We start from the raw sequence: 72,089 nt of genomic DNA, 5'->3' as shown, positions 1-72,089 counted from the left end.
TCCACAGACCACCTTTCCTAGCAGGTTTCTCCAAGCATGGCCACTTGCCAGAAGCTGCCCCTCTCTGGGCTGCAAAGCAGCTCTGTAGCAAAACTCAACAGCAGTCTGCAGGACCCAGAGAAACGGCAAACCCTTGTCCAAGCACCAAGTTCAGCAAGTAGGGCAGGGTGGGGTCATGGTGCCCTAACCCCAGATTACAGGTGAGGAAACCCCTGACAGTCAGCACTGAAGGTGTCTCAATGTGCTCAAAGCACTGGAGGAACTCTTGGATCCCACCAAGCAGCCCAGGACCTCGCTGTGGGATGAACCTGAAGTAAGGCATGATTCGAAGCTCAGACCCTCTGAGACCACCCACAGTCTCCCCAGAGCTTTTGCCACTCTCCCCTACCACTAAACACAAAGTTTCTTTTCCTAATGCAAAATACTGTGATAAAGAGGTTAAGCCAAACAAAGCTCAAGTGTCCCTCCTGTCCTCCGTGGAGAAGGCACAAGTTTCTCCCTTCTTTCATCAAACAGACACCTTTGGACAGCTAAGTGGGTTAATGCACATGGCTGAACCACAGGGACTGTCCACGTGAGAAAAGTGAAAGCTAAAGCTTTTAGCATAAAACTTGGCAAAGGAGATTTTTTCCTGCCAGTGAAAACTTTGAATGTGTCCTACTGTCTTTCCTCAGTCCCCCATTTCACTGCCAAATTAGCATCAGTTTGAAGCACTGCTTCAAAATACTGGTAAAGACACTGATCTCTGGTTGTATCTCTGCATTAAATACACACAAAGAGCTACAGAATTTTTTTAATACAAATTATTTCAATAACTGAATTGATAGCCCATTAAAGCCTAAATTACCTTTGATATTGACAGGATTGTGGCTTCATGATATGATGATATGTGTTAATATGTGTTAAAGGTGCATGTTTTAATGAAAGAGATCAGCTAAAGTAGTAACAGCTTATCTCTGCTCTCTAAAGATTCCTTAAATATGGGTCCCCAGATCCCTATTTTATGTGTTCTCACATAAAGAGCACTGTGCTATTTCACCTCCCTCTGCTTTAATCTTCTGATAGTCAGTGTAGTGTAGTACTGTGAGGTTTTGGGGTGAAGGGGTTGTCAGTGTTTGGGCTTTTAAATTAAATATAAATAAACTTTTAATGTATTGCAATCTAGGAATGTCTAGAAAAGTTATTTAAATATCCTTGTTCATAAACAACTCAAGCTGCACTAAGTTCAGACCCTCGGATTAAATCCTGGAAGATTCCAGGAAGAGTTTCAGTTCTGACTGGCTCTGTGACCTGTCCTGCAGAGCAGATCCCAAACTCAGAGGTACAGGTTCTGTGTGCCCCAGTACACCAGCTGGTAGCAGCACCCCAAATACCCTGCAGACACTATTTCAGAAGTGAGCCAAATCCTAATGTAGGTTTGATGACATGGTGCCTCAATCACAGAAAGATTAAACTGCGTCCCTTTGTCCATCTCCAGAAGAAATGACCTTAGGTACATTACACCAACTGCTCTTGAACAGACTGAAGATAAATGTGCACACTGTTGAAATATTTTAACTAGTTTTTACTCTTTTACTTACTAAAGATTTCTTTCTAATTTAGTGCTTATGCAAACAATTTTACATTCCCTGCTCTTTTATTTTTTCTCCAAACCAGCTGGAAAGAACTTGATTTGAAACACAAGATTTCATTTTCTCTTGCTTATGGCAGACTTACATTGTTTTATTCTCCTTCCAATTCACTCTTCAAATTGTCATTTCTTGGGAGTGACTTTTCCTGAAGGTACAAATATGTCTGTTTAGAGAAACAAAATCACAGAATCATAGAATACACTGAGTTGGAATCAGATTTTTGCCTTTCTCTCTCTTTTTCCCATTCTTTCTTCTCAACAGGCCAACCCAAACCCCTCAGCTTAAGGCTCTGAACCTGCCTGCAGCACCAGTGAGGAAGCTGCTGGCAGCACCCAGCGCTGAGCACCCACCTCTGCAAGGCTGAGCCCTCTGCATCCCCTGGTGTTCCTCAGCCCAGCCTGGCCCTGGGGTGATGGATGGGGGCTGCCAGCAGCACAGCCCCGTCACTCTCCTGGGGCTGAGCCCTCTTTCAGCAGGATGCTCAGCACTGCTGTGCCCAGCCCCTTGGAGAGCTGCTGCTGCCAGCCAGGAGTCTCCCAGCTGAACCAGGCTTGGTTTTTAACAGGGCCTCACGTGTAACCCTAGAAAGTGTTTGTCAGCCCTCTCCTTGCTCACAGCATTTCGTGCCTCGCACTTTCCTTCAGGATGTTTCTTACTCCTTGTCAATGGTGGGAGGTGCAGCTGCATCACTTCCAGAGGCTGTTTACCAGACACCACAGGACAGACTAGAGGAAAATCATGAAAATGTGATTTTTGTAGCTCAAGAGCAGGTCTGTCCAACTAAAGCCTGATGGTAAGAGAGGACAAGGACAAGCAAATGTACATGCAATGTGTCAGGGGGCTCACCTGTGGCTTTCCTCCAATACTCCTTTTAGTTGCCACGGATCTTTACAAAGCAGAAAGGAGATGGATCAGGCTTGAAGGTACCATCCTGGTGTAAGAGGTCCAAATCTGGTTAACAGGAATTACCCACTTAAAGCAGGTCTACACCAGCACAAGGATATTCAGCCTGCCTCTGGCTGTATTTCATATGGTCTATAGATACACACTATATGCAGTTAATCGTGCTTACAAGAGCTTCATATTCATCACTCAGTGATATACAAAATACATTTCTTTATCTATTAAATCTTCCCTATCTGGAATTATTCTGCAGGGTACAATAGATAGTGAGTCAGCAGGCACAGATTTAATTATCAGTTTTTACTGTAAGATGATGATGTTTATTGATATCACTATCAGACAGACATTGAAATGAAGCAGATGCTAATCTGAGGTTAAGCTCCAGGAGGCGCCTAGCAGTCTGACCAAAGGGACTGATGTTCATCAGATAATAAAAGAGGAGACCTCCCTCCCTCCCTCCCTCCAGAGGCCTGCACAGAGCTCACAGATGTACAGTCTCCTTCTGCAAATTCCTTCTCGCACCATTTCCAACCTCCTCTAACAAGCAGCTTGCCCCTTTTTGCAAAGCTTTCAGCCAGATCTAGCAGGCAGTTTAACTCAGCATCTGATTCTGCTTGCACAAGAACTTTGTGGTTGGATTTGGTTTATTTTTCCCCAGTATATCCTAAAGGGTGATGCCAGAGAAGTTGAAAACAGAAGTGAAGTGACAAAGCTGCTGTGACAGCACAGTTGTGAGCAGAGTCTGTCACCGATGCCCATCACACCAAAGTCTGCCTTAAGTAAATCCAGAGCAAGGTGAAACACAGCCCCCAAGTTCAAATGGTACAATGTAATGGGAAAGGACCTTCTGTGGGCAAGATTGGGCTGACAAACAGCAGCTTTCCATGGGTCTCAGAATGCCATCACTTTCTGGTGTTGAGTGCAATAATGTGACAGCCTACAAACTAATGAAAAATATGCTGGCAGCTGACACTCCCCGAAATATATTAATGTTTAATATTGGAACTTGCAAAATGACTGGTGAGCTGGTGCAAATGATCATTTTATAGGTATTTCAGTGGTACACTTCTTTCCTAGCAAGAGCATATCTGTCAGTTTCAGTGAGAGATAACAAACCCCACATGATCTCTTTTCTACACAGACATTCGTAGTGCATCCTACAGCAACCCCATAATTTTTATTCTTACCATTTGTGGATCAGCAAGGGAATTATTAGGCCATACCCTGTTGCATTCAGATCCTTCTGTTCTGCTTTCAGCCCAGAAAAGGCATGGTCCAGCCTCACACCCTGCCTGCCACAGCAGTGGGGTGATGTCCCTCCGGCCCTGGCTTTAGCTGACACGGACAAGTCTCTGGGCACAGGACTGCAGGGCATGGCATAGGCAGAGCTGATTATCTTGAGAGGTACAGACAAGAGGCTCAGAAATAGAACACCTCATTGACCAACATCAAGGAGCAGTTAAGTGGTGACCCTGGAACCAGAACAGAGAGTTGCTAGATCGCATTGATTCATGCAGTCCCTCAGGTCATTTTTGCACTGTTAAGGTCAAAGTCAGAAAGAGTTTGACAGAATGTGAAGATCCTCTCCTTGAGGTCCTGCTCTTAACACCACCCCAGCTTGATACCTGGATGCAGGACCATCAAAAAGTGGTATATGTTTAAGTTAATGTAAAAGGATTGCTTTAAATTACCAGGAAGAGAGGCTTAATACCCTAGAGACTAGCAGAGTTTGTGACATGGGAGAGCAATGATACTTTTTTTTCAATTAAAAAGATAAAAAAAGGAAAGAGACCAACCTCTGGAATTTCAACATATGAGAAAAGATCATTTGCAAAAGAGTCACACTCAATCTCTGTGCCTAGCTGAAAGGAATTTGTGGTTTCATTTCAGGCCCTTTTGGACTGTTTTTCATGCCAAAATTACATGTTTGCTATACTTTGTCGTTCTTCCAAGACTTACTGAAACAAAGGAAACATTTGAATGAGATTTGAGACAACTTCTTTCTCACCTGTCAGGAAGGTAATCCCCAACCTTCAGATAAATGTGGGCATGTGGTTTCCAGTATTCTCACTCCATATGTCTTCACAAACACCAAATAGATCTAAAGTAAAAGGACAGGTTTTTCCCTCCACAGATCAAAAGGTTAAAGTGATGGACCTCGCCCAGGATGATCCAGACTTTCTTCCAAATAATGCCTTCATTTTCACTCCCTATAGAAATACAGACTCCCTGGCGCAGAAATTAGGAGAAAGACTGAAGACACCAACCCATCCCAGCACTACTGACTTCTGCCATATCAGCAATTACTGGAAGAAAAGCATTATGCCCAATTTAGGAATTGATCCCTACAGGTGAATCGCTGCAACATTTTGACCACTGTAACTCTGAAATAAAGTAGACACTAAATTGTTGTTGTTTTGTCCTTATTCTCATCCCTAGAGGAAAATGGTGCTTAATGTTTTGTGTCAGCTCTCTTCCTCCAGCGTTTTGGAGTAAGCACTGGACACTAAACACTATAGCTCTAACATCTCCTGCTCACATGAAACCTTGTGGCTTTGAAATCTGCTTTCATGTGCTCATGTTCCCACTGGATTTGGGGAAATATCCATGAAAGCAGAGGGACGGACTCCAGCAAAAAAAAAAAAAGGTGGAAAGAAAGCCATGTTTGCACCACACCACACCTCCATCCCCAGTTAAAGGGAAGCTTAGTCTTCACTCCTGGAATTTTTGCTTGTAGAGCTGTTACAGTCACAAATCACATATCTTGGCACTCTGGCCACTGTTTATACAGTAGGTCCAGCCCTTGCCTTACCCCAGAAGCAAAAATTTCCTGTGCTATAAAATATAACACAGGGTTAAAACTTAAAGCGACAAGCTCAGGCAGCCTGGATGCAACCAAAGCCTCCTTGTTTCCGCTGTGAGCTCTTGGGTCTGGCACTGGCATGGACAGGCCAGGCAGGGAAAGCAGCAGCTGGACTGACAGCTGCCCAGCTGGCTCCACCACTCACTGGCTGGGAGTGTATCCCTCAATGCCTTTGCTTTTATTGCTACATGGCTGGACAGGTTGCCAGAACAAGGAAATAGTGGGAGAAAAAAATAAAGAGGGGAAAAAAGTGCTTCACATGGGATTTTTTCTTTGGAGAAAGATGTGGATATGCAAATAATTCTTTCCAAGAAAGCAAAGCCTGAGCTGGAAAAGACTTCATTTGAAACCCCATTAAAACACCAATACAACATTGACCATGCGATATAGGAAAAGCTGTATGACACACTGTGGTGTTTCTTTCTGACGTGAAGGGACAGAAGTTATACATAATGCCAATCCCTAAATGCTGACAGACATTTGCAAGAATGTTTACATTTATTTTTCATAGACCAAAGAAATCAATCTCTAAGGATATCCCATGAGAGACTGCATTTGGCCCTGAAATACTGTCCTGGGAGAGTGTATTTCTGTCTTCCATCTGACACATTTTACAGAGGGTATCAGCCTAGGGATTTGCACCTCAGCTGTGTCATGAGAAAAGAACTGCAATTGTTTCAATATGCTACACTGGGACATTTAAACATTGATATTGTGAGGCACTACTTTACAATTCCCATTAGATTTGGTGTAAAGCACACATTTATGAAACAAAATATTTCTGTACTCACCCATAAAACTCTATGTTATAACAGTATTGAGCATCTGGTTTGAATCAGAAGTCAGGAAATTCACTGTTCTAGCTGGAACTCCATCCTTTCTTAAACTCATTGTGTTTAACTTCTGCAATTCAGATGTGAACAGGTTCTTTAAAAGTCTCACTGCCCCTACTGAAAGATAAGCACTGCAGGCATAAAGGTTTGGAATTAAATGACATTATCAGGGACATTTCTGCTTTCTGGGTCTTTCTGAAGGAACAGCTTGAACAGTGCGAGTAAAGCAGAACAAAATTACCACAGAGAACATCATTGCTAATAGTCTACACAATGTGTTAATATTGTGAAGCAGGAACATTTGAAGTCAACTTTCAAATCGAAACTCTATCTGAAAATGGTTTATTACTTTTAAAGATTCTGCTTAAATTAATTTAATGCTTCCTTTCTCTGAAATCTCATTAGGTAGTTTGTCAATAAAATACAATCAGGGTTGAGAACCAAAATAATCTTTTCTTAATGCAAATGTATTCTAAATCATTTTGTTCATGAGTGAATCAAAAATCCATAGATGGAAAGGAAATAAATGAGTCCAATGCCCATAAATGAAGTGGTGGAAATAATGTTGGACAAAGAGTTTTGACTGCACCATTTAATAATTTTGAACTGATCAGCTTTTCTAGTGAATAAATGAATTTTCATTTTTGGGGTTTTTTAAGTATTGTGCAATATATCTGGTATTCTTTCATTCATTTCAGTCCTTGTTCTTGAGGTTTTCTCTTCTCCTACAGCTAAGTCATGCTGTCAGCTACAAGTTTGGTTTAAAATTGGGCCCCAAAACCCTTCCTAAGAAAATAAATGGAGCATGTAAGTGTAGTTGAACCCTCAAAGGTTCCTTTCAGCTGTGATGCTACACATTCACATAACTCTTCTCTGAAGTTTAGCCAAACTCTTGTGATCTGCAAAGTTCTGTGAGAAAAAACCTTTCAGAAAAGCCTGAAGGGGCCAAAAAACCCTGCAAAACGCCCCTGAACATCTCAGATGCTGCAGGACTGGAACTGTGACTGGAAATCTTGCAGAGAATTAGCGAACCTCTCCATTTTTTTGATTATAGATATTTCTCAAGAGGGAGATGCTACCTCAAGCTCACTATCACTTCTCAATCCAGCAGCCAAGAAGGCAAATCAAACACTCACAATTGTATTTACTTCTTAGAGTTTTAAAGAAATATGTGTCATGCTGCTTAGAGCACAGGTAGTTGGATGCTGCTTTCATCTAACATCTGAAGCACTGAAGCAATTCACTGCTGTGCCCCTTTCACCTGATAGAACAGAAAATAGTAAGTTACACATTTAAACTAACTCACAGTGTGGTAATGTAAAGATGGTAACACACAAACATACAGAAGAGCCTCAAAACATTGTACTAGAAATGGTGGTTTCACAAATGGAGATAACAGGAAAGACCTGTAAAGAAAAGTTTACATAAATTTATGTCACATGAGATATGATCTAGGTTTGCCTCAGGAAAGGCTGTTCTGATTAACCACTGCCTTTAACTACTGTTTCTTCATCCCCTCTGTCTCTTTGAGAGCATTTAGAGAATAAAAAACCTCCTATTAATTTTTGTGATGAGGAGATTCAAAACCTGCTAGTCATTATTTGTTTCCAGTCACTGTGGGCATTTATTTGGCTTTTATGTTTTTGAAGAAGCAGACTGTGGACTCCTGTTATCTGTGCACAGCATGCACAGATAAATGCAAATACTTAGTGGTGTACCAAATATGACCCTTTGATTTTGCAGATGGGAAGCAGAGGAATACTACCCAAGTTACTAAGCCATCTAAATGTAAGGCTGAATGACCTGTAACTGAACAATAGGTGGTGAAAAAAAAGTAACAAAAACCAAACCAGAAGAAAAAATACACATTAAACTGGAAAAAGGTGAAATGTGAAATCTATCCGTTTTCTATAAACACATGTGGAAAGAATAACACCTAGCCTTTTTTATTCTTGGCTTCCCCCCGCCACCTCCTTTACATTCCAAGAGAAGATCTGCCAACTTTTGGCCATATCCCTTTCTCTGCTGTTGTTTGCCAGTATTAGTGCACTCGAGCACACATTCTTTCCTAAGACTTCAAACAGGAGCCATTTGTTAGGTCCAACTGTTTGAAGGACCCAGCCTCCCTTCCCTCCTGTGCCTGGAGCAGGCTGGGTGGTTCCCAGGCATGCACATCCCCCCTTTCCCAAGGCTGACATGCCTGGGTTTGGCTGGGACCTCGACTGAAAGGGCTCCTGGACCAGGCTCCACACAGAGTGTGCCCTGTGTCACTGGAGATCAGAAAACCTCTCCCCAACACATCCAAATGCTTCTAATGCTCCTTTTGTCCCAAAGGCAAGCATACCTGTGCTCTGCTTGTTGAAGCTGCTCGTGCAGGCCTCCAGGAGTTCTGCTCTGTAAAGCATTTAGAAAATCTTAGATCTGGGTCTGCTTAGCATTACATGTATAAACAGAGGGTGGATTCACCTCTGCACTACAGTTCAGCACAGTTTTAAGATTTGAGTTGGACTCTTAGGCTCTAAACAAAGGGCTGAGTTTTTACCAAGAGAGATTAATTAACGTAATTTAAAAACAAAATATTGAGTAGTTAGGGTGTACAGTACTCTCTCTTTGCACATAATAATGTGAGAAAGGGGTAAGATTCAAATCCCATGTAAAATTGTGCCAACACAACATTTCCAAAGCTGCATCCACTTCAAACAGGTTTTAGTATGTCCCTGGAGAAGAAGGAACTATAAATCTCAATCAGCTTGATTCCAAGCACACTGATTTGAATGTTAGCTTTGTTTATAAGAGTAGCCCTTCTGTTGGAATTTCTTTAAAGGATAAAAAAACCCAGAACAGCTATCATACCAAGAGCTATTACAATATAGACAACAATTCTTGTGTCCTGCTTTTTCACCCGCCCCCCTCTTTCGTCCTCTCTTTCTTCCTCTCTTTCTCTCCCTCTCCTCGCATGATTTTTTTTTTCTTCTAGTGGAGAGGAAGCTTGCAAGGACCTGCTGAGTTGCTTGCCTGATGTCATCCCTCGAGCAGCGGAGCGAGGAACAGATCCGAGAGCTCCTGAGTGCCCACAAATCCTCTCCAAGGTAGCAGTATCCTCAGCCACACAGCCCTGGATTTGCATTTTGAGGAAACATTATATGGGATGCAGAAGAGTAGTGAACCACTGGCTGGGCGAAGACTTTAGGTTTTATTTATTTTTACATTCAGCCACAAGGCAAGATCGAGATCCAGCTGCCTCAGCATTTGGTAGTGTTCAGCTCTGGGGTCAAGGCTGCCTCTCCATTATGAAAGTGGGCTCAGAGTGTGTTTTGATGTACTTCCTACAATTCCTACAGATTATTAGGTATGAGAAAAGAGAAAAGAACTATTATGATTACAACATGCAATAAGCAGTAGGGGGTGTTTTGTTATATATCTCTGTCTGCTGAAGGTGGTGTTTAGCACATTTCTGTGTTTAGGCCAACAAAACTCTCTTAGAGGTAAAAAACCATTGTATAGTGATTAAAGACATTGACAACTCCCAAAAAATGGAGAGTTAATACCATGTTTAGGCTCTCATTTAAGAGACTTTGCAGAGAAGAGTGTTACTTAAAACTAACTGCTGTTGACCATTGGAGAAATGAGGAAAGATACTATAATCTTATGCAATCCCAGTTTTGGTCTGTTCCCTTGACCTGGATTAACCTTTTTCCTTTTATCTGTATTTTAATTCCAAACACCTCGCTTAAATGCAACTGTATCCAGGTCTCAGCTAAAAGCTTTAATGAGCAACACTAAGGTCAGCGGAAATGTTTGAACTTTATTATTATTTCATACAAATGCTGTAGGGATCCCTGAATCTCCCACAGTTATTAGTTATTTTGGTCTCCAGTGAGATGTTCAGCATCTGGCTGTATTAGTTTATTGATTTCTTTTTTTAAATGGTTGTCTTTCAAGAGCCATTTAAAATACATGTTTCTTCTTCTTAACATACTTACAGGCACACACACTGAACAAAGGCTGCATGGAACCGAGTCCATCTTTCTTTTGTAAAGAAGAAGTAAACAGAAAAATAGCCTTTATAAAGTTAGTGTAAATATTTCTATTTCTTTCTTTAGTGAAGAAATTATAAATTTATGCATAGCACACTTCCACTACTTTTACTACATTATGGTTAACTGCTGTTAATAGACTCATGAAATATCAACTGTGCATTCTTTCAATTTATTACATCACAATCAAATGTATTATTTTGTGCAATCAATATTAACAAAGATCATGTCCATTTAAGTGTGCACACTGCTTTGTAGACTGAATGTAACGCATAAATCTTGTTGTCTTTAGTCAATAGAGATCTCAGAGAAGCTAATTGTTTTATAAATTATTAAGTATTCTTTTCATTTTCTGCATCCTACTAATACCTAGGGAATTTATTACTGGACCAGGACTCCAGCTGTTCTGTTTCCAGTATCTGCTCACATAAAAGTGAGTAATTCCCTTACATGGCGTCTTTTGACTTTCTTTTATAACCAATCCAAATTGGTTTGGATAAAGACCACATGGGTGAGGTCAATATTGCAATGTGGATTGAAAACTGGCTGTCAGACAGGATCCCAAAACCCACAGTGAGCACACAATGAGGCTCAGGCCGGTGGGGACAGGTTAGGGATAACAAGGACAAGACTATCTGTGAACTGAAGGTCCAGCAATGTGTGTGGTATAAAACTGGGCACTTGGAAAGGTAACAGTGTATGCAGCAGTGAGTGGGAGCAAAAACAGTTCTAGGGCTCAGATGTTCTTAAAATTACTCTTGGACATGATATCCCAACTTCTTACCTGGAAAACAGACAGCTGCCACAATACAGGGTCTTGATCTATGAAGTCTAGATATTTCTTTCAGGCTTTGGGCTAGCTTCAGCTTGCACCTAAAATAATGGAAGAGCCACAACCATCCTCTACAAAGAGAAAGTGGGCAAGGAGAAGCTATTTTGGTTGTAACACCTACAAGTGTTAACATTGAGGAGGAAGAGGTGACAGTGCCCACAGACCCACTACAAATGGATCCACTACTTCTGCATCTTTATACGTGATTATTGCAGCAGTTGCCTCAAAAGTCAAGTTCCAAAGTCTTGGAGTTGCAGGGTATAAAGGATGCCTAGGTCTGGTTAGAAGACACTAAGGCTTTCCACGGGTCTGAACCCAGTCCACCTCGGTACTGAGGAGTGTCTGAAAGTTAATCCCATGATGAATGGTCTTCACAAAGTTAGCTGGTTCTGGTCCACATCAAAACTGGCATTAAACAGCAGTCTCAATAAAAGATCAGAGAAACATAAGCCAAATTAGGCTATCATCCTTGCAGATTGTGTTTGGGGTGCATTCCTGGCCTCTGGGGGAGGCTTCTCATGCTGCTAACTTCTTTCCTTTTCACATGCACAGAGATAAAGGTGGCCAGTTATCAGAGAGTGAAGCAATAACACAAGTGTGTCCTGAAGACTAATGGAACTCTGTAGGCATCACCCTGAAGTAACATGAGATAAAATTACTCTCAATATGACAAAACCACGATATGTATTGAGAAGGAATAGGCTTTCCCTAATTAATCCCATTCTGAATAACTTTCCACTTCTTCCATAGAGTTGGGGGTTTTTTTTGAGGGGGTGGGGAGGTGGGGGGAGGGTTTTCATTCTGGAAGAGATCAGCAAATTGAAAAATTTTTGCCTGAACAGATAAACCTGTGCAAAACGGCAAGGCACTGAAAAAGGGATGTAAAAGTAGATGTGTCGTGCAGCTCTATGACTAGGAACCATTGCATCCTCTGTGTCCCTTATGAATGAGCATGAATCATTCCTCACTTGCTGACACTGAAAAAATAGCTTTAGAGAATTGAAATGCTAATTTCAATAAAGTCAAGATTTAGTGAACTAAACAGAGTCACTTTGCTCTTTAAAATGACCCATGGTTTTCACATTTTGGACTTGTCAAGATTTTCACCCAATGTGTTTCTAAATTCCTCTTTTACAGCTTAATATAACACAGGATAATTTCATTTTAAAATGTCAGAGTACACCAGTAGGATTTAAGATCAATACTAAGTTTGTAACATACACAGAAATTCTAATAATTTTAGAAAGCATTTTTGACTAAGAAAGTTTAACCAAAAAAACTGAGAAACCTCCAGGATTCAGCTATTTTATTTCAACCAACAAGCATGTAAAGCCTGAATAGAACTTGGCAACCAATCTCAAAATATATTCTGAAGCCATGGATAATATTTCCAGATGAATAAGTAGCAGCATTCCTAAGAGTAATTTAGATGTGAACAAAAAGGATTATATGGATTTTATTGGTTTATGGGAAGATATAAATAAAATATAAATGAAAACTTACCATATTCAAGGTGGGAGCAAGGTGTGAGCTGCAGTAGATAATCCTCATTAGCATAGATTCTCTGGGTGGAGAACGAGAAACCCACAATACCTGCACATGCTGCACCAACACACTATAGCCTTTGGCTGTTTGAAACCAGTGAAGCTTTCAGCTTACCTGACAGGAGTCAGCTAAAACCAGAATTGTGCACTCTCATCTCTTAAAACAAGAGGGACACCAGGGATTTTTGTCTGGTATTTTTTAAAATTTTATTTTATAAATCAATAACTTTATAAACATACAAATAAACCAAATATATTATATTTGTGTTGAAATATCATTTCAAGTTTTTACACTAAAGATTATTTTGAGTTTAGAGATGAGTTTAGGAAACATTTGAAACTCCGAACACTCTAATTACAAAAACATATCAGCTTGGTTTCCCTATCTTATTCTGTAAAGAATACTATCAAATTTAATTTCGATCCTTGGAAGGAAAGCAAAGTAAACAAAAAATACCCAGGAGAGAATAGCAAACTAATTTTTAAGGAGTCTGAAACGTCTTTATTCAGGCAAGATTCAAAGTTACAAATCTTTATTTCTTTTGATTGGGGAAGCTTCCAATGAAATGTTGACTGTCACTCAACACAACACTTGCATTTTAAGCACAAAAACATACTTCACCAGAGAAACTCAAAGTTCAGGGATCAAAGTCTTTTTGCTGGGAAGCTCTCATGGGAACAAAATGCTTTTTTGGACTGGGGCCTTTAGACCTGGACTCTCTTCACATTTAAACACAGAAGATCAGTAACTGAAAGACCAGGGGATCCAAACTAGATGCTTTGAACACTGTTAGTGAAATTAAACAACACCAAACTTAAAATCAAATCTATCAAATCCTAATGATTCAACACAGTTGTTACCTGCTCCTGAACATGGTTTAGTATGCCAACACCTCTCAACTATTTCTCTTTCTGTGGAAGTACCCTTAATACCATTCACACAGGAGAATGAGTCTTCACTGCTAATAGCTCCAACTAAGCTTTGGAAATGAGTATTTTACAAGTTTGTTCTGAATCCAGAGTTGATGTGGTTAGAAAACAGACTCAACAATTCAAAATCACTTTAGAAGTTAAATAAATGACAACCCTCTACAAAACCAGGACTCAGTGTCATTACTGTTTCAACAACATAAAACAAAACTGACTTCACAAAGTTGCTCCAGTGTGTAACTATTTTGGATAAGAGGTAAGAGCCTTTCATTACCCTTTCCCTTATTGGCCTACAGAGCTGGTAAAAATAAAAAATTGCAACATTCCCTACCTTTCTAGCAGGATTCAAAAAGAACCCAGAAAAGCAGAATAGTAAACACAGAAATTAGTAATATTTGACACTGTTTTCAATCTTATGAATTACAAGGAGCATTAGTGGTGGGCACCGTAGCAGAGTTTAAAGGTTACAACAGCAGGCTTCAAAAATGGAGGATTGAGAGATCCTCCACAAATAATAAAATCATTATTAGTAATTCAGCTTATGTTCAGGCATCTTCCAAACAATCTGAAAACAGACTTAGGAAGTCAAGACAAGTTGGTGAAAGTCACTTGATATCACAGAATGCTCTGAGTTGGAAGAGACCCACAGGGATCCTCAAGTCCAACTCTGAAGTGAAAGGCCCGTACAGGGGTTGAAGCCCCAACCTTGGTGCTACCAGAGCCAGGCTCTCACCTACTGACCTCATCTCGGCGAACTACAGAGCTTTGGAAGAGAGTAAATAACGTGATAGGTGTTAGAAATCCAGTTATGAGAAAAAAATGGTTCAGTTTTCCAATTGTTCCCTCAGATTCCACAGGCAGCACAAACCAGTTGAGTGGAAGTCAGTCCAAACTGAGGTGGCTTTTTTGTGGTTTTGTCCCACTCCTCCTGGTCTTTTGGAACAGCAATTGGCTGGACTTCTGTCCTCACACTGAGTCCCATATAATGGACCGGGTTTTGCTGCCAGGCACACCTTGTAAGACAAGGACAGCTCCAGCACATGCCTCTCCACAGGGCTGAAATTAGACACAAACCTACTTCCTCAGCCCAGAAATAATCCTCTTATGCTCTGAAGGACCCATGTAGGCTGGGAAAAAAATAGAAGAATAACCTTTCCCCTCAGATGCTGCCCATGATTAATAACATGTGCCTGCAAACCATCCTCCAGTACACAAAATCTGAGAAATTCAAGATCCTATTTGGTGCTTGCTAGACACAAGAACATCTCAGGTGGAACCCAAGAAGTTGCACTGGTCTTTCAGCAGCACTGGGGAGAGGCATATAGTGTCCATAAAAATCTTTTAATAGTAAGATCATTTTGAACAAATTTTTCTGCTTTATCCTCCATTCCTGTTTTTCTGCAGCTTTCCTTGGGTTCCATTTTCTCGGCAGTTTCTAAACTCTGTGTGTGTAAAGATCACTGCTTGCAACAAGCTCCCTTAGAAAATACTTATCACTGATAAATCACCCATTTGACTCTCTTCCGCCCAGTGACCTTTTAGCAGGCAGTTAATGAAGTAAGCAACAGTGATACTTATAGAGTACTCACTGCCAACACGTTGATCAGTAATTCTTCCAAGCAGAGATGACAGGGAAGGAGTGGCAAAAACTCTCTTTTGTTCTGAATAATGGTGGGTTTTTTCTAAAGCAGATTTTAAGGGAAAAAAAAAGAATGTTGCTTCAGTGTTCGCGAGTTCCCATCCTTTGCTGACTTCCTCCTTTTCCCATTCAAACACAGACTGCTTCTAGTCTGGCTGCATCAGCAAGCTGGCTGGGGCAAGGTTGCAAGGCTCCCTTTCTGGTGGGGGATTGGGATGGATGCTCCAGGGGGCCTGGGGAGAGCCCTTCGCCGCTGCCATGGACTGGCACGATTTCTCACCCTCTTCTTGGTGGCCTTGTTCTTTCTCCTCTTCTGCCAAAGTCTCTGCTGCTTTGTCACATGTTATAGGCTGCTCTTCCTCTGGAGAAAACAGATATGTGTTACTGAAAGCCATGTGAAAAGATTCACAGCTGCTAAGCTGAAAGAAATGTAGTGGCAGCTTTGAGAGAAGAAAGCTGTGAAAGAATGCACAGAATCAGGTTCAATACCTGACAGAAGAACAAAAAAACAGGCAAAGTCAAGAATTGCATCACATTTTAAGAAATTACTTGTCTTAGGCTAGATAGATGGTTTTCTCTTATAATACATAACAGAGAAAGGCATGCCAAAACTACCTGCCTGACAAAATTAAAATCTCTGCTTTAAAGTCAAAAGATCTTAGAATTATTTACTGGCATGGAATAAGAACTTCTTTTAACATGTTAAAAATTACCAGATTATTTACTGATCTTGTTGTCTAAGAAAGTGGAATCACTTCTGCTAAAAATTTTTATGAAGAAATCAGACACCTGTCATAGGAAATTTCTGTTCCATACCTGCATCTGATAAAGCTGTAAATGAAAACAGAATCTCCTAATGGGAAACATCAGTGCTCCTTTGCTGGACAGTAAGGTTCTACACATGTTCCCAATATTAGAGCATCTAAGTAAATGTGAGGCACATTTTCTACTGATGAATAAAGTGACTACTCAGTGTATGTCCAAGGACAGGACTGGCAATTCTGAAAATCTTGCAAGATGCCTGGATGTTTGTATCCTCAAACATTTGTATTTGCATATTTCTAAGTGGCTGAGGCAAACTGGCTTCTCTAGTAACTTCTGCAATCAGGAAGTAGATAGGGTAAATAAAAAAAAGTCTTAGGGTATTAGTCTTTCTCCATCAGTTTTCACCATCTGAGCAATTAACAGATCCAGTTGCCACCTTGAAGGCAGTAGTTCCTAAAATTCAGAGTGGTTCAGCTGGTAATTTGAGGGCCATGGAAGCCCATTCTGCGCTTCTGTGCCCCCTGCTGCCTTTGGACCAGTGATGAGAGGCGCATCTCCTCCATTCGTCTCATCTTTGTTTAAGCACCAAACACTGCCCAAGCAGTCAAACACCTTGTTTAACACAAAAAGCAGAGCTGCAGTTTCTGCCATGGGGTGAAACCTGGACTCTTCACACCTTTCCAGTTTTCCTGCCTGAACGAATAAGGGCTGTCAAAGTGTGCTGTTCCATGGACATCCATTCCCCAACAGTGTGATGGGCATAACTTCACCTGCAAAGCTCTGAAGGTCTTTATTAATGCAAACATCTGATATCACTTTATCCCAAGAATCCTCTGGTTTGTTCTGTGTGAAAGCACTGTTGTAGTGTAGTTTCTAATGATTAATCTGGAAAATGTAGGACTGAATGGTCTCTTCACATCAATACAAACATGGGCTCTGCGAGAAATAAAATCTGGATTTCTCTGTCTCCTCTACCAGTCACTGCTCCTGCTGGTACAAGGTGAGGAGAGATCTAATAAGGAAGGACATCCTACTCACCAGATTCTGAAGGACAGGCAGGATGAGGATCTGCTGTCTCACACTCAATTAGATCAACTGCTTTAGTCTCCAGAGAACTGTTACCCTCCTTAAAAACCGCAAACTGCAAATACATACAATATGCACAAAATATGCAGAGCCCAAATTAATAAAAAACAAATTGGTTTTCTGAAACCCAAGAGGCAAACTAAAAGGGCCACACACACCAACCACAGAACAGGGAAAAAGGTCATCCTGGCTTCTGGGATGACCCCTCCCCCTGCAGGTAATTAAACATTTGAGTTGATGACAGCCCCAGTCTTTCTTTGGAAAGCACACAGTCTCAGTCTAGCTAAGAACTGCTGTCTTGCTTGCAAATCAACATTTCCAATGGCAAGGACAAAAGTTCATGAAAATCAACCCTCTCCATAGTACTGAGGGCCATTTTTAAAGTATTAAAGATATCTGCAGGAACCTAGATATCAGGAAACTGTCAAACACGGGGAAGGAAGAAAGCCTCCCTTCCTGGCTCGCAGCATCTCCTGCAGGATGTGGTTCCATCACGCCACAGTGACAGTGGAAGTCAGAAGATGAGACCCTCTGGGGGAACATGCTGAAAGGACCAGGGGTAAAACTGAAAAAAATGGGGTAGAGGAAAACAATGTGAAACACTGTGATGGAATTGTACAGAGGGAAAGATGAAAAACCCTTAAAGAGGGAGGTTTAAAGAGCAGAGACAGGGAAGAAAACATCTGTAAATAAGATGTTCCAACCAAAGGACTGACAGATTCAGGGGTCCAGGTGGATAACTGGTGGATTTATGTGGATAGAATACACATGTAGCAGGTGCACCTATTTAGGTTAATCAGTTAATTTCTGTAAAATCTGTACTCTTACATCTGCTAACCCACGTGTGACCAACCCCTGGCAGAGATACACACAGTTCTGCAAAATATATTTGACTGTGCAAAGCAAAACAGTTGGTGGATGAAAAGTCTCAGAATAGCATCGAAATCCAGGCACATGCAGAAGTTTACCAAGGCTTACATATCAGCAGGAGTAACCCAGCCTGCCTTATGGAACTCTAATAAGAATGTAAAAAAATATGCAGGCATACCCTCAGCTAATGTTACCCTCACCTGGCAAAAAAGGTGTAAAGGGAAAAGTGAATGACGCTTGGTCAATTGGTAGGTATAATTTCAGTATCATGATACCTAACTTTTGATGTGTGTGATAGCACAAAATCTTGTTATCCTCTGCATCAAACCAGACAGGCAAGAACAAGCACGTCTCTGCACTCTCTCTCAGCAGCCTCACAAATGAGCAGCGGCAGTGAGGACCACCAAAGGAGTGAAATTCATGAGCTCCTTACAGTTACTGCATACACAAGACACAGTCCCAATATGAAGTCCTTTGTTAAGACCATTAACATTGTGTAGCTCAATAGTACCCAAAAACCCTAAAAGTTGAGCAGCTATAATTTTCTGTCCCTGATGTAGTATAACATTTTTTTTTCCTTTTTTTTTACATAAGGCTCTGCAATAACCTGCTTGAAGTGAATAGCACAAATGGACAACTTCCTGCAGCTTTTTGGCAGCTCTAGATGTTCTAACATGAGTGCATGCATGCATGAAGCCCTGCTGGACTTAACAATCAATGGCTACATCAGCACAGAGAAAATCACATTCATGAAACCACAGCAATTGTTACTGAGTAAGCACCAGCAATTAGCAAAGGGTCAGTGATTTCCTCTTCCAGTGTGCAACAAGCCATTGCAATAAATTCCTTTATTAATGTATTCCATGTCTCCTGGTGCATAGTGAAATGTAACACAAATGTATAATACATGTAAGAGCTTGATTTGTTTTTGTTGATTCAGTCCGTTGCTTAGCTGTTTAGTTACTTTATATTCAAGCAAAAATGTCACTGGTGACCAGCATTAACTGCAGGGTCAGCAGAAGGTGGGGACAGAGCTGATGGGGTGCAGGCCTCATAGAGCACTGCTCCCTGGCAGTGAACTGTTCTCAGTCCCAACAAACGTTTCTGCTTTTCTCAACTTCAGGTATTTTACAAACTGTGGATTTTAATTCTGCTGTGAACAAATTATGGCATTGCCATGACTCAGCTCATTTGCTGTCCAATACCTGAAGGAAATGTGCTGATAATAAAATGTACATAAGAGTATGCAGTTGACCAGCGAAGGAACAATACGCCACAACCAGGGTCAAGTCGACTCAGTACTACCAACATATGTTTGACAGTGTGCTTCAGTGGCTACCCACTCACAAGTCCTGCCAGATACTCTCGCTAAATCACCTGCAAGGCCATTCTAAGAGTCTCAGACTGAGCACAGAAGCAGCCACAGATGCCAATTATGTCACTTGACAACTTCAAGTTCCAACTGCGATCACCCAGCAGTGTAATGTTATTCTAATGCCAGTCAGAACCAGATCCTTAAACCAGATTTTATAGGGCTAAAAACAGCTTCAAAAACGACAAGAGCCACAGGCCCGTACAACCAGACCATGTCGGCATTCTTACCTACATCAGTGCAAAATTGGAACTTTATATATCCTACCAAGCTGCCTGATAAAATCCTGGTTGTTTTTCTTTACAAGGCAGCAGCTTCTAATACAAGACATTTAATTTCATCAAGCCTCAAAATAGAGTTCAACATCTCATGTAGCACACACAATACTTGGCTTCCAAGAAGGCTTTTTTGCAGAGGGCATACTTTCCTGTGAAAATAACTGCGTGATATGCCATGTCATCACATTGCCATTTCCTTAATTTAGAACACAGCTCCCCAACTGTTGTGTTCAAAGCTAACAATAACACTGGCTAATGGTTGCAATACATCCAGGCAGCTGTGAACTTTGAGGGATAACAATGAGGTAAGATGAACTAGGGTTCACAGCAAAGCGCTTGATGACTCTAGCAGTTATTTAATGTATTTAAGATGTGAATTATTTGATGGACAATCTCAAGTGGATCCCTAACACTCTTTGATCCTTCCTGATTCCCTCTCCACTGCACATTAATATGGTTACCAGAGAGTTGTTGCCAGTAGGTATTACGCTCTCGTTGTCAGCGCGGCTGCTGGCAGCTCTTATCGCTTCTGCACAGAGATTCTTCTTATACAAATTATGACTTCTGCAACAGAACAAAAGCTGAAGCCAATTATTTTGCTTTGAGAGGAACAGATGCTTTTTTCACACATTATTCTATCAGTGTTCACAGAAGTACATATATTTTGTTTTCTCTCACTGTTTTGTGTATTGCTATCCCTTACCACACAGTGGTTAAAACAAACAGCTTGTCAGAAAAAGAAGTCAGTAAGAAGTGCACAAATGCTTGTTCCAATGTGCCATCTGTAAAGGGTCATTCATTGGAATGAACAATAGGCCTCATAATTTTAATTAGAACCTTCCATTTTCTTACATTATTCTGTTTATAATACATTTATCTTACAAAGATTTGCTTCAGCCAATGCAATGAAAAGTGTTTGTGGGTGAAGCTCAGAAATCAAAAGCTGACTGTACTTTTGTACACTGTTGGTAGCTACAATTATGAAAGTCACTTTTGTATTCATCTGCATCATTTATGCAAAGCAACAGTTTCAGAAGTTACTATGAAATAAACAAAGAGAAAGTCTCAAAAATTTGGAAATAAGCTCTTCCAGGAAAAATTCATGACCCACAGAATTGGCTTTAGGGGAAAAATCTGTGAGTACAATCTGGAGTTGAAAAGGTATGAATAATGAGCTCTAAGAGACTACTTCCATAAATTCAAAGACAGTTATTTTTGCAGTTAAACAGTAATCACTTATAAGGCAGTATTAAAAGCCCATATAGGCCCAAAGAAAAAAAATTATTTTACTTCTCTTGAGATCCAAATCAGTATATCTTTATTTACTTTACAAACACATTTTTGCCCTCCTAAGCATCAGCTAAAAAAATTAATGTTATAGTCTTCAAATTCTGGAAGTCTGAGTTTATAACATCTTTTCACTTGATCTATTTTAACTAAAATTTAGTAGATATTTACCAACAAAAATACCAATTTTCCTTTTACTTAGGAACTTTTATTTCTCTATCATTTTTATATACTAACTGAGAAAGTTCACATGGCATAATTATCATATATTGCTCCCTTCATGAAAATACAATGTAAATAAATTTTGCTTTCTGTGGCCTTGGCCAATGAGGTGGAGGAATTGTAGGTGCTGAATCTATGCTTCAGGTTTGGGTCTTTTTTTTTTTTTTGGAAAAGAGTTGCTTCTTTTCTTTCCAAGAAAGATAAGAAACTTGGCATATTATACAGTCAGACTGCATAAACCTAACATTAAGAATCACCCAGTGCTCTTCAGCAGAAAACAGTGATTGAATAAACCAACACAACTCTGCTGCACACTTGGCCTTCAGTTCCCACATTTTCAAATTGGCAGGTGTAGACCTCCAGCTGCATTTCCTTCAATTAAAAGGAGATTGGCATCTCCTTTTTGCAGGGGAAGGAACAGGACTATCAAAGACTTAATCGGTACATTTTGAAATACAGTAGATTATCTGAAAGAGTGGTATAGCAATTTCAACCCAAATACTGGTTCCCAGACTCCACTTAAATAGGGATTTTAGATCAGCAGTTTAATTTTGATCTGGTTATACTAGTAATTGCTGCAGTTCAAACTCAGTCAAGTGTGTAATTGAAAACCTGTTGTTGTGGTAAATAGTTATATTGATCAAAAGCATTTGGCAAGAAAGAAACATAAATCTGGAAGAAATTACAAAAGAGAGAGGAAGGGAAGAAATTTCATACTTTCATACATTTAAACAAATTATATTCTGTCTATTTTTCATAAGACAATATATGAAATACATGAGAAATATAAGAATCTGGCAATTTTTCTGTTCTTTTTATATCCACTGATTGAAATCTGAACCCCAGGTTATGAGAAAAAAACTTAGCTTTAATTCTGGACCCCTATCACTAATTAATAGAAAATAAGAAATTTTGCTGGTTTCCTACTCTTGTGGACTAAATATGCTAAGAACCATTAAATAAGAATGAAAACACTAGCTTGCATAGTTAACATCTTCTGTAGCTTAATTTTTTATGTCTAGGAGAGTCTAATTTTAAAATTGACCTAAACCACAAACAAAAATCCTACATTTAAATCAGCCTCTGAGAACAGCTGTAAGCCAAGGTCATGGCCAAAAGACTCTAGCTTAAATACTTAATACTTTCCAGTCTAAGGGACACCGATGACATTTAATTTCACATCAGGCTGGGTTCTTAAATAGTGACCATTGGAATTCTTTTTGCCCCAGGAAGAATCCCAAATCTGTGCAATTCATTACAGCCGTGGAAAATGCCAGGGAGTACTTTTACAGCAGATGAGCTTAGACTCACTCCCCTGATTTTACTCTCTCTACTGCCAGGAAAACTGTTTCCATGTTCACTGCTGGAAGCATCACTCTGTAAGTTTGCCTTGGGAAGGTTAGTAGGCAAAGAAATTTTCAGGTGGAATTCTACGCTCGATGGGAAACAAAAGCCAACTCATTGAATAGCTGGTAGAGAAGAGCCAACCCCTACCATGAGAGTTTCAGACATCTAGACCTGTGAGGCGAAAGGCAGGAAGAAGTGAATGGCTTGTTCCTGAGCTCTAGCAAGGTCTGTTCCCTTTCCCTCCAGACACATTTGCTCACTAATACGTGAGTTCTGCGGGCAAGGGACATGCCAGAACTTTCTGCATTATTCCCAGTTACTGAAAAGGAAAAGACCAGGAGCTCCCACCAGCTGAGGAGCAGCTCCGGTTCTGAGCCCCCAGCACTCTGTGAGGGCAGGCTCAGGAGGAGCAGGCCCGTGTTGGCAGCAGTACCTGCGGCGGTGGGCAGCCAGGGCGGCCAGCAGCAGCAGCAGCAGCAGCAGCGCCAGCCCGGCGGCCGCGCCCGCGGTGATGGCGATGCTCCGCACCTTCGCCCGCCCGGCGCGATGCTGCTCCCACCACTCCAGGTCGCTGAACTGGCAGCGCTCGCCCACGTAGCCCGTCACACAGCTGCCAAGGAAAGAGGGACACGAGGGACACGCTGAGCAGCGGCGGGGCACGTCCCCAGACCATTCCATCCATCACCTTGCCTCAATGCTCCAATGGTCACCACTACAGAAACATCTGGCTTAATTTAGCATGGGGAACTCAAAATCATTTTAAAGGTATGCGGTTGAAACCTGCAGAATCCAGTATTAAAAGTCTTTTTATTTTTCTTTTTTTTCCTCTCCCTTTTTTTTCTGTACTGTTATTTTTTACTGGTATTGAATTGCCTACAGAATTGTACAGTGAGGTTGTTATTATGAGATTCCTATGGATTAAAAAGTAGGAAAAAAGGTTTCTTCAATCCTGTAAATCCTGCTGTGTGATTAGTGTTTCCCTAGGATTTTCCATTAAACTTCTTTCAGCAGCAAGCTTCCCTTTAAAGTAGGCAGGGCAGGACCAACTTGTATTTTCAGAGTGACTCGATTAAGAGAATCAAATTTTAATCTCAATCTTTACTGTAAAATTAAAGAAGAATGAAAGTGTTTAAAAACCCCATGCATAAGAAATACCTTCATTTAGAAATATCTTCAAAACTTACTTCGAATATAAGCTTCTTCTGTAGACAACTTTTGTTTATTTGATTGGTTTTACCATTGTAAAACCCAACACAGAAATATCCTATCGATGCATGAAACCCTCAAATCAAAATTACTAGAAAGTGAGAAATACATCAAAAAAATAATCTCAGCCTAGTTTTACTACACAAGGCAAGACATAAATAATAAATGGAAAAAATTAAAAGTCTATTCAGTTCATAACAATCCCTCAGCAATGTAGGCTCAACTCATCACAATTCTAATTGGTCTAATTTTACTCAAGTCCAAGAGCTAGTCAGATGAGAAAAAGAAGAAGGATTTGACCTGCAGCAGGTTTTACCTAATGTCATGGAAACATTATATCAGCATTCATTATTAAGTCAGGCACAAGCACTCCCATTCTGTTAAAATTTAGAATGTGTGTGCGCTGGAAGGCAGAAAAAAATGCTAATTTTTTAATGTTAAATTACAATGAATTTCAAACATGCTGTCAGATCTACTTTCTAGTGTATGATCAAATGATCATTTATTCATTAAAATACAAATCACATTTGGTATGTGGTTTTTGCTGGATAACATTTTTCCATTCTGTAGTTAATAAATCAGAGCCTACATGAATGAATGCTGCCATCTAGTGAGGATTCAGTGGGGACAGAATCCAGCAACACCCACACACATATCCCAACACCATGGCTAAGCATGGTTGCTCTTAAATTTTTCTACTGCTTCCACTTCCAAAACTGAAAAATGTGTACATTTCAATTCTCATTATGCACTAACACCTAAGAAATAAAAGAAAAATAAATGTGATCCAATTTGAAAGTTCTGCAGGTTTAGATTCTTCTAAAGAAGAAACTTCCGAGGTGAAAATAGATAGTTTACTATGCCTCTAAAAGTTACACTAAAAATTCAAACCAGAGACAGGCACTTCAAAATGTGCCAGAGATGACCATGAGTCTGTCTCCCATAATGTCTTTGCCCAAGGGCTTTGCTGAGCTCAAGAGATCCACAGCACAAAGCATTGACTTAATTCCCATATATGCACATGAGACACATTCCTTTCATATTCTTACTGGTACAGAGGTCTGTAGGGCAGGGGAGATCACTCATACTTCAAAACAGGAAAGCCTGAGACACAGAGAGAGATTTTCCTACCCTGGAACAGTATCTGCCCCCTGTACAGGTCCTCACTTACCACCTGTGACCCCAGGGGAGGAGATAGGCATTGGATTTGTCCCATTGCAAAGATTTTATGCTTGATGTTGAAGAAAGATTCTGAGTACAGCTTCAAATATAATCAGATTACACACTTAAATGCCAGCACTAAATGTTTTGAAGAAATGATTACCCCATGGAACGAGGTTGTCACATTGACTAAGCCAAGGCTGACTTCTGAGGAGATGAGATTCTCCTTGCTTTTATCAGTACCAGCATTTGGGGAACCCAGAATTAGGCTTCACAAAAATATTGACAGGCTTAAAAATATCGACGGGGAAGTAGGTTTCAAATTTGAGGTCTCATTGTAACTCTTGCTGGTTTTAAGAGGGCTATTATATCCTACCCATTTCTGCCTTTCTGTAATGGAAGATGCTGACACCAGAAGATTGCTCCCTGGCCCCAGTCAAAGACAAGGCAGAGGTGTCCTCTTCCGTCCCAGTGAATGCTACACATGAGCAGCAAGGCCAACAGGGACGTGCAAGTCAGCAGGACATGTACAGGAGACAGAGAAGGCACCTCTTTCAAGTAATTTAACAACTTACCACCCATTTCCAAAGTAAAGAATCAAGTGCTCAGGGAATAGATCCGATCCTACCATGAATTGCTATGGAGTGGCCATGCACTGAAAATTACACTGATCACTTACAGGAAAGAGAAGATTCAAATGCTAATGAGTGACATGAGGGATGAGCAGATCATTCATGGACAAACTCTTCACTGCCTGCAGTAAACTGAGGGTAGCATTCCAAGGGTGCCATTGTTCAGCAGAGAAAATACAAATTTCTGTACTTACTTGCAGGCATAGTCTTGCAGGTCAGAAACATAATTGCACACTCCACCATGGAGGCAGTATGACTCGTACGAAGGAGGGCATCCTACAACATCACCTTGCACAGCCTTTGTAGTGTGTTCACTGCTGACAGCAGCTGGGGGAACAGTAGATTCTAGAACAGAGGGTTTCACAAGGACGACTCAAACTTTTGGGCTCATTGGTAACATAATCTTATGAAAGAGTTCCAGAACTTCAAGGTACTAAACTAGGCAAAAATATCTGATTTCTATTAATTACTTGTTTTTTCCTATCTTCTTATGCTGTTATCAAACTTAGGCAAGCATAAATATAGATAAAATTACTAAATATGATATATTGATGTGGAAATATTATTTATAAATATATAAATTATCTATTACTATTTATAAGTATTATTGTTTCTATATTATATGTAATTTATTATTTATAAATATATATTAATATATCATGTTATTAGTATGATACAATAATCTCTTAATATCTTAATATAGTATATAAATATACAAATATATAAATATTTTCGATTTACAGTGAAAGACCTACCGTGATTGACTGAGTTCTGTGTGTTTACTCGTATGACCCCAGCCCTGAAGAAAAAGTGCACCAACTGTCTAGGTGCTTACTCTAAAACTTATGCAGTTTTGACATATGGTAAATCTCTACTATGTATAAATCACCAGAGTGAGAGGCAGAGGTGAAGGGTGGCTGTATTTCATGCACTTGGATCTCAGACCCAGAAGCTTTCACAAGAGACTTGTCATTCTTATGCAGATTGTTTCTACTCTGCTGCCATTCAGTTAATTGCACCTATGTGTGATGGCAGATCATTTTTTTTACTGTTTTGGGCTAGCTCAGGTGCAGATAAAGCATCACTGGGGGAGCAGGGAGCACTGTGGTTCTGCCAAAGTGTTCTGCAGCCTGCTCTGAATCACACTTGCTGCCACCTACACACCTATCCAAACTAGCTGGTTTTAAAGGTAGCACAAATATCCCTGCACAGCATGACCACAGTGCAGACATGCCCTTACAGAAAAGGAGGGCTTTCATGCCTACTTTCATGCTACAACAAACCTGTAGGTCAGAACAAAACAGCTACATGGCAAAGAATTTCTAGCAGCATGAATTGGCAGAGACACACCTAATCATTCTCATACAATTATGGGGTCAGTTCTATGACACACCAGTTTTATTGCAACATGACCTTCAATGACATTTGGGCTTTAAAATTTCATTTGCAGGAGAACTGCCATGGCAAAGAGCCTGAATGGAAAGGGATGAGTGATTATAGTGAACCCCAGGTGTGCATGCATTCAGCAAAGAAAATTTCATCTTGCTAAATGAGCTTATTAAGCAAAGAGCTAAAACAGTGTGTTAACATCTATAAAGACTTGGGATCAGACTGACACATGAGGGACCTAGGAAACATTACTTCCAAGTCACGCATCATTTAAAATCATCATTTCCTGAGTGACACCTGAAACTACTGAAAGATTAAATGACTGAAATGGGAGTGGAAATCCTGATAGGTGCTCTATTTAAGAAAGCCATAATTTCCTTGTTTTTCTGAAGAAACAGCTCTGTGACAATCACAAAATGTCCCTCCGTCATCAGAAAGTCACTGAATCTGGAGTAAAATTTACCCTGGCCAAGTGGGCTGACACAGAGTAAAAGAATGAGTCACTCTCATTTTCAGAGAATGCTGCTACCTCATTGAGGCACCAAAATGAAGGTCAGATAGTCACTAGTGCTGAACTTTAAGCAGTTCCCTTCAGTAAATTGATATTTAGATTTTCTAAGGCATTTCAGAGACCTTTTGAACAATTAGTGACTGGAACTGAAAGGCAAGCTTATACTGAAGAATCAGATGGCACTTAAATCATGTGCATTTCCTCTGCTAGCCTTCTGCAAAGTAACGGAAGGCACAGGGAGTTTGAAAAATGGCACAGACTGAAATTACCCTCAAAAAATGTTCCAAGGAGCATTTACTTCTGCTGTAGATTGTAAATGACATTTGATAGATTTGTTGGTACATTCAGACAGTAAAAAATTTACATTGAACCTCAATGTAAATATTTCCTTACTAAACTTGGATCTGGTCTCCTTAGTTCACCACAGAACAGCCTCCTAAAGGCAATGCTAAATGGATCCACAATGTGGTCAGGATGTTACTATACAGGGGTACCTTAGTTTCCAGGTATAACAATTTATCCAAGGACACAGCTCTTAATTTAGGGCCAGTTTGTTGTGTTTGCTCACTCCGTTTACTCACTGCAACCGTCGCCAGTTCCAGAAGCATGATCAGCACACGAGCAAGTGAAGTTTCCTTCTGTATTTGTGCAGGTCATGTTCTCTCCACAGGTGTGGGACCCAGTCTTGCACTCATCAATATCTGTCACCCAAACAGTCTGCTGTTAGAAGAATGAAATGCCTCGGAGCATCAGCTAAAAGGGCAGCAGTAGCAGCACTGCTCTCCCCAAGCAGCGGGGAAAAACACCAGAGACCCCTCTCTATGCAAATATGCCTTCATGGAGAGCCTAATGGAAAAGCAACCAGCATACTTCCTATAGCAAGAGCATGCTGCGCTGCTGCAGAAACTCTCCATGGGGAGAAGGAAGGAAAGGCTTCCCCATGAAATGTAATAAATACAGCAGAGTTGAAGAGGAGACTTATTTGTACCAGCGGTATTCTCCTGGCATTGCTAGTCCTAGCTTGCAGCCTGGATCTATATGTTGGCATTCTTGCAGAAGGGCTTGGGAGTGGGGAGCTGCCCACCCCTGTACCACCCACCCAGTTCAGCCTAACAAGAGTTTAGGCAGAAGTGTCTAGAAACCTACAGGTTTACTCAGTTTGTGTAAACACTTCAATAAGTGAGGTTCTGAGTGACTGTGAAGAGGCTCCCTGACTACAAGAGTTTCCAGGCTCAGACACCATGCTAGGTTTGTACACATCTCTGACCCCCATTCTGCTGCACACCCTCCTCCTGCCCCCACACCTTCTCTCCAAAGCCCCTGGCAGCAGCTCCTGCCAGGCTGGCCACCTGCACCTTGCTAAGTGATGAAGGACCACCTTCAAAGGTGAAATCTTTGGTTCACACAGCAGAGTTTGGGAGCTTCTGATTCATTTCATGAACCATCAGCAGAATAAATGTGCCAGGTCTACTTCAGGGAATCACAGACCTGCTACCCCAATTTTTGTGAAATGATTGCTTAAACTGCTTGGAGTTTTTCTACAGTAAAATTAACACGATCTAGCTCAAAACAGTACAGAAAATTCAGAGCACTTTAAAAAAAGAGGGGGAGGAGGGGAACACAGCTGCTGCAGCATATTTCACGAAATGTGATTTCACCAACACCACATGAACTCATTGTGTGTTATCACTGGACACTGTGCATGCATGCAGGCGCTTACAACTGAAGCACAAAATCACTTACCAGTTTCTGGCTTTCATAGTACATTTCAAGGCATTGATCACAAAATTAGTTTCAGTTATGTCTACATCTTAGTAATACTACATTTTTTATCAGCTGAGAATATATTTTTTGGACTTCAGGAAAATAATAGACAGTTTTTCAATGACAGTGGAAGATGCTACATCCTGAACAACTATGGTAAGTAAGACAGTAAGATCCCAGGGCTGCTTGAGGATTTGCCTTCTAGGTTGTGCTGGATCAGCAAGAGGACCTTGTAACTTCTGTGTGCACTTCCAGACACCCTCAAAGACATGAGCTCTGCCTCTGACCTCTGCAGGCAAAAGGCCTTCCTGATTCTTCTTCCTCTGATACTTTCCACATTCTACCCATAATAATGATATTGTTTTTAATTTTTCAGTCATCCTAATCAGTGTTGAAGAACCAAGGCCAGTAAAGATTATGTAAGAATTGGTTAAAACTTATTGGGCTTTGAATTAAGCTATAAAGGAAAAAAGTAAAAGAAAAGGACAAAAGAGAAAGCAAGACTCTCATAAAGCTCTGAACAAACTGTGTGCTAGTCAAATACTGGAGAGAAAAAGCTTCCTGTTCGTATTTACCACTAAAATGGATTAAGAATTTAAGAGATGTAGGGAATGAACTAAAGACCTGGCATTAGAGCTGGACGGGAAAATCAGTGGGTCTGATTATTAACAAGACTCTAAATGTACTCAAGTTGTCAGTGTCACACCTTGAACCTCATGCCTATTAAACAGACCTGGAATTATTTGATGAGTATTATGACACACTCAATACCTGCTTTCGTTTATATTCATGGCAACGATTTCCAATAAAGCTCTACTGCTTCACCTCCACTTCCCTCCTCCTCTCTATCTTTCTACAGCCACCAAAAAGAGTGCAAACACTGAGAGGAGATATTCACTGACAACTACAAGCTTTGCATATTGATCAATTGCTGATGTTACCATGCATCAAACAGGGAGGAAGGCACCTACAGAGGCAGAAATGCCTCAGCCTTCCAGACAGGGCAGAGCCCTCACACATGCCCCTACCATAGCAATGGACTCCATCTCCAGTGTAGCCTCCCAGGCACTGGCAGACGTAGCCCCCGTCCGTGTTGATGCAGTGGGACACGCTCTGGTTGCAGCGGTCCGTGCGTGCCGCGCACTCGTCCACGTCTGTGGGACACAGCAAGGGACAGGACACTGGGTCAGGAACCAGCACATCAGCCAGTACACTGAGACATCTGCACCACGGAGCTCCCTCACACTCAGCTGTCACTTGGCATTTGTGCGCGTGAAGCAAATGGGAAGAGAAGGACTTTGTGGTCTTTTTTGGTATGAAGTTTGATGGAGGTGCTCTAAAATCCAAGAGAATCAACAAAATGATATCACAAATATCATTTGCTTAAAGAAAAGCTGTTCAGAGGAAATTATCAGATTCAAAAACAGCTTTATGTTATACAATCATATACTCTATTAAGTTGGAAAAGACCTCTAAGAGCATTTAGCAACTTTGTTTTATAAAAGAATGCATAGGCTTAAAAAAGGAAAAAGTACTACAGTGGGAAAAATGTATGCGCATTTCAGCTTACAATTTTCTCCCTTTCCATAGTAACACAGATTCTTCTGAGTCTTCACACTTAGCCACCAAATGACTTTTTTTCCTGTTTCTAACACCTTCCTCTCTTGACCTTTGTGAGATCAAGACAGTTATTTCATTTATGTTGCAAGTCCAGAAACTTAAAGACCACCCTGAGCAATGTTTTACATGGCTATTGGAGTCTTTTTCTAGTGCTAGAAAAAAACTACTTTTTTATACAAATGTTTCATCAGGAATACTCATTTTGAAGAGATTTCTTATGTCTAAATTATACATTAACTATAACGTCTATGGATTGAGATTTTATAATTAGTCAATTTTTACAAATAAATACATTATACTTCTATTATCTGTGTTATTGCTTGTTGATATTAATAGGATTAACACTCATGGCTCAAGGGGAAAAAAGGCATGTGATAATTAGCCATTTCATCTCACATGCTTTCTGCTCATCATCCCTTTCATACTATTGACCTTTCTCTGATGCCTCACACAGCAGAGCTACCAGTGTGAAAGGAGATAGATTTTCTTCCTCCCCCCCAGTCTACAATTTTTCAAAAGTTATAATAATGTTTTTTATTACCATAGCATGATTTCCCCTTCCGGGTAAATCCTTTCAAACACTGGCACATAGCACCATCTTCCAGGAAAACACACTCTGCATTGTCATAACATTCTAGGGCAGTACAGTCATCTTCATCTATAGCATAAGCAAAAGAAAATAAAAACCACTAGATGTATTTGGAAATATCAAAGGAGGTAGTGTATATCTATATTACAGAAAACAAACTGAGAAAACCACAACATACAGTCAGAGTTTGAAACTTAGCTCTCCAGGATTAATAATGGCAAGCCAATACAATCACTGCACCTGTTCTCTTTGTCTAGATGGAGTTGACATGTCACTTAGTATCAGGATTTCTGAATATTTTATTCAAAACCTATTGCAAAAGTTAATGATCTAGTGTCATCAAAGATATGTAGAATTCAATGGGCTTATTTTAACTTTTTTTAAAGGAATGCAATATACTTGAAAACCTAAGGGAGAGACTTTCTCAAGTGTTCTAAATTAAAAATGTTTGTTCTCTAGGCTAGGATAATATTATCAATTTTTGTTGATATAGCCAAGGAATAGAGACACAAACAAAAAAAGCAGTCCTACCTGGAATAATTGCACAGACCCAAGTTCTTGTTAGAAGCTTAAGAGCAGGAATACCACCAGTCTCAACAATGAACCCTTCTTTCTTTAGGGTCTATTACTTCTTTCTGCTCTATAAACCTGTTCAGAGCCTCAGAGTAAGCATAAAGAAGATAACCATCAGACTATACCTGATACCATGATTTCAGCTGTAAAAAAAATTATTTTCTGCTTTTCCCCATTGTCAGCATCCTTAAAGATCCCAGTGCTCCGTGTGCTCTGGAGCACAGTCTCTGGTGGTGGCATTGGCATCACCTCCTTGTGCACAGAGGCACTTCCTGAAAAAGGCAAGAAAAAATTACATAGACTATTTAAATCTACTGAAATAGCCATCTGATTTTCAAATACTTGTGTATTTTCCAATAATCATGGTGGTTTCCTTTTAAAATAAGCATCAGTATCCTCCCAGACTAACCTGTTTCTGATATCAAATTATTCCTAAAAGCACTCACTGGTGAGTTTTCTCAAATACAAAAGAGGAGAAATGTGACTCATTGCTCACAATAATTGTCAGCATTGCACATGCTTTTTTCACTGCTAAAATGCCAAGGGAAAAATTACAGTGGTCAGACAACATGTCTGTTGCCTTGTTGTCCCAAGGACAACACTCCAGCATTATCATTTGTCAGAGAAACCATCATTCCTTATTTTAGAGCAAGGTGAATTTTTCCAGTGCTACCTGTCAGGATCCTCAAGGTTTGAGGGGGGGCTTTTTGGGAACTGGAGAACTGTACCTGCTGTTGAGTTGGAAGAATCCAGAGCATGACAGGATTTTCCACCTTGAGTTTTCACAAATCCTGGAAAGCACTTGCAGTGGACAATGCCAAAACTGTTTTCACAGATCTGATCACAGCCTCCATTCTCATAAAGGCAAGGATTTGCACCTAATGAAGAAAAACAGGAAAATTAACAAGCTGCTTCTTCAGTAAACATCTCTGTTTAGATATGCAGAGTTGAAGCAGTTAGAAAAAAAATAAGGGCTGACAAAAACTAGGATTTAATTATTATTTTTTTTAATATAACAACAAATGCATATAGTAAAGTGTAGGTATTATCACCTAGCCCCTGTCAGGAAAAGAGATTCATGTACTCTGTATCTAATGCATGTACCATGTCCTTTATTGTTTCTCCTTTGATATTTAGAGTCCTAATATTTCAAGGACATAAGGAACCTGTGATTACCTTCTATCAATCCTGACCTATTGAATTACAAGTTTCTGCTTACAGGGAGATTGTTCCCAACAGAAAATCAAATTATTTGATCAAAAACTAATAAATCTCACAAACTCTCTCCCCATGTCATTTGTTATTATTGGTGTGTGAGGGGGTGTGCTAATAGACTAGGATAAATAGGAATTAGAAGACTGTGGTAGCCTCACAGCAATTGATCAGCATCTATTCTTGGGCATGAACACAAATCTGTCAGCATTCCTAGGACACGCCCAGATGATGCTTTCAATAAATGCCAGTCTGACTATGCAAGGCTTTTTAAAGAGCCTGTTTCTGAGAAGATAATCCTCTACCCAGGGACATCTATTCTACTGGTATCAGTGAACAAGAGGAGGCTGGGAGGGAATGACTGCTCGATTTTTGCAGTGTACCTGGTTTCGCCAAAGGATGAGCTACAACCACTGATGAGGGTCTCAGCATGCTGCCTCGCAGACGTACCCTGTTTTGGCCGGTCTTCTTGTCCACCCTCACCAGTGATGGCCTAGCCCAGTCAGAAAACCACAGGTGGTCCTCAAACACCGCTACAGCAAAAGGGTGCCCTACAAAGACATTAGTTTGTCATTTCCACATCTGTAGAGCACACACAAGAAACCCTGCAAAGAAAAGCATTATCTGCATATAGATCAATTTCTAACAGGGCCTGTGCTCCCTTTGATTTCCCATGGGGAGGGATAAGTGTTCATGAGCTGTCACTGTCATATTTTCTGAAAAATCACCTTGCCCAGGATTTCTTCTCCTGAGAAGCTGAAAAGCCTCAGAGAAAAAGAAAAGCAATATTATCTCCTTTGCTTCTCCTGTGTTCCGCTGCTTTGGAATGCGGTTGGAGATTGTTTATCCAACATGTGAATTTTTTTTAGTTAATGACCAATCACCTTCCAGCTGTGTTAAAAAAAAAAACCAAAGGCAAGCAAACAAGAAAACAAAACAACAGATAACCAATACAGATAACCATTAGAACTCTGGGGAAGGAGTATGTGTTGGTATATCTTAAATTCACCTCACAAATAAACTGAAAACAACAGTCCTTTACAAAAAAATTTCTAAGACACCATGTAAATGTTCTTTAGTGTTATTTGAAGAGTGTATTATTGGCACCTAACTACCTCCACTGACCCATGCTTGATCACTGATCTTGGTTCTTACCTTTTCTTCCCATTAAATTTGAACAACTAGACCAAGATCTAGATACTGTCCCCAAACACCCAAACATTTCCTCACAGTTTTAGGATCTGTAGTTTGCACTATTCACAAACAGCACTTTATTAACCTCCTATTTTGCAAATACATTAAGTATTATAATCAGAAGTGTAATGTCAGTCAGTGGAGACAGCAGGAACAGTGCAAATGCGACCCACTGCATAAACAAAAGTTATGGTTGTGTTCTTCATTGCCTTGGGCAGGTTGTTATGGGCTGTTGTACTTACAGCTGAAAACGGGGTTAGGTGGAAGAGCAGAAATAATTTACCTGTTTTGCATGCAGCTCTACTGAACGAGCTCTCAGTACAGGGGCACTAGAGGGAGCTGCTGTACTAAAAATTCATGTTACAGCAGAACACCTATGAAGTGGTGCCACCTTCCCGTCCTCCAGTGTACAGCTGTTCATCAACAAAATCTGAATTCCAGTCTACACTAGCAGCATTAGCAAGTGATCAGGACATGCTTCTCTAAATTCATACCCCTACAGGCCTTCATCTCTTTTCACTTCCTTGCATACAGATGTTCATGTCCTTTTCTCTCACCTCCAAACAGCAGTATCGCTGCTCCTTTCACATAATCCATGTTTCTATAGTGCTCCTAGCTCTCCTTCTCTTTTGCTCCCTGTAAGACACTGTCTCACTCCTTGTGGAGAAACAAAAGGAAACTTGGATCAGATTTCAAGATGCTCCTTTGCAGATCTGCCCCATTCCTGGAGGGGGCAGTCACCGTGGGAGCAAAGGGAAGAGAGAAGAAGGCTGGAAATTACTAGGAAATTACTTCCTGAGCCTTTTGATGTCTTATAAACAGGAGAACACTTATTCCTCCAGGACCTCACTTTGGTCACCTCCAAAAGACTGAGAGGGTATCTGGCTTAAGTGATGAACACAAGCCTTCCCAGAGCACAGACTAGAACAGAGGCTGCTCAACAGAGTAAACCATAAGGTTACCCACAGCAGTCATGGCATTGAGCTATGAGTCCTCACTCTGCCCATGTTTTGTATGCGCACCTACAAAATGGTCCCCAGAGAGACCCCATGATCAAAAGGAATTGTCCTCTCCAGAAACTAATTTGCCATGTACAAGATTCTTAAACACTTGGTTTATTTTAGACGTGGTACAACATCAGTTCCGTGTTGCTAACACCTCTGTTCTTCTGCTTCAGAACAACAGTTATGTGTCAAGCAATAGAAATCTTAGCCATAAAAATTACCAGCACATCGTAAAATTATTTTACATTTGGTATCTATTGTGTGTTTAGAATCCTTCCAGTGCTCAACACTGCAGATACAGGTTTGCTGCTCAAGGACCTTAATGACCTAGATTAATTCCCTTTCTTATGTCAATATAACTCATTGATGCAATAAACACAGCAAAACCTGAATTAAACTAAGCAGCCATGCATGGGAAAAGCAAACCACATTTTAAATTTTTTTATTCTTTTCATTTTTCTGTGAAGGCAGAAAGAAGGCATCGCACAAACTTCTCTGTGCAATGCAAAGTGACTCGTTAATAAAAACAGAGAGTGTTAAAAAGAAATGCTTTTGCTAAAATGAACGAAAGTCAGCTGGGTAACAGAATGACGAACTCAAGTGCTGCCATTAACCTCAATGTAGCATGGGATAAATAGCACAGCAGCTGGCCAGTAGTTTTCATGCACATATGCAGACACACACACACATGGACAACCAGCAATAGGTAATTATCAACCCCAAAGCCTCACCTACATCATTCTGTGCAAGAATTCGACGACCAGAACCATCCAGGTTTGCGCTCTCAACCACGGCCTGTTTAGCATCACACCAGTACACCTTGTCAGCCAAGTAGTCCAGAGCAATTCCACTGGGCCACAGCAGGCCAGTGCTGGCTACAACCCGGCGATCAAAGCCTTCTAACGAAGAGCTGCCAATCCTCGGGTTGACCCCCATGTCAGTCCAGAATAATCTCCTTCAGAAAACAAAATGAATACAGGGAGTCAGTAAGTAAATGTTTGTCCTCCTCTCCATGGAGTTCTTTCAAAGCAGAAAGGTCAGATCAGAGCAATACAGCCCTGACTCACAGGAGAAAAAGCGCACGCGTCAAGCAAACATATTGGCTGCTGATCTTTCCACGCTTGCCATGAGACTCCAGGTGATTGCACTGAGACTTATGCAGAATCCTCACTCTGTTCACTGGCATGAAACCTTTAGAAAACAACTCCTCACTATGTTAACTGCCACAGTTCTTCATATCTGCTTTTTGATTTTCTATGTGACAGCTGATGGTGTTTTAGCAAACCCAGACAACAGAAAATGATGCATCAGCCAGACCCTTGTCTAAAGAGGGGTACAACAATAAACAAATGAAACTAAAATTACCCATTACCCATGAAAAACAAGAAAAAGTAGGCAGATTGTTTAAAAAAGATACACCAATATCAAGTCCAGAATATTCTTCCTTTAATAAAATCATGATTCTCAGGGTCTCCCTCTAGAGTCCTGTGTGTTATTCACTGGGTGTTTAGCAGTTTTCAATGAACAGACAATGCTAAAAGGCAAGTCAAAATGGAAATAGCTATAATTGCAAATAATGTCTGAAGTTTGGGCTCATCTTCCTAGGTGCCAGTTGCCTCTGTCAGGTTTACTGAAATAACCCAGAGATTCACTTAGCTTTAGTTACACAAGCAGTTTTGCACTAACTAATGCAGGGATCACTATTTTCAAGAATTCAAATCGTGTTTCGTATCCCTCTTTAATATTTCAACTACAGACATTGCCATAATGCCTGTTCACCCTTTCACCATTAACTTTCTAAAAAGTTAGGTTTTAATGATGTTTTCTCATCCCTTTCCCCTTGCATGCTTTGCCTCTACCAATAATTCTAGTAAACAACCTGGCAGAACCTACCTTTCTTCAAAGTTTTCCTGCAAAATATTTCTATAGCATTCAACCTCTACTGAACGATTCTTTCAGGTCTATTATGGGCAGAGGCAAGCCAGCAAAACACCCTCCCCAAACCTGATTCATCAGTACTTAGTTATAGCCGGATGTGAGCATCAAAACAGAATTTAAAGGACCAGATTTAAAATACTCCTACTACAAGCATACTGACTAAAAATCCATGGGACTTTGCCATTGATTGAAACAGCCAGAATTTCATCAAGAGTGTGAACACATGGGATCAACACTAGTTAAGATAGAAGGTACATTTAAAACAACAAATCTCCAGAACAGCAAATTAGGTTTAATTTCCTCTGAAACTGAAACATGGACCAAAAAAAGGTATTTTTGTAAGCACTGCTCATTAAAAGTGATTACCTTCTTCACACTACTAGATATGGAGCCATCAAAGTTTGTAGTGAGGTACCCACAGCTGTCAGTGACCTCAGTTTCTCATGCTTATCTTTAGCTTAAACTGCATGTAGTATCATTAATGCTCCAACTACTTTCTTCTAAAATCTATATGAGAAATGAACATGTCCCAGCTCATGAAAGAAACATTGCAATAAAACATTACAGTTCACACAGCTCCGCAAGGCAATGACTAATCCAGCACGAGATTAATGCATATTTTGACTGCCAAAAGGGCAAAGCTTGCACACTCATTTTTAAAAATCAACCACAAGCATTACATGATTTACTATGTTTATCACTCCTTACTTAGCAAATGGGTGAATGGCAATCCCTCGGGGCTGGGAGAGATCCTCCCAGATGATCATTTTTCTTTGCATTCCATTCAGATTGCTCCTCTCAATGCACACCTTCCTGCAACACAGAGAGCACTGTTAGGTCCTCCCTGTCATCTTTTTAATTGCCTTCTTGGGCTGAATGCGCTAAGATTTTGCATTGCTTTAGTTAAGTTGTAATAAATAATTTCACAGTGACAGGAAGTAATCCTGCTGATATGGGATGTCTAGTTGTTTTATCAACAAGTAATTCATGTTACAGCTTCATTATCTGGTCCAGGGCATGATGATAAAATACCTGCTGGTCTGCAGAAGACATGAAGTTCCCCTTCTTTGGGTGCATAATGAATTGCAAGTATGATCACTAATAGATAAATGCTAGCTTTAAAAGGAGTCAGGAGGAAAACCATCTCCTAACTGAATACCATTACCAAATGTGTAAAGAATTTTTTTAAATAGTACTTTTACATAGCATTTTTCATCCAGAAATCAGTGGTCATTTCACATATTACATCTATTTTGCAGGAAATTATGAGGCTAAGGTTCTTAAGATTACTCATAAGATCTGTGGCCAAGTCAAGTATAGAAACTACATTGCCAATCTTTCAATTCACCTTTTTTCCAGAAAACTGATTTTATTGCTGCAATATTCATCTTGCCAAACAAATATCAGCCTCTACCTGCAAGCAAGCCACAGCCTTCCATGCCTCTTTGAACCTTCAGAGAAAGGCCCTACAGAGACGGAAGGAGAAATATATTCCTGCAAATGTGGAATTCAAACAGGTAAATGCAGTGGGTGAGAAGGAATTTGCAGGTTCAAATTCTCATATTACCCCTGAATATGTCCTGTCTTATGGAGAGAAGCACCATAATCTTCCATTTCACAAGAAACACTGGCCTATTTCTACAGCAGCTTAACCATGTGACAATATTGTACCTAAAAGCAAGGAAGCGGACTAGCAGAATATTTAAAGGAGAAGGAGAGTGATCTAAATACTCAAAATTACTTTTTATTGGCTAATGAATTATAGATCATGTTGAAAGCTCATGACCACTCTTCAAGGAGTCTTCATTACCTGTTGTGATCTGAAACTGCCTTTTCATCAAAGATCAGCTTTGTTTCCCTCTGCATATAAGGTGAGGTATCAGCTGAAAGGTGGCCACATTGTCTGGCAGCAGTCATTTCTCTTTTATCAGAGATAATTGACAAAGACTCTCCAATAACATGATTTTAGCTGCCAACAACACTGACTTCTGCCCAAGAAGTACTCAATACCATAATATTGTTTTTTATGTGTATGTATGTATATACAAAGACATACCTATACACACACACACACACATGCAGAGTATGTATATAAAAAACAGTGTAAGGAAATATATTCACATGCACATATGTATACAAGCAGTGCATGCCTTAGATTCCTTGCAAATGAGTCCAAATCCTTGCTTCTTGGAAAGACAAAAATAAAAACACAATACAGACTGCAAGTGAATTTCCAGCATTTTAGTTTTACAGAACCTTCCAACTGTATATACTTGGGACTAAAACTACCCAATCAGAATGTGAAGCATCCCTCTACTGAACTAGAGGGATATCTCAGTTATTTCTGCATCATCAGTGATTTATTCCAAATGTTTAACAGCATGCTTCAGCATAAATGCCCTGTGGAGCATGTACCCTCTGTCTGTCCAGTACAATTTACGGTTAATCCAGTCCACAGCAAGGCCTTCGGGTGTATCCATAGCTCCATGAATAACCTTTTCACGATCTGAGCCATCCAGATTAGCTCGTTCTATCCATTTCAAGGCAGTGTGGGCAAAGTAAATCTGTGAATAAATAAGAGACAAGGTGTCATTAGTTCTCATCTCACTTTCTACTCTACCTGCTCTGTCTAGTAACTCCATTTCTAAAACACCTTTTTCGTCTGGAAAATTCCCTAAAGTGCTTATTCACAAAAAGCTGCACAGGTAACCCGTGATCCCTGATCAAATAAAAAGACACTTATCCTTCAACCAGGATGACTTCTACAGGCAGCTTGGGCTTAGCTGTAAATCCTGGTTGCCCTATATACAGCCCTCTGAATATCCTGTAGTTTTGTTTCAGCCAGCAGCTACTTCACAGGAAGCACAGCTGAGGAAGCCAAAGTAGCAACAGGCAGAAAGAAGCACGTTGTCATTTCACTGGCTGATCATGTTGAAAAGTGAGAAGTGTGGAGAAGACAGCAGTGCTCTATGTATATCAAGGAGCTGGGAAGGGGAAAAGTTATAAAATTTACTTGTATTTTTTTCCACTCTTCTATCCTGCAGCTATCTTAATTTTTTACTAGGCATCTATTCTGTAAGGCTCCAACATTTCCAGAAGAGGTTTCTTAGTTTGGGGTCAAAAGTAAAGTTCTTTGCTGGTAGTGAAACCAGGTCTGCATTTTCCAATGATGTGTAAATTTTGTCTTGTATCCAAATACCAGAGGAGGCAAACATTGCATGGCACAACCATATCAAAAGTAGTGCTGAGGCTTTCTTTGGAAATGGTAACAGCAAAACAAATAACTTTGCTTTGATGCTGGCCATGAGGTCAAACAAAACAGGAGGGAGCCTCTAGCCTTAGCCCAGCTAATTCAACACCCTGGGAGCACAAAGGGGTGCTGCCTTGCCCCTCAGCTGACACAACCAGGCTCCTGCAGCCTGGCTGGCCCCTGCATGTCCCCCCACCTCTGTTCTGCCACCCAACACCGTAGGAGGGGATCCCTGGTGCACACCAGAGTCCCTGGCACAGCTGATCCACACTTGGCACAGCACAGGGCAACTGCTGCCTCTCCAGCAGGGCACTATTTCGGGAACAAGTGGAGATGTTCCAGGAGTGCCTGAAGTGCTCCTCCTGTAAATGCAGATCTGGTAACATTCACATTTGTTTAGCTGTGTCCATCTAGGCCTTGAGGTGCTTCCAACAACTTAACTGAGCTCCTCATCAGCTTTCACTGTACCATCCAGTATTTCTTTGCAACACTTTTACAGTCTCTCCATGGGAAAATATAACAGTCTGCCACAGAAGGTTTAGCAAAGCACAGCTGAACTCCTTCCCAACTCTGCAGGCAAGGAGTAGGACATTAGGATGTGGTCACACAGACAAACAGGTCTTTATACAAAGATTCCTCTTTCTAACAGCACTGTCTAGTATGTGAGGAGTGCATTTTGGAAGAGCAATAGACGCTGTGAGCATTCAGCAGTTTTGCTCAATAATATCAGGACATGGGAAATAATTCTTGTTAAGACTACTCCAACATTTACTAGGGATCATACAGATTTAGCTGGATAGAATAGAAGATACTTTTGCTTGTACCACTACACAGTGAAGAAACTCTACAATATATTTCCAGAAAACAGCACTGCAGTCTTAATGGAGAAAACTCACACAAAAGTTTTTTAAAATTGCAATCATGCCTGAAGTGAATTTAGACATCGAAATTCTCTATGAAGTATCATTTTCAATGTACAAAAAGGAAATAAATAAAGGATGAAATGCTTCATCTAATGTTTGGCAGTCTGTACCAGTTGTGCTCCTAGACAGGCGACAGAACAAGGAGCAGCATAATATGTAATCCAGATCACTGACACAGGAAAGGTTAAGGCACATGAAAGCTCAATCCTTTTGTCCTTGCAACACTCCAGAATCCTCTCATTTTTAATGCCTTACCTTATTTTCCACCGGGTCAGAGTCCAGAGCTAAGACTACTCCCATCTGCCAGTCAAGCAAACTTGTGTAATCTGTTCCATCAAAACTGATCTGGCGGATATCTTGGCCATTTGCAAATAACAAAAATGGCTTAGGACCTGCCGATTAAAATTTGCCAATATGTTAATTGCACTAAGTTCAAAGTGATCTCTAACTTGCATTACTACCTAAGTAGCATTGTAAATAAGTCACAGTAAAAGATAAAATGGGGAACAGAAGTAAAAAGAAATTACGGCAATTTTCCTACACTCCACTTGCCTAAGAAATTAAAGATAAATGTGAATATAAGTTTACAGCATCAGCCTCAACATTTCTGACAAAAGGAATCACTAGTCCTGCTGCATTTCACACTGACTGCCTTAGCCTCAAGGCAATCATCTCTCTACATTTCACAGCATCAGCATAAACGATAGAAAAACTTGAATTTGCATATGGAGAAGTCTTTTGTAGTAAAAGCAAGAAAGATACCATTCTCAAAAAAAAAACAAAAACAAAAACAAAACATAGCTTTCCCCTTATTTTGAGCACAAATTAAAAGCTTCCTTTTTCCTTCTCTCTCTTTGGCAATTGCTTATACCTTGCTGATCACCAAAGTCTGCCCTTTTCTCAGAAAGAGCAGAAGGGTCTGGAATCCAAAAGTGCACATCAAACACGTCAGCTTCCTGGGGCCAGTGGGGAGGGATATATCCTCATATGGAAAGTCCTTTGCAGACTATTTCCTATCCTATTCACCAAACAGAGAGACTTCAGCCCCAGTTCTGTAACACTGGGCAGGAACTGAGCCCATATTTATGTGAAGGCACAAACCCTTGTGTACTGCAGGACAGACCTCCACAGTATGGGAGCCCAAAATGAAATGTTGAAGATGGATCACAGATTAAAATTTATGTGAAGGAGACAGAACCATGTACTGGTGCTTGTTTGGCTTTATTTCCAAAATTGGTTATCTTTCCTAACAACTAATACTTCCCAAATTTCACAAAGTAACCTAAAAACAGTGCAAAAACAGATCCCAGTTGATCCACCCTAAAGAACTCAAAAAAGGATTTACTTTTTTTGGCAGAAATATGCAGGCATACCACGACACCAACCTATAGCAGTGCAGTGCTTTCTGTCTTGCTGAAGCTTATATCCAGGGAAACAAGCACACTCCCAGGAGGATGGGCTTAAGGAAGAGCATATCTGACTGCAGCCACCATTATCTGGAGATGTGCAACCTTAAACAGAGCATTTTTAAAATTTTACTGTGCCGTTCTAAAAGAAAAATGAAATACAACAAAATCAGAGGTATAAGAGGTATATTCACTCTGCTCAGGATTTCTACAGTGCAAATCATCTCAAAGGCCTCCTGCTGAAAGCAGAAGCCTAGGGAAGTGAAACCAAATAAGTAGCAACTTGTTCCAGAGTTTTGCTGAAAACTTAGAACACAAGATGTTGTGTTGTAACACAAAGTGGGAGGGTGGGATATGTAAAAAGAGAGAGTCTTTCATGTGTTTCAGAGAACTCTTCTCCCATGCAAATCTCATCCCATCTACAACAAAGTAATAAATTTTATCGGACTTTGCACTCTATGCAAAAAACCAGCAAATTAATGCAATTGTCTCCTCAGAAGTTAATTAGGCTAGGATGACAAATTGATACTTTCTAAGAAAACAAACCAAGATTTCATATAAAAAGAAACCATTCTTTTGGGGTTTTTTTCTGTTACATTCTCAATACTGACATGAGTTAGCAAAACAGAAATAATGACTGAATCTATGTATAAAGTAAAGTCCACAATATGAAAGGGATTAAAAGGGAAAGAGGATTTTTCACAGCATAAGGCTGTCAGTAATGGAGCTATCTTGACCCCTAAGACTGAAAAGATGCAGTTGAGAAGGTACAGTCCCCTGAATTTGGAAAATTGCTGTAGTGGGGAATGACAGATTGAGCGTAGCAACTTCAAGTATTCTGACTGCAAAAATTCCATTTGTGGGTAAATTAGAGTGACTCTGAACATGGGGTGCATGACATCAATAAAATCATCACCTGAGCCTTAATTTTGTATGTTTATGTCCTCTCAAGTATAAATTTTAGATGTCTCCCACAACATAAACCTGAGACATGCCTTGATCTGCGCTGACAACAAAAGAACTTGGCCAGCAAATATTGGATGTTGTTGTGACTAAAAATCTCTTTAAAAATGAGGATGAATACTGTTCATGTCAGCACTCAAATCACCTTACATTCTATTATCTTGTACAGTCATTTACAGCTGTTCAAAATGAGTGTAAAATGCCTTCATTCAATTCTGGCTCTTGGTGCCAAGAATAAACAGACCCTGGCAGTGACTTCAGCTAAGAAAAATATTCCTTACCTGTGCATGTTTTGCCATCCACTTTGAGCACAGATCCTTCTGGGCAATAGCAAACAGGGCCTTTGGATGTTTGAAGGCAGCCGTGACTACATCCAGTGTCATTACTTGCACAGGTAATTAGCTCTACAGTAATTTAAGGAGAAAAAAAATCCTAAATGATGATAAAAATTTTTACTAAGCCCCCAGTAAGAGATTTTAACACCTTCTTAAATAGCAAAAGAAGAAGAAAAAGAAAAAAAAGAGTAGGGAAATTAAATATATAAATAAATATAATTGTGATCTTTAGAGTACAACACTTCTGCAATCTTTCTGTGGTTTGTTATGCTGTGTTTCTGTTTTTCTTTTCCAAATTTTTTCCATACCTCCTCCTAATTACAGCCCAGGAGAAAGCCAAAATTGCTGAGTCCTGAAGCCATTATCCTTATCAAGCTTTAATTTTTCCAAAATACCCTGAAGATTTGTTAGCAAAATAGAAGTCATTTTGAAAAATTTCTTTATTGTACTTCATCAAAAATATATCAGGTTCTAAAAACTACAAGGAATCTATACTGAAAGAATAAGTATAAAAGACCAAGAGAATGAGGAAGAACTACTTTTCTACTACTCCAAATATAAAAGAGCTAAGATCAATCAAAACAGGAGATGAACCTTCCAGAAACAAACTATGTTCCTTAGTGTCAATTTTAGAAGTTATAAGGGCAAAATCACCTGAGGACTTGGCAAGAGCTTTCCTTTACTTGCTGTTAGAAATATTGCAGTGCGGACATTTTTTTTAGTATTTCTATAATACAGTTTCTCAAGATGTGCTCCTTCCACCTTCTGCACTGCAGCACTCCATCTCTTTGTCCCAGTTCTAGTGCCATATGACTGGAACCAATGCAAGATTTCCACAGCTCCTTCTATGAATCAGCAGCACGCTTCGGCCTAAATGGTGCATAGTTCTTGCAAATATTGCTTCTGCAGGACAACTGCATTGTGGACTGGACTGTGCCAACCACTCCAGCACAGAGAATGGGGTCCAGAAAATTCCTTCTGACCAGAGCTTGTGGCTTTAGATTAAGAGCTTCATAAAGGACTTGGAGGACAAAGCATCAAAATCTCTGGCCAGCATTTGGACTTCTCATCACGTGTGTGTCTCTCTCCCAGACTGCATAGCTGGTGAATATCTGCCTTGTGCTGCAGGCCACATTATCCATCCTGCATCCCCAGCCTGTGCTAGAAAAACATTATTTTCTATCTAATTTGAGCCACCCAAAATGCAGGCATACAGTTCAAGCTGTTCATCCAAAGCAGGACTGAGTTTCACAGCATCTCAATGTTGTTTTGGATGCAAAATGATATCCCATCTCCCAGTAACCTCTGGCTGCAGCCCTCCCATAGTTCTTCTGCTGCAGTTGGCTGCCCTCTGCAGCTGTGGCACACACCCTGGACCCCCACGTTGGGTCACTGAATCCTGCTCCTGGCTCCCTCTTAATAAAGAGGAAGAAGTGGCTCTTACAGAATCACAGAATATCTTGAGTTGGAAGGGATCCACGGAGATCATTGAGTCCAACTCCTGGCCCTGCCCAGGACTCTTGGAATCTAAAATAGACTGACTGTTAGAGTCTATGGCTATAAATACTCTCCAGTAGTGATATTTAATATACCCTAGATCCTTATCCTGCCATGATCCACACAGAACTCATTGGTGTGCACTGGCATTCCTGCTTGGGCCTTATACCAATGTTTTATTTCAAATAAACAAAGTAGGATGACCTTTTTCTATGCATAAGCTTCACTTCAAAAGTGACTGAAAATATTCCAAGACCTCAAAACTTGGAATCTTTTCACATTTTATGTTCTAGACTTACTTCAGAAAGGCTTAATTCATTTGTAGGCAGAGCATACACATTTAATTGCACTAATGTCATACATATTAGCAATGCTGTCAGCCCTGATCTGAAAAGAAAATACATGATGCTGTGAGCTGCTCTTTCAGAGACTGGGCAAATCCTTAGAGAGTGAGCCAAATTCAGAGACCACATTTAAAAATACATAACTGCTTATCCACCTGGAATGTGTCACCGGGCCTAGTCTGAGAAGAGGTCTCTCTTGAGATAGGACTTATTTCTTTTTTCCTCCTCTGAGGAAGTGCACACAATTTCTCACGTGTAACTTCTGCTTCCTTGAACACGACACCTGAAATCAGTTCGCTCACTTTAAGCCGATCCTGCTTACATAACATGGGATTGGAAGCAGCAACGCAATACACAGAATTTTCAGCAGTTCCAGTGTGAAATGAGGACTCTATCCAACAGGATACTCCAAGTGTTTGTGTATTACAGCTCCTTACCATGGCACGTCTTCCTGTCAGGCAGCAGAACGAAGCCTCTCGGGCAGGTGCAGTAATAGGAGCCAGGGATGTTCACACAGCCTAAAGTGCAGCCGTGATTCCAGAAGCCACATTCATTAATGTCTGCAAAAAAAAAAAAAAACTCGTTGTGTCAGAATAGCCTCATCAGCCAATGTTAGGGAATAGATTAATGAAATAAAGTAATAGTCTGAAAAAGTATATCCTTTTTTTTTTCATTCATTTCACAACAATGTGTTTTTTCTAATGAACCATAAGAAAACAAGTTTGCAGACCTCATTCAAATCAGTGTTGAAAACCTTCTAGCAAAATATACTTGTGCTCTGTGTGTCCAGCATAGGTACCTAGAGGACTACCAAAAGATGCCTTTTCATACAGATTCCAGTGCCATTTAAATCCTGTGCACATCCAAAACATGTACATTAGACACTGTCTTAAAGTAAAAGTTCTTTTTAAAAATTTGGGTTCAACATGACTTAAGTAAAAGCCTCAAAACACAAGTGTATTAAAAGTTGAAATTCAGAAATCAAACCCGAGAATTTCCCGAGAACTGGGAGGCTGATACTCAGGCAAGTTTGTAAATCCTGTAAGCTAGGAATTCTGATGCCATTATGTCTTATAAAATCTGGTCATGTAGTGAAAGACATGCTTTAAAAAGCTTTTTTGTTATCTATTATTAATAGAAATTTTAGATTTTTTAATAAAACAATCCAGATTAAAATATTTAGAAGCATGTTAAGTATTTCTGTCTTTTTTGAAATTATACTTCAGACAGGCTTCTTGTTGCTGGATTATTCCATGTTTCACTTTTGGTGGTACATCCAGTTTTATTCTTCTTTTAAAATTAAATTAACACACATAAGCATTTCTACTTGTCTGAAGCTCCTTTACCTACTCAGACTAAGACCAAAATTTCTCACAAGAATAGCATCTGTGACACTTTCATAGGTCTTGTTTTAAACTATTTCAGACTTGGAAGGACACAAAACTGAAATGGCACACTGAAATTTTTAAAAGCTCATAGTAATTTTTCAAACTCAAGATACTAAGTAAAAGAACAGAAGAATTTTTTCATGTGATAGAATAAAGTGGATGAGAAATTCATGTATTACCTTCACAAAACTGTTTATTTCGACTTAAAATAAAGCCACTAGAACATTTACACCAGTGAGTCCTTAAGTCTGGCCTGCAGATTCTTCTTCCGCACTTTTCTCTGTTCCAATCACAGATTCTTTTTTCTGAAAGAACAATTACAGTGTAAGTAGACTGGAGTTCTTATCATATTAACCCTGCAGTAGAAAGATGATAAGAGATGTATTTTCTTGTCAACATCTGCTTGCTCAACCAAGCTGAGCAACTTCTTATTAATGCAAAATAACTTCATTTTTTTCCATTGGTAAAATCAGGCAAAAAACAGTCACTGTAAAAATGAAAGTACTTGGAGTACTAGGAGTAGGTGCGTCCAAATGATCATTTTGAGCTCTATGTCAGCACAAGCAGATTTAGAGAGAGCATGAACTAAGGGATGGTTTGGTTTGGATCCATACCTAGAGTGACTATGAAAGGGAAAATTCAAGTTTCCTATGCCCCCAGTCCTGCACAGTGTTATATATTACTTTGTAAAACACTCAGGAATAAGAATTACAGAGCTAAAAGGAGAGAAAAGAGATTTTTAAGACACAGCATACAAAGACTGTTGTTGTTGTTATTGGAGTATCATTACCACCTTACTACTCATATTATTTAACAAAAAAGATAACGGGAGATTTTAATGACCATGTGTTTCATTTGGACAAAAGGTCCATTTGGCCAATTTTAGAGAATCTTTGTATTGGTGTGGCTCTATGAGAAACACAAGCATTATAAATGTTGAGTTCAAATTTCGAACTCAGAACCTTTCTTCAAAGGAAGAAGAAAAAATGTGCCCAACAAGTCCCCAGGAGCCTTCCTGTTTCTCCTGCTTCACAGGAAAAGCTACTCCAGTGTCCTTTCTCATGAGAAGGATTTGCAGAGCCTCATGTCTCTGCTCAGCTATCTTTCAGGGCTGGTGCTTTCACAGATATGCAGCACTCCTGATTTTATTTTTGTCTCCAAAATGGTTATTTTTGCTTGAACTGATGCTACTGAATGTGGGTGTGCAGCCACACAAAATGCTGTCTTTTCCCTGGGCTGTGTGTGCAAGACATCACAGGCTCATACAGGCAAAGAAATGAGTATGTGACCAACTTTCTTCTGCTGTTTCCCATTCACAATCTAAACTCCAAAAGATGGAAAACTGCATAATATTTAAGCTCCAAGTTTATTCTTCTGCCAGCCACAACAGAGAAAACATTAGCCCTTTGGTGGAAAGACAGATCATATCTATAAAATAATATATAATTTCCCAGACAGCTTGGCTACAGACACAGACACCTTGCACATATTCGGTTAACTGGTTAAGTCTTCTGTAGCAAAGGTCATACCATTAAATCCAAAATTATGAATGGATGACTAGGTAGATATTATCAATGTTGTTTAGCATGTTATCTTTCAAGAGGCTAAAATTTTGTGTGGTTTTAGGTGAACCTCTTGTTTTGTAGAATTAATTTTAAATTGGACACAATCTTTTTCTACTGCAACTGAATTGGGAACATAAAGTAATAGAGAGTCTAATCTTCAAATAAAGAACTCATTAGAAAAACAAAAGTGTAAATGCATGCAACCACAAAGAAACAGAATCCACAAACAAGATCACATTCAAGGCTGCATCATATGCTTATCATTGTTTCTGATTTTTCTCCCCATAGTTGTACCATTATTGATGTAAGTGGTCTAAAAAGACCTAAGACACCTGGAAGTTACAGAATAAATAACAGAAGCTACAGTTTTGCCATCTGGACCATCTCTGGAAGATTAAAATAATTCTTAAGTAAGTATTAGAACTCTATTATTATAATAATTCTTAACTAAGTATTAGAATTCTGTGTAGCCATATCGATACATAAAAACCCAATCACATTTCAAGCTTAAAGAGAATGGTGATTAAATTATGAATCACAAAGTCTATAATGTAATATTTTCTGGAAGAACATCATTACAAAACACTCTTACTAACTTATTTGTGTTTTGTGGGGTTTTTCACCTCCCATCACCTGTCTTACATGGAAATACATATACTCAGATATTAGCCTGATGCTATTATCTTGCACTTGAAAGAAACACAACATAATTTCTCAAAAAAAATTACAGGAGTACTGAATATCATTAATCTGTTAGGAAAGATTATTTCAAAGAATTCCAGAGGCAGTATTCGAGATTTTAAGATATTTCAGATATTTTATGAGCCATTATTAAAAGTGACACACCAAAGTTGTTCTGTGGGGTTACAGCAAACCCGTAGATGAATTAATGCTCTTCCCTTTACTAATTGGCCCTGACCAATCCAAGGAAGTAGTTTGAAAGAGAAAGGGAAGAGGGGACCTGAGGAATTTAAGTATCAAAGTAAATAATTCAAATTCCAGAAAAAAAATCAAATCATATCAGTTGCACACTTCTTCTAAGTTCCCTTTTCATCTGAAGGAACTCACTGGTTATCCGCTTTAAAGAAGGCTTGATAATTCACAGCTGACACTACATTGCAATGTACATTTTCCTAGCTTGTACAGAGCATCCAATTAGTCTAGGTATGCTTTTATCTCCAGGTTTCTCTGTTGTAAGATCAGCTATAAATCTCATTTGAACTCCAGGCTCATTACTCTTCCTTTCATCCCTGTTCTTGCATTGGATAAGCCAAGCAATGCACATACAAAGTCCAAAAGGTTCATCTGGATTCAGCTTCTTAAGCTTCTTTCTTTCTACTCCACCACTTCCCAGACATTTTACAAGAAGTTATTTGGAATTTTTTTAAAAAAACCTACTGCTGACAACATGTTGGAAATATACATCCATTTGAAAACATTGGTAGGTCATATATTAATAAAAGCAGAGAAAGCCCTTTTCCATGGAAAGAGAAATGCCAGAAAGCAGAATGCTCTGGTGGAAGAAGCAGAGTAAATCTTCTGAGAGAAGAATAAAGGCTAAGTGCCCACAGTCACTGAAATTAAGCTGCACATTCTTGCCCTAGTTCCTCTAAGTGAGAGCACCAAATGCGTCAGTAGAAAAAAGTGCTTCCATTTGCCAGGACAACCATTTTCACCAAAGTAAGGACAGATCAAGTATTGTCTCTGAATAGAGACTCCCTGTGCTTACAAGGGTAAGCTTGATTTCCAGGAACACTATCTTCTGCATCTCAACACGTCTTGGCACTGCAAACAAAGCATGTGAGGGGGAGAGTTCCTTTGAAGGTTTTGATTTTCCCACTCAGACCAGTCTTCAGAGGGCACAGACTGCATGGTACAGCTGTTGGCTGGCATGAAGAAAGACAAAGCCTATTTTATAGTAGCTATTTAGGAATAGTTCAAAGATACATTTACAGTTTGTTTTTTGCTCATATGAACTAAAACAAACACTATATTCTCTCCATGTCTTTATACTTCTGGGAATCCATGGCTGTCTTTCCTTGGGAGCTGTGCAACCATTGCTTGGCACACAAATGCCTCCACACTCTTTGCTCCATTGCTGTTATCCAAGAAAAACTGGTGACAAAAGCTATTCCATTAAAGCGAGAATGCTCTGCTCCCCAGAGACTAGGGGACACGACATTATTTCCCTGGACATCCCCCACTTCCTACTTCCTCAGCAAGAATCCCCAAGGAAGATGAACTATTGATAGCCAATTACCTTCATTTTTGGATCCACAGTGAAAGGCAGCAAGATGACCAAGTCACACTGTGGGCTGCAATTGGTATCAATTAAAGAGGCAGGAGTCTCTCATCCTATAGCTGTTATAGCAGCTTCAAGACTGTCTAAGATCTGCTGACCTTTAATTGAATCATCTCACAGCAAAGCTGAGACATCCATTTGTAGAACATACTGTGTGCTTAAAATCCTTTGCTGCCATAATAGTCAGAGTTGTTTAGATGTGCTTCAGACTAAAACTTCCAGAATGAAGCAGACATTTGGTGAGGATGATGTAGACAGAGGGTTAAAAATCTGTATGCTTTGTGCATTTAGCAGGAAAGCATAAAAATATCATTGTGTAAAGAAAGGCAAGAGAATGAGAAAGTCACATTTATCTGCATGTGTGTATACATTAATGAAACAAGCAGTCCATGCTTGGCATGCTTCTACCCTGATGCTCAGCTGGAGCTGCACACACCAAGTGGAACTGTGGACCACTGAAGTGGAAAAAAACTTTTTCCTTTATTTCATTGAGGCCTGGAATTTTGCCAAAGAAAATTCTTACTGCAGAGAATCAGAGGGTATGACATTATTCTCACACGTAGCAACATTACATTTACTTACCCAAATCCTGAGAATCAATCCTTGCACCTGGCTGCTTAAATGGATGTACTATTTTTATCTCCACTGGTGGGAAAAATGATGGCTTCAGGCTAATTGTGACTACAACATTTCCAGTATATTTGTTGGCTCTCCATATCATGCCAGACTTCAAGTCTGAGTAGTACAGGTGCTCAGCAAAGAGAGACATACCAAGCAATTGATGTCTACAAGAGAAGAGAGCAAAGTGGCACATTACATGATCCCTATATATTTACTCACTCAAACATTTTCTGAGAGTCTAGTTCAGGTTCACTGAAAATTACCTTTATTTGTATTGTATGTAAATATATACACACATATATGCACTATAGTATCTTCTATATATGAGACTCAGAAGAGGTGCAGAGACATTCCCAAAATAATTCAGCACTCAATCCTGCTAATTTGCAAGAAATAGACACAAAATGGATAGCCTGCATTTCTTACAGGTTCAGTGATCTATTGGTCAGGACTGACTTAACTGGGAGAGATATCCTAGGTGTGACCCTGCTTCTGGTGAATCCAGCAACCAAAATGGAAACTTGGTCTGTTCAAGGATGTAGGTCAGACAAGTTCCACTGTTTCTCAATATCCAGCGCCTGCTCTGACAATTCTGACTGTCTGAGGAAATCAGGGTGGAGATGGAGCGGTAGGAGTAGGGCACTCCTAAAACCCATCTTCTGCTGCTTCTCCTATCTCAGGAATGTAGTTTCCATTCTCTGGTCAGTTGTAGCAGCTAGCAGAAATCACAAAAGGGCCAAGTTTTAAATAAGAGAGAAATCAGAAAAATACTGGAAAAGGTATTTCTGTCTTCTGCTTTCCTGGAAAACATATTCCAGGTGGAAAAGAGAATCCAGATCCAGAATCCAGAATCCAGATCATCCAGGCTAAATTAATACCACAGTGAACAACAACCAACACAAGGGAGAAAGGGGAAAAAAGTAAGGAAAAATCCAAACTGACTGCTGGCATTGCAGAGAGAAGCCAGCTTTGTGTTCATCATATGAAAATGGTGCACCACATATTTAAATAAGCAGACCAGCAAAACTGAATTTTTCTCTACTGTCAGAAATCCCTTTTCCACACATGGAGACCCATCCATACTGAAAGACACTGTGGTGACAGGCTTTTCCTGATCCCCTCACTGACCCCGTGGCCACCACTGGCACCTGCACCCCTGCAGAGCCCGAAGACCAAAAGGACACGGGTCTAAGAGCCCCCTGAGCCATGCTCAGCACTGGCACTGGGGCAGGACAATGCTTTTGCACAGCACAGTTTTCACCACATCTGCTGATGCTTCTGGAGAGCCTGAGCACAGGGCCGAGCCTCCCCAGGCAGCAGCTAAGGAGGACAACAGGCTTAGATGAGGATGGAGTTCAGTCTCCTGCGCACAGCTCAGACACCTGAGCTCACCCACTGTGACCTTGGATAAATCATTTAATCTCTCCTTTCGGCTCCTCTCTCTGCAGAAAAAGGCCACTAATAAACACTCAGAGAGGATTTCTAAGGATTAATTAGTTATCATTTGCTGAAAGCTTGGAAGTTGGAGAGTACTGAGTGGCAATTATCCTTATAACAGCAACATTTTTTCCATTTTCCTAGCATTAATGTTACATTTACAGTCACAGGCCGTTTGCATTACACTTTATACTCCTCATGTTGTGAACTGACCCAATAAAAGGGAGGATGAGGGAGAAAGCTTAATTGCATCCCTGAAATGAATGTTTTATTTCTGACAAGCTGAGGAAAACTCACCGGACAGAATTTCTGAGGAAACGAACAGCTCCACCTTCATAGTCACATGATCCAATGTGGGAAATCTCTTTTCCGTGGTCATGTTGGATCCAGTAGAGCCTTGTGTCAACCAAATCTAGTGAGATGGCCTTTATTTTTTCTGTAGTTTTCAAAATATTTATCATATCACTTCCACTGAGGGACGCTCGGTGTATGCTGGAAACTGTACCATCTGAAGACAAAAATAACAGCCTGCAGGCAGGAGAGGCATGTTTAAAAAACAAAACAAAACAAAAAAGCCCCACAACAAACAAACCCTACATTTTCAAAATCACATCACAGCTACACACTCTTTATTCTGTTATTTAGTTGCTCCTGTACAGAGTTTCTCAGTATGGTACTAGAGCTACGAGTACTGCTGGAGGTACTAGAAATTAGTATTATTAGAGGTAGTAGCAATTTCCCTCAAGTAGGTCAAGCAGGAATCAGCCCAGCTTAACCACAACGCACTATTGTCTGTCTCTCTACTTTGCTCAGCTGCGCAGTCAAGGAAACTGGAATTGCTTCTCAAATCTATGGGGAGCTCCTGCAAATTTGAGGAAAGGCAGGTCTGATGTCCAGGCCCTAAATCCCACAGAGACGGCAAGATTCCAAAGAGTATTAGCAATGCTACTATCATCAGAAAATTGGTTTATGTACAAATGTGGTAGGAATGGACACATGAGCCTTAATATCAAAATAGTTGTGCACATCGCTGAGTAGCTTTAATGCAAATCAAAAGTGGCAACAAAGATACGCTCTTGCTAAACAAAACAGAAGCATTTCCGATTCTGCTCCAGTTGTTTTTTGGTTTTTGGGGGTTTTTTTTTGCAACTTCAGTGCAAGAGGTTTTTGTGTAAGGGGAAATTAGCACGGAGACACCACTGTGATGATTCATGGTAACCCTGGAGGAGCCAGGCCTCTTATGTGAGCATGGCTCTCCATGTAAATTACTTGAAGCTGAAAGGAGGATCTCTGTGAAGGCCAAACTGCTAGCGATGCTAAGCAACAGCAGTGGATTCAGAACCAATATTTGGAGACACTGATAAAGAAACAAGGGAAACAGCAGCAAACTGCCAGTTTTGACTTTTTTTTTTCCAGAAAATATACCAATTTTTGTTCCAAGTGTGCTGGGTCTGGAGCACAAGTGACTCCCAGCATTTGCAGGCATCATTCCCTTTGCTTCTCCAATACTGCTTTCCTACCCAGAAACTTTGATGAAAGAGGGTAGATTGAGATTGGAAATTAAGGACAAATTCTTTACTGTGAGGGTGGTGAGGCAGAGGAATATGTTGCCCAGAGAAGTCGTAGATGCCCCACCCCTGGATCTGTTCAAGGCAGGTCAGATGGGACTTTGTGCAACCTGGTCTAGTGGCAAGTGTCCCTGTCCCTGCTGAGTGGGTTGGAACTAGATGACCTTTAATGTCTCTTCTAACCCATTTCTGTGATTCCATGAAACCACAATCATAGCACTTTGGATATTTGGAGCCCATTTCAATGAAATTACCGATGCCTTTAAAATTACCTTCGTTCAGCATCAATGGTGATCCTTGTGGGACGACCAGCAGCTCTCAGAAGAACTCGGCGTTTCTTCCCATTCATGTCAGTTGCTTCTATGGTTCCTTTCTGTCTGTTGGCCCAGAGAATGTCTTGATTTATCCAGTCAATAGCAAATCCTGAAATGCCTTTGTCTATGTAACATAGTCTCTGTAAGCAAGAAAAAATGAGTTGACAAGAGGAATCCTAATGACTACTCTAAACTTGGCTTTCGTTACAGGGAATAGAAGACCCAGCTGAAACTTTCCTGTTCATTCCTTTGCCTGCTTTATTTTCTTTCAGACCTGTAGCTATTTCTCTTTCTTTCATCACTTTCATTTGGTCTTTGTACTTACACATACCCCTCTGAACTGTGTGACTCCCTGCAAGAGGAGAAACTGTTCTGCACAGGAAATATACTGGATTAATATTTAGCTACAACTTTTTGATTTGGCAGACTATGAAGTACCCAGGCCTGTACTGTTACAGATGGAAGTTTCCTAACACACTGCTGCTGGACCCAGATGCCTTAGAATCAGTGAAAATGCATGAGTGAAAACTCCACAGAAGTAAATTATACTGGCAATCTCTCTCAAACAAAAGAAAACACTCACAGCAATAAAGTTCAGCCAGAACAGGCTGACTGCCCTTCCTAATCAGCCAGATGCAATGAACTACACAGTTTTTTTTCTGAACAAAGTGCTAATGGCATTTATGCAACCACAGAAACCAATAAAAGGTTTGAGAAAAAATTAGTAGGAATTCAAGCACATTCTTCTCATAGCATTTCTGTCAGCTTGTGTTACAATAATCTTGAAGACAACGTTGTAATGCCAGAGAATAATCTATAACTGATAGAAACATTAAAGTCTACAGAGCCTTAATTTGTTTGAATTTCATCTCCTGCATTTTTAACTCGATCCTCTCCTGCATTCACCTGATCCACAGAAAATACTGTATGTACTGAATGTGAATGCCAGTAAAACAGCCTGGGCTCAGGGTCAGAACTACTACAACAGCAAAAGTAAAGTGCTAATTGATGAACAGTAAAGGCAGAACTGTATGAAAGGAGCAGGTGGTTTCCACAGAGGGGTTTACACATTAACTGGGAGAATTCCAAAGAACTGATCACTTTACCTCTCGTTTTGTGCCATTCAGATTAATTCTTTGAAGTAGTCGCCTTTCAGAGTCTACCCAATACACTTTCTCTTCTATATAATGAAAATCCATAAGTGTTGATGGACCAGTATCAGAAACCAATCTTTCGTGATTTGTCCCTTCAGTGTCAATTCTAAAGATGGCATTTCCATGGCTAAAAAGCAGGAATGGTGCTGGGTCTGGCGTGGAGAAAACAAAATGAGACCAATTAAATGATAATCATTGCATTTTTGCTGCACTAAATTCTCATCAGTTGCATACTAGTCAAAGAGAAAGCTCAAGATTTAGATGTCTCATTCTTTAATAGCAACTTTCTAGGTGTATCACAGAGAACCAGTAATATATAAATGGAATGGTCCTTTCACATTTGATGCTGAAAATTATGGCAAAAATCTGAGTTAGGAAACTGAAATGACAGTGGTTGTTACCACTTATCCCAAATCCTACAGCCCAGTCAGAGGTCAGAACAACAGCTGCATGCTTGCCAACTGAGGTTGAAAGAAGTTTGCCATGGATGTGCCTCCAAGTTGAAGATCACTTCAAACTATTGTGTTATAGCAAGAATTTATTACGAAGAGGTAGCCTGGAACCTTCCTTTAACTATCTAAAAAGGGAAATTGAAGATCTCAAGACAGGAAAAATGAAGAAACTGGAGATTGGGGAGGTTTGTTCTGTAGAAGGCTGAAGGAAAACAAAAGACCTGTACTTAAAAATCTGATGGCTCAGAAGCAACAACTTCTTCCAGATAAAATCTCTATTTGGAATGAGCAAAGGGTAAGAGTATAACAGTAACTTTACATAAAATATGTTAAAAGGAAAGGCACTCCAATTATGCCCCATGATCCAGAAAACCAATTAAGGCTGAAAGTGATGAGCAGCTAGGATGATCACAATAGCCTTGGTGCAACCTTAAAACAGGGTATGGAAGTACAACTAGTATGGCAAAATAATTTGGTTTGATCCAGTTTTATTAAGTCCTCTTTGTTATTTTTAGGGTGTCACTGTAGAATACAATTAAGATTGTACAAGGAACCATGACTACAATTAAGATTGCTCAAGGAACCCTAATTACCTTTCCAAACCACAAGGGTTTTCATTTAGGCTGCCTGTCAAGTGCATGTAGGAAAGCAGTTCTTCTGTAATGAACATATTTTAACTTTCATTTTGAAAATAAACATGGGTATGTTGTTTGCTTTTTGGTTTGTTATATATAACTACCTATTTGTGGGCATTGAGTCTATTCTTTAATTTAATTTTAAACTAAAAAAAACATACAGAACATAAATCCCATTGTGTTACTAAGGTTGGAATTTTAGAACATGGTTGCCTGAAACAACAGATCCTGGCATACAAGTAGTACACAAACCAACTGACTTGAAATGTAAGTTTTTTTATATAGATCCAACAGGATGACAGCTTTCAAACCTGTGTAATCAATTGCTGAATTATTCTACAATGAAGAAGCAACTTTCCATTCATTGGGAATAGATGCCATCAAAGATGCACTACCACCAGTTTTCTTACACACATACCTTTGAAAATTAAACTGGTTTTATTGACAAGGTTCACTTCTTTTTTTAACTAAATATCTTTACTATTAGAATGAAAACTGAGGCTTTAATCTCAACAAAAAGCTCTTCTACAAAATTGAGACAGATTCTTCACCTTCCTAGTTGCAAGGTTGTTTAATTATCCTTTCAAAGCAGAGGAATGAGACAAATTCTGATTTCCTCCAAGTCAAGAAAGTTCTGATGAGCACCCAAGATGTAATTTTACCTTGTTTGCAGGGAAGATGGTCAGTACACTGTTGCTATGTTAGCAGAATATTTTGTATCTCAAATTTTAAAGCTATCACCTAATTATAACAGCTGCTTACAGGATTTTAATTACTCCCTTTTCCTGCTGCTACTTGAACTGAGCAACCCCATATTTGAACAATGAACTTGCTTCATGTGAGTGTTAAATGAACGCTGAAGAGTGGCCAGGCTGATTTATCTAAGGGATGTGACAGCTACTGCCTGCAGTCTTGCCAATTAGTTGACCAAGAATATTTATACACTTTGGTTTTCTCCTTTCTACTCTCTGAATTCCCTACCAGGTACCTGTGAATGAGGGCTCTGAATGGAACAAGAACTGAACAAAGCCAACTTTTGCTACAGAGGCACCAGGCAGATTTAGGACTCAGTTTTATCAGGGGTTTATATCTGCACCAAAGATCTTCCTGCCTTTTTAACATGAGGGTATTTCACCTGGTGTATCCCCCACAGAAGAGTTTATACCTGACTTAAGGGTTTCTTATGCATCACAGTAGCTCTGTCTGTTACTTTCTGCAGTTACTATAAATGTTAGTAATTACATGTTAAAAAGTTTAAGTACTCCAATATGGAGGAAAGATTGTTCTTTGAAAGATACCTGTGCACAAATATCACTGGGAAAAAACACATTGGTTTTCGCTTCAGTTCAGAAGGGGAGAGTTTCCAGAGGAACTATGGATGTTTAGGCAGGACCACAAAAAATCCAGTTTGGGTCTTTGTGAGTTACATGTTGCTGATAACTCTGATGATTCTAGGGCCTCTATTCTAAAATAATTGTGACAATTAGAGTTTGGGAGCTCTACAGAATAATTTTGGTTATGTTCATAGTCCCAAAATCTACACACACAGGGACTCAAGTACAGCTCCCACTTCTCAGGTCAGAAACGTGCCTTGTCACATCCCATCTCTGCATTAGCAAGATAAATACTAGCCAAAAAATACTAGCCAAAAAATAGAAAAGTTGAAGTCCTGGATCAGAAGGGAGCAATGATGTAACCCAGGCAGGAACCAATGCCAAGCATTCAGGAATTCAAAGTGGAGAGGTAAGAGATGAATTTCAGAGCACTCCCACCTCATACTCTAGATGCAATATAGGATTAAGCTAATCAATAAAATCCAACTCTTTTTTTTTCCCCTGGGTAGCATCAGTTGAGGACAAAATGAGGCTTAATTAAAGGCTGTAACTATAAACATTTTCTTCTTAGAAGAGTTAAAAACTTTCAAATTTAAATGCATCTCCCATATTTAAAAATGAATTTATACACTCATGTCAGAGGAAGGGAGAGAATAACTCACAGTTGCACTCATGTGTTTTAACTACCAATGGATGAAAGCAAAAATAAGAGCTTCCTGCTTCTGATCTTACAGCACTGTCCCTAGAACCTAAACATACTGGGAAGACATGGAGGCCAGCAGACTGAAAGCAGCCAAGGTAGCAGAATCTTGTGCACTGCCATGTCTTCTTGGAAGTAAGGATGGGATAAGAGAGTTCACAGTTTTAAACTGGCAGAGAGGGCAAATAGGAAGTAATTAAATTTAGTGTTTTGTTTTCATATGTTCATTCATCTTTCTACCACCATACATTCTTCACCATCATTCTACTGTGGCACCCATTTTTGGCCTTGCCTCTTACCACAAAGTAGCAGGATTTTTGTCAGCAAACCAGAGAACTCCAGTCACTGACCAGTAGGGACCAGCAGGCCGGGTTCACTTTGAAAAGGAGTGCTAGCTGAATCTCCAAAGCCCTTTTTCAGTTAGCAAAAAAGAAAATGTCCTTACCATTCACATAGCAAGACTGCTTGTCAATACCCAAGGAGTAGCCAGGCAAACAGGAGCAGATGTATGACCCTGGAATATTGATACAGGTTTGGCCACAGGTTCCCAAACCACCTTCAAGGCACTCATCAATATCTGAAATAGGTATTTGAAAAAGATCAGGAAAGTTCAGCTAGCAAAAGCAGCAAAGAACAAGGGGAAAGAATACCTTTGACAAACCTATCTAATAATAAATTGTCACAAAATTTAATATCCCATCATCAAAAACATAAATGAGGATGACTATGTATTCCTTCATGCATTGGTTTCAGAATTATAGGGGGGTGGGGTAATTTATCATTGTCACATTCACAGTGATTTTGCAGGGTGTTGGGTTTTTATTTTGGGTTTTTTGATTGCCAAGGAAAATTACCCTTTTCCCTAGTGTCTGGGCACTGGTCTCTAATTGCTCAAGCACAGGGAACAGACTTGTCTTGATTTGTGTTATTATTTGCTATGCAAATGCAGCTTGCAGCTGCTTGCTTCTGTCTTTATCCCTTTTTCAACAGTAATAATTTTGCCAACAAATTAACAGACTTTGCAAAACAGCAAAGCAGAAAACAGATTGTCACAGCGCTGAGGTCAACATTGAGCTCATTTTTGTTTGAGTCAAATCTCAAACAGATATACAAAACACTAAAAGTCCCACTGTATTCTGACAGAAACAAGCCCAAACCAAGGCACTGAGCAAGTTGATTAGAAATTAGGCTTTTAACTGGTAGGTTAGGCTAGAAGGTTTAGGAATTAAAAGACATTTGAAGTATTTATGGTGTTTTGTCAGGGCTTGAGGAAGTGACTATTAATTAAGTCCTAAACAAAGGAATCTGTTTTAAAAAAAAGTCTACCACTGAGGACTGTAGTTTATACTAAGGGGAAAAGAAATTTGCAGTACCATGGATAATTGTCCCACAAAATTGAGATAAATTTTAGTTCCTGCTGAAAACAAAAACATCTGATAGTAACTTCCCAAGGTACTTGACATCTGACAGTACCATATGCTGGTATATTTCCTGTATATTTTCCTTCTTCAACTACTGTGTCATGGTTGCTCTAAGGAGTAGCTTTTTTCTTGCCCATGTGACTTGGCACATGCAGGAATGAAGGAATCAACACATTTTGTTTTAAAGAGATACATTTGAATAAGTCACTAAGGGATGTGGATTCGCAACAAACTAGGGCTGTGTGTGTTATGTGAGAATTCCCTTAGTTTAAAGAACAACACCTTGACTACCAAGGAACAGCAATTTAGCCATCTCACAAAAGAATTTGAAAGAAACTTTCTCAGCAACTCAGGGAGACCTAAACAAGCAGATCTCTGATATGGTTCTGCAAACCAGTCTCCTTTACTGCTTTAAGAAACTATGGTTAGAAAGAAGTGTTCCAAGGGGTTTTTCATCTGTGCCCAAGTACCAAAGGTGTTCAAAAAGAATGTCAATGCTTTTCAGCCACCTAATGCGCCTGTACCAACTAGGGAAGGCTTCCATATCCTTTGCAGAGTTTTCTTACAAGTTCATGCTCCCAACAGCAGCTGAAATAATTTGACAACACATGAAATGTAATCAGAGCACCTGCAACTGATTCCTGTTTGATTACAAAGGTAAAGCAGAAGAATTTTCAGCACCATAATTCCATAAAGTACTCTAATTCTGACTCCCAATTTTCTCCAAACAATCAGCTTTCAGGAGCATATTTTCCCACAAGTACTAGGATTGTACATTCCATTCTCCACGGCATTAAAAGAGAAGCTCTTCCAAATCCCCTCTAGGAAGGTTTGATGGGCTTAGAAGTGTGTTAATGTGCTACAGACACCACGGGCTCCAGGTCACCTCTAAAACAAGATACTCCTGGCAAACACTGCCTGGATGCCACTGACACTAAAAGGCTCTTTGATGGCCCAAGGGGAAGGGCTGTGATGACCTCAGCTCCTTGTCCAGCTGCTGTCAGAGTTAGACATGAGCACTGTTTGCCACTCCCTCCCTGATGCGCTGGTTATCAAATCAAGTAACTGGCTGACTAAGCTGGACGCTTGACATGATCCAGCCACCAGCACCACAGCAGGTGTGAGAATGTGTTGATAATGTAGTTTATGTCTGTCAATATACTTTTATGACTGTAATAGCTTGCTAAATGAGCCTGAAGTTATTTCTCTGTGGAAATCACAAGCATGGGTGAAAAAGGCAATCGTGTAGATATAGGATTGCTAAAGAGGGAGGTTTTTTGATTCAGCAGTGTGAAGCATAGATGAGCTATTATTCAATCACAATAAAGAGCACATTAACTAAGAGTAAAAAAAGTAGGCCTGGCCTATAGATTGGATCTGAAAGACTGCTTTCTCTGAGAAGGATTTGTGTTCATAATGGACAGAAAGCTGACAAGAAAATTCAAATCCACAACACAAATAAACACAGGAGAAATTAATGACTGTGAGGACAAAAAATGCTTTTCTATATGGCAGTGGTCAGACTATATTGGCATGCTATTTGTATTTCTCAGATAAAGGTTGTTAAAGGATCATGAAAAATTAGAAAGTGTATACAACAAGGATAGAAAGCCTGATTTGAAGGTAAAGAAAAGTGCCTTTCTATGAGAAATTCAAGAGCTCAGAATGCTTAAATTATCAGAAAGGAGCCTGGAAGAAGGATTAAGCAGCACAAATTAATACCTTCACAAAGAAAATGTAACAGATTTTCTAAAAGACACTATAATCTTTTTCAGGAAGAATTTAACAAGCAGTGATAGCTGAGAACTAAAGCCAGGGAATTCAAATTCGGACATTAAATTCACATTTTAACAGGAAGGGTGAATCACTAAGGGAACTAGTTACCAGGGAAAACCCTGAAGGCCGTGAATATTCTAAAGTCAAGGTCAGACTGGGAAGACATGCTTTACCAAATACAGGTTACTGAGCAACAGACCAAGGTGAAAGGACAATGACCCTTTATTTCCAGGGGGGATTCTCCAGGTTTATATGAGTATACAAAACTGACTGTCCAAGAATGAGAACATGGATTGGTCAGGCTTCAGGAATTTACACTCTTTTCTCAGTAAACTTTAGGACAAGATTTCAGGGTTATCAGCCCATCCATTTTCATCACCACCAAAATTCACACAGTAAAAGCAAATCCCACACATACTGAAAAGCAAGCCGTGACTCCAGCTGAGGAATGGCTCTCGGGGAAGGAGAGCTGCCCAATAACAGGGCAGGGGCACAGGGCCACAGGCAGCTCAGCCACTGGACAGTGCCCTTCCAGTGGTAAGCAGGAAGAGCCAAGAGACACTGTTATTGTGAAACAGACCACAACACTGTGAATGTTTGGCTTTCATGGCTTTAACAATGGAAGAGGATCCTATGCTTAACACCCTCTCTTCATTGTTTAAAGTACCAAAAAAAAATCCAGGCAAAAAACCCAAATCGAACCAACCAATCAAGCAATCAAACCACCAACCCCAAAGTAAAATAAACAAAAAAAGGCTGGGTTTTAAGGTTTAGGAGAACTCAATCAGAAAACCATCTATCAGGTGTAACTAGCAGTGCCTTCATCTGCACTTTTAGTGCCAAAGGAAAGCATGGAGTTGCATCCTGTTGAAGCTGTTTTACGTGTCCTGGCAACCACATCCCCCAGTGGGAACTTTACCCTGTGAAAGAAATCGGCTTAGTGAACACAAAAGCTGTCTGCAGTGCCCTGACAGCCAGCCTTGAAAGGAAGAATGAGGTTCTGCTTAGTTCTCAAAGACTTCTTTATGCAAAAAATGCCTTGAGAATCAGCAAAAACGATGAATCATGTCATCACGATGTTGGCAGCTCTCAAAGACTTTGCATACAAATATACTATTTTATTGAGAGTCCTGAGAAAGGCTCTGCTTGCAGAAGGTTGAAGCATTAGTATGCCTGGCAGGGACACAGAGAAACCATAGTGAGCCAGAACTTGAGTTTCATTATGGCCCCAAATTCATACATTATATACATAAAGTATATGTGCCGATACATACACTCAAATAACCTCATGCAAATCTAGTTCCTGGTGAGTGGGACTTGTGATTAATTCAGTCAGGGGTGTCCAACAACCACCATAATCTTTTCAACAAGGCTGAACATAAAATTTCATCTGGGTGACAAAGAAAGAAACCCATCACTTTTATCTATTGTGTTTAAAGCATCCAGCTCAAAGAACAGAAGATCGCTAGGAATGGAAGAAGACACTCCAGCTATAAGCAGCTCAAAATGAAAGAGATGATGCACAGTTCAGTATAGTTTATCTCCTATTTTAAATGAGGCCTAAAATACAACTTGATCACTCACAAATTTTGAGAGGGTAGAGGTTGTGAAATGCTTGTGTACGGTGGTTAGAAATACAATATGAACACAATGAGGGCATTACAACTCCTGGTGCCTTCCAGGCCAGAGATGATAATGTCACAGATATGACACCAAGTGAGAATATACGATTTATCAAGTATAAAATCAAATTAAATTTAGAATTTCAATACAATTTAGAAAAGAGTTGCAGACATCTTGTAGAGAAAAAAGATCCCCATGAACAACAGCATCTCTATTTTTTCCCTTTCTGGACTCCGATCTCAAGTGTTTACTCACTAGAATGGAAAAAATTCTACCCTTGAAATCAATTCTATGTGAAACAAAGTCTATGTGTAAATTAGTAGCTACAAAACAGACCTCTACTTCCTGGATCATGCAACTTCCAGCATATTATTGCTGGCTTGCCTTTCAAAGATTGAGGCCATGAGGCATCATCAAATACTGTCATCCAGCTCCCTTCACAATCAGATTTGAAATTAGGTACTAAAAAGTAGTCAGGTTTTTTTTAGAACAGAATATACGAAATTAGTAACTGCTATTTTACAATGAGTTTTTTAATATTAGTTACTGGCTCAGGAGTCTGCCCCTTAGCCCTCTTTAGGATTAGGCATCATGTGATGGGTGATGCCATTTCTGTCTTTTCTTGTAGCATATTTTCCTCCTTCCTATTTTGATCCAAGTTTTCACAGCTGAGGATAGTTTTTCTCCACATTCAGCTAGATCCAGCTGAATGTGAATCTTCTCATGAATTGGTCTATGGTTCAGACCCATGTTCAAGAATTCCTGACTACCATTTGGTAAAAATATTTACAAGCTCCTTTTTCCACATCAGTATAATAAGAACTAAGCTAGCTGGAAGACAGCTACTGAAAACATGGAAAAAAACACCTCCACTGCAGCTCTTCTGAAATACAGAGGGAAACACAGGCATCTTATCAGGTTTATCCCTGTCATGACAGGGGTTGGAAAGAATTGCCCATTTCATTGGCTCTTATTGCTCTTTACGAGATGCTTGCAAAGAAAGAAAGAAAGGAGAGTTAAAAAGGTTTTGGCATTTCATATTTCTCAGAATACACACAAGAAGTTCTAACAGTATGCCTTCAGAAGTATGGAGTAAAGTGAAGACAGGATTTAGATAATTAAGGGGAATTTAAAGATGTAAAACAAAGACTAATAACTTTATGTTCCTCATTTCTGTGGTAGGAGAGAGGTGAACAGGAAGAAAGAAAAGAGTAAAGCTTGACACACAGAAGGAAGCATGTGACCAAAAGAGCTGACCTAGATAGCTGCAGATGTCACCTTCTAATTGCAGGCTGTAGCTCTGTAGGAATGAGCAGCATGTTAGCCCTGTAGAAGTGACAAGGGCTCAGCAGTTAATGTTAGAATTTGGTAGAGATGTGCTGAGTTTAAGAACTTATGATCAGTCAAAACTTCAATAATATGGGTTTTGTTTTGCCTTCTTCCAAGACTTTTTTACAATACTGTTTGGTATCTTAAAACTTATTATCTTTCTTCATTTTTCAGACTTACACAGTATTTAAAGTCAGCCCTGAAACCAAAGTACATTTCCAGTCTTGCAGTATCCAGAAGATAATATATTTACCTAGGGTTGGCCAAGACGCACAGACGTTAATATCTACTCTAAAACTGATAATGCAAGAGGCTGCTCTAGGGCCTTCTTCAGACAAACATGGAAAACTTTTTCATTCTTGAGTAGGGAAAGCATCTATGCACCATGAGAGAATAAAAACTACTGTTGTTAAAAGGGTGTTTCAGGAGGGCACAAGACAACTGATTCCAGTGGGCGCAGGCCCATCCTCTGGTACAGGGTGTTCTGCTTACATTGTCAAATATGTTACAAATCAAAGCTCTGCTGGGACCAACTATGCATGTGTTTTTTTCTTTGTAGCAATAAGAGCTCTTTTGTAGGCCAGACTATTTTTTTTTCAGAGGTAGAAGGTTCTATGATTCTACTGGAGTCTACCAAACATGAGTTATTAAAGGTGACTGATCCACAGTCCTCACAGCATCTTAAAATAAGCTATTAATTCAAGATGGCGTGTCAAAAATTGCAGAAGAGCTTCCAATTCTACCATAACCTGTCAACATATTGATGCATTCATTCATCAAACTAGTTTAGCTCTGACCTTGTGATCTCTTCTCCCAAACTTTCTTTCCTATAAGCTTTGCTGTTTTGGGACTAACAGTGCCTCAGAAAGGTCCCTTCTTTCTTGCCATAACAAGTCAGAATTCAAATAATCTCTCTTAAAATAACTGTATAAAATTATGTGAGACATTTAGGGTTAGATTTCATTATACTTCTACAGGATGAGGAGGTCTTTGATCCTTGAATATCTATAGAAATAAAAGGAACTAATTAAGGAGTGAGCTATTTAGCAATGTAAGAAGACAACCTAGACCTTAGTCTTAAGCCGCAGTGTGGAAACCAGATCTAGAAAAGCCTACACACATTCACATTCTGGCAAGTATCACTTGTAGCAGCTCACTAACAAAGAGCAGACACCTTCTCAATTCAGAGGAATCCTTATGGCTGGCAGGTTGCCACCGCAGCCTCAGATGATGAAGAACATTTTGCAATCTGTGTATCTATTACAGCTCGCCAAGAATGGTGGCCAAGCCACGATTCAGCTTGCTGTCATTGTTCACAATGCAGTGGTATGAATCACATCTCCCACTCACCACTTTTATCTCCAGTATTACCTTCAAAGCCTGCCTCCAGCTTCCTGCCACTTGCTTCCACTGCACCCTCTGTCTCACATCATTACTGAACTAGAGTATCACGCGTCCGGTCTTCTGCTCAGAGCACCAGCTGTGTGTCCAGGACACAGAGGAAAGAGAAAGGGAAATCCCTTACACCAAAGCATCCTGCAGCCTTACATTTCATGTCAAAATTTCACCTTTGCTCAATCCCCTGTAATCCAGTGGCCTGTAATTGAAAAATTACCGTAATGCTTCTCATTTTTCACTTACTCTGTGTCACATGGAATTGCTCAGACTATGTCACAGTAGCATCAACTCTTATGCAGGAGATTTCTTCTGCTGCTATTTCTTGGAGAGTTTGCTGAGCTACCGGCCAATCTGTGTCAGTTATCTAGAATTCTTCATTCATACAGCAGCTAATTTTCAACAGAAGAGACTTTATGCAGAGCTGGTTATGTCTTCATTAATGGAAGAGCAATACGCATCAAAGCGCAAAATATGCCCACTGGGAAAAAAAGTCCTTTGCAGCCTTTTGCATATTAATATTTAGAGTGGGTTTTTGACTCATTGAACAGCAGCCAAGCAATTCCCTTCATCTCAGTAGGATTCTCCCATTATACATGAGCTCTTAACTGGGAAACCCAGTAATGCAGAAGCCATAACTAATGGACATCCTAAAGAGTTCTTGGAAGCTAAGTACATGCTAGCAAATGGTATGGATCTATAGGAAAGGCTGTGTAAACAGCAATAGCTGCTAAGGATATGGCATACCCACTGCATGTATCTCAGCCTGAGTCCAGTCTGTGCACTTTGAGAGGGCTTTTCAACATGAAGCGAATACCGTTAAGAGGTGGCAATATGGAGATTAATTTCAGACGTGTGCTTGTCGTTTGAACTGAAGCATCAGGGTAGGAGCACTCTAGGTGTGTTTGGCTCTCAGATAAACCTTCAGTCAGGTTTACAATTTGTACACAAAAAATGCACAGCTCCTCCCCCCTCACTTTGACAGCACTTAACATGCAGGCTTCTATTTTGTGCTTACAAGATGATATTTCTTGGCAGAAAGCAGAGAGGAAGCACCTGTTACGGGATCACTAGAATCATGACAAGAACTGAGTCAGAGCCTCTGAAGCCCAAGGAATCTAAGACAAAAGCATTAACTCCAGGTATCAGGAACTGCCTGAATCCTTTCAGAGCATTTCCTCATCTCCTAGCTGTAAAGCTCATAATTCATTGGCTCTGGATTTCTTGAAAAAATTGAACCTCACGGTAGCAGGGGAGGGAGAAGGGTTCTGTCATCCTTTGTCTTACACTTTGTAAAGAATTGGAACCTGCATTTTACATGCTCCAAATCACTGGAGATGATTACAGGAATGTTGGTGTTGCACATTTCTCCCAGACCTCCCTACCACAGTATTAAGCAACCTGCTGTTCGTGTATTGTATGAGATGCATTATTAGCATGAGCACACACACCTATATGTAATAATAAGCATAGAAAAAATAGCTTTTAAAGTTATCTAGCCCGCATCTAAATGCATACTAGCACATAATCATTGAAACACTCTTCATATATGTATGCAGAAATAAAAAATACACCTATGCTCAAAATTTTCATATATTGAAGCATGAATACATGCATGCTCATGTACTGAAACTATGGAGACACTAAAGCTATGGTAGAGAGCAGTTCATATCTCTTAATGATCATATGAAAACCTATTCTGCTTTCTGATAGTTAAACCAACAGACAAGTGCTGGTTTCTGAAAGAAAAAAAAAGTTCTGTTCATTTGAAATGCAACAGATATTGAGAAGCTGATTTATCAGTTCTGCCAGCACAACACACAAGCGATCTGTAAAAAAACTTTTCAAAAATTTTAAAGCCAAATTAAGAGAATATAAATGCAGTTTTCTTAATCTGGGAATGTTCAGCAACTTACCTACACAAGCAGCGTTTTCAGGCTTTAGTCTGTATCCATTAGGACAGTTCCAGTGCTGCAGAGCTGAGAGGCTGACAAAACCAATTTTAAAAACCACTGGCAAAAAAGCAACAAGGAAGAGAAACATAATCTTGAGGGGGTTTTTGAGCTGTCACTAGAGAAAAACTAGCTTGTATTCAGTCATATCCAGGACAAGATGAGCATATGTAATCCCAAAAGTTTTCTGCAATCTGTCACTTTAGACTCAGACATCTTATCACAATTTCAAGTTTTATCTTTGCCTTGCTTTTCTTGTCACTTTAGACCTTACTGTGTCTGATTACAACCTTGAAGAAATTCCTGGGAGATTTCTTCCCCACACACATCAGGGCTTTTTTCTCTCACTCTTTCGTTTCTTTTTTTTTTCTCTTTTGGAAGCCAAGTATGAAATGCCTGACACTCTTGCGACAAATTTAACACAGCTCAAAAGCCAAGCTCGCAAGGATAACTTCAAATTTCCTTGCAACAAAGCTGCTGTTTAAATCTTTAAAGCAGAGAATTCAGAAAACTCTTCAGCACAGCTCTCAGTGGAGTGCGGGGAGCAAAATCTCCAGGTACCGTCCTTCTCCGACACACAGTTGTTTTTTACATCCAGACTTGGATGGACTCCTCTTTTCTTTTTAAAGCTCTGCTTGCCCCACCTCTTCTCTTTTTAGTACCACTTGAGTGAACTCTGTGTTTGCACATAGTAATGTGGTCAGTTCCTTACTACAGGGAACTGAGCCAGCATGCAGATATCCAGCCACCCATAATAAATACAGTCTCTTTAGAAAAGCAACGCCTCCTGCTTGAGAAGTACCTGCAGCTTGCCAGCTAAGTTTTTCCACAGAGATTGTAGGTAATTTTTTTCAATTCCTGTTCATTCTTAAATAGTTGCATTCCTCTTAATATCATCATGTGTTTTACGACCAGAAAGGAATTTTGTCATCAAAAGATTTCATGCTAAAATCGGGGAAAAAATCCACCTGGTTTCTCTGATATATTTTTACTGGAAATCCAAATCATCTTAAGATCAAGTTCAGATCCTGGGTATGTGTTTGTAATTTTGAATCGAAACTATCTCTCTCAGGTCTGAATTTGGCCCTTATGCCTTTCCAGAAGAATACCTGTTGTCAGAGACTGGGGTAATGTGTTCTGAACCTGCATCACCCACAGATGTTACAGACATTTATATGTGCACTGATGCTGCACGAGGCTGCTGTTGGGGTGCAATGCTCTTTTACACCTGTTCCACTGAGGTATAAAAACTAGACAAATTCCAGATGCTCATAATTCTTCAGTATTGAAAAAAACTCATTTTTCCCAGTCCATCAGCCTAGACCAGCAAAGCTCTAAAGCACAAACATAAGTTTATGCTTCTAAGATTTACTGAATTTTGAAAGTGCTGAGATTTAGGCATGTGCCAGGCTGTGTTGAGCTAACTACTGTGAGGCAATCTGGTTCTGTCACTTTTTTCTTTCCTTTGATTTTATAAAATTTTATTTCTGGAGTGCTGCGCTGGAATGAATACTAACAGAACAGCTGGATACAGCAGCAGCATCAGAAGGTACCTACAACTGTACAAGTTCTGCCTCTCAGAATTCTCCTTCTCCTATCCTCTCCCCAAATTTGTCTGAATCAGTAATAGTCCAGACTTGTACTGTCAGAAAACAGGATTAAAACCTGATGATGAATTGGGACACTCTCCATTAAAAGTAACTGTTTCTTGATGTTTCTGTCTGTGTGCAGGCACATTCTGGTCTCTCAATCTTCCCTGCTACAGCCACTGCAATTAAATCCAGACTGACAAATGGCAGCCACATTTCCATACACTCTGTTCAGAACCCAGTCTTTATCCCACATGCTATGCTATAAAATACAATAACAGTAATGTAAATTATGCAGGGCCAGACTCATGCCAAAGAGCATTTGCTTCTCCAAATAGTCCCTGGGAATACAAAAGGGCAAACAATGTGAAAGCACAGTATAAAGCCATCCCATCTAGGATTACAGAATCCTGCTCAGGAACTGTGGTATGCTCCACATGACCCTCTTTTACTAATTCTGCAGTCATCAGTTCCTCCTCACACAATTTTCTTCGCTGTTCAAGCTGGGAGCAAGCAACCCTGACAGTTTAAAAGGAATGTGTCACTTCTTTGTGAGCAGCCACCAGTAGAATGTTTGCCAGACCGTGAGGGTGGCCGTCCCAGCACATCCTGACCTCTTCCAGGGCAGACTCAGACAAACTTATTGAAGGGGACAGAGTGAATAAGCTCTCCCTTCCCTTTTAAAACCCAGAAACAATTTCTGTCTCACATTCTTTTCATCTCTTATTTACACACATTGTATTTTCTGAACATCTCCCTCAATCTTCCCCCACTGCTCCATTTCCATATTTGCCTTTGCCACAAAACACAGTCAAAGGCACACCCCAGAATTTCTTTTTTTTCCCTCTAAATTAAATATAAATACAGAACCTTCTGACACGCCAATACCCCAACAACCTTTTCTGAAGGAACACTTCACTTTAGCCAAGTAGAGACCAGTTAATAAAGTTGTTAATTTTACCATCCGAGAAGTACAGGAATGGTTTAAAAACAGGAAGAAAAACACTTTAATATTGGATTTTTTTTACTTTTTTTTTTTTTACTCTTAAACCCCAAATTTAACTTGGACCAGAGCTAGATACCAAACCCCAGTATGATATGATGTGATCTAGGCCAAAGAAGGTAACTATCCATTTGGAAGTGGATAGAATCAACCACCTCCTCCTACAACAAACCAGAAAGTGCTCAATAAAGTATTAAAGGCATCAGGCTGTGCTTTTAAAACATATTGTTTTTCACCAAGTGGTTCAGCATACTGCTCATAATAATTCCTTCACACCTGAAGTCATTAAGCATTTCAGAAGTTGTTCAAATGAGTTTCTAAAAAGCAAACTATTGTGCTCACCTTCAGGAATTAAGTACAGCAGTCTGCATTAGTCTGGCACTCATATGATAAATTAGACCAAATTAGCTCTACAGTCTAATTTGCAGGGGTCACTGCAGAATCAGCCCAACAATGATCTTAAAATCATCCCAGTTCATCAAATGTGAAGAATTTAGTTGAATTTGACCTGCTGACTCAAGACATTTATGAACTAACAGCAAATAAAATTTTTTATCCCTTTCTCTTGGAATTCTGACTAT

At 39.9% G+C, this 72,089-nt stretch overlaps 1 protein-coding gene across 2 annotated transcripts; it reads right to left on the bottom strand.

Annotated features, from left to right (window-relative positions):
- Nucleotides 1-12,825: 12,825 nt before the first annotated feature.
- On the bottom strand, nt 12,826-69,618 carry EGF (epidermal growth factor). Of its 2 annotated transcripts, XM_030947482.1 has the most exons (25): nt 68,881-69,618; nt 59,866-59,997; nt 56,252-56,451; nt 55,104-55,285; nt 53,561-53,791; nt 51,788-51,990; nt 47,518-47,643; nt 46,388-46,510; nt 44,056-44,178; nt 42,791-42,916; nt 41,661-41,797; nt 39,648-39,796; nt 37,941-38,045; nt 36,026-36,249; nt 33,480-33,647; nt 32,613-32,762; nt 32,010-32,156; nt 31,264-31,380; nt 30,131-30,256; nt 27,920-28,039; nt 25,633-25,783; nt 22,873-23,049; nt 20,045-20,147; nt 17,016-17,118; nt 12,826-15,573 (listed from the first exon to the last, which is right to left on the bottom strand). In XM_030947482.1, the coding sequence occupies exons 1-25, from the start codon at nt 69,005-69,007 to the stop codon at nt 15,359-15,361; spliced, it is 3,765 nt and encodes a 1,254-aa protein (XP_030803342.1). In that variant the 5' UTR covers nt 69,008-69,618; the 3' UTR covers nt 12,826-15,358. The 2 variants fall into 2 exon arrangements, with proteins under 2 accessions (XP_030803342.1, XP_030803343.1); XM_030947483.1 differs by lacking the exon at nt 59,866-59,997.
- Nucleotides 69,619-72,089: the final 2,471 nt, after the last annotated feature.

Source organism: Camarhynchus parvulus, chromosome 4 (assembly GCF_901933205.1).
Source record: "Camarhynchus parvulus chromosome 4, STF_HiC, whole genome shotgun sequence".
NCBI classification, from domain to species: Eukaryota; Metazoa; Chordata; class Aves; order Passeriformes; family Thraupidae; genus Camarhynchus; species Camarhynchus parvulus.
The sequence above is the reverse complement of the archived record's forward strand: the minus strand, read 5'-3'. Positions and strand labels throughout refer to the sequence as shown.

Bases quoted from the DNA above. Each gene is read 5' to 3' on its own strand.
- EGF (XM_030947482.1), bottom strand. From the start codon at position 69,007: ATGTTTCTCTTCCTTGTTGCTTTTTTGCCAGTGGTTTTTAAAATTGGT. The intron at 47,644-51,787 runs GTAAGTAAATGT...TTGTTCTTTCAG, and splicing joins GATTGATTCTCAGGATTTGG to AAAAAAGAATCTGTGATTGG. The intron at 20,148-22,872 runs GTACTGCTGCCA...GTTCTGTTGCAG, and splicing joins CTGGCTGCCCACCGCCGCAG to AAGTCATAATTTGTATAAGA.